Source organism: Amblyomma maculatum, chromosome 4 (assembly GCF_055883805.1).
Source record: "Amblyomma maculatum isolate TAMU_Amacu chromosome 4, ASM5588380v1, whole genome shotgun sequence".
Lineage (NCBI taxonomy): Eukaryota > Metazoa > Arthropoda > Arachnida > Ixodida > Ixodidae > Amblyomma > Amblyomma maculatum.
The window spans coordinates 98985271-99057359 of NC_139347.1; the positions used below are offsets into that span (position 1 = coordinate 98985271).

The 72089-nt window shown below is 44.9% G+C and overlaps 2 protein-coding genes across 3 annotated transcripts in view; both read right to left on the minus strand.

The window, feature by feature from the left end:
- The window catches only part of LOC146191776 (alpha-tocopherol transfer protein-like), a 21611-nt gene extending 19755 nt beyond the window's left edge, over nucleotides 1-1856 (minus strand). For both annotated transcript variants that reach the window (XM_084602282.1, XM_084602281.1), the window contains exon 1: nucleotides 1512-1856. The gene's annotated coding sequence lies outside the window, so the exon portion shown is untranslated. The remainder of the gene's footprint in view (nucleotides 1-1511) is intronic.
- A 14720-nt stretch (nucleotides 1857-16576) lies between these two features.
- On the minus strand, nucleotides 16577-51855 carry LOC146191777 (alpha-tocopherol transfer protein-like). Its single transcript, XM_084599988.1, has 6 exons — nucleotides 51729-51855; nucleotides 33152-33257; nucleotides 30356-30607; nucleotides 21416-21609; nucleotides 18645-18755; nucleotides 16577-16903 (listed from the first exon to the last, which is right to left on the minus strand). The coding sequence occupies exons 2-6, from the start codon at nucleotides 33234-33236 to the stop codon at nucleotides 16715-16717; spliced, it is 831 nt and encodes a 276-aa protein (XP_084456114.1). The 5' UTR covers nucleotides 33237-33257; nucleotides 51729-51855; the 3' UTR covers nucleotides 16577-16714.
- Nucleotides 51856-72089: the final 20234 nt, after the last annotated feature.

Here is a 72089-nt window from a genome sequence, read left to right on the forward strand (position 1 = left end):
CAATTTAATGCGAAGTTCTCTATTGTAACTGAAACTAGAACTTTATTCCGCTGTAAGATAATATTTCGAGGAGGTCAGTGAAGTATGTGTCATGCCTGTTGAGCTTTTGAGTCCTTACCCCCATCGTGCAGAGCATCTTACCTACGGGTGACTATCGAGCCACGAATGCTGGCTGGCTGGCTGGAGTGTTGGAGAGAAGGGGGACGAAAGGGGAGGTGCACGTGCCTGTTAACTCCCGGCGGAACTGACACAGCCACTGCCAGCGTAGAATGTTTGTGCAAACACATATAGCAAGATCTCGGCATAACGCGAAAGCCAAGCGATTCAAAGCAAGCATAGAACATAAAATGACGTTCGCTATAGCACATCATTGCATAAAGATAATGCGGAACTCTTTTGACGGGCATATTGATATACCACCGTTTATTTCCTTTTATTATCATTAAGGAGCGTAAACAATAAAGATAGCAGTATTTGTGTCCCGTCCATGGTTTCTCTGCACTTCATGACATTTGAGAGTTTTAAAAAGTTTATGTTATAAGCGGGGAATATCTTTTTACTTTCGCTAGACTAGTTATGGCAGATTTTTTTTTTATATTGCAAGTCTTTACATTTGGTAAAGTTTCTGATTACACATTAATTGATTCGAACATGTTTACATTTTAAGCGTGAATAGTGGGTATGAAATAATAAAATATAACAAAACAGGCGTAAAAGGAATGTATAATATAAGGGACGTAAAACTTCTTTTTCAAGCTGGAGTTTATTACTGTTTTTATCTGTTGTTTTAAATCATCCAAGAATCGAATAGTTTAGTACACAACAAAACAGATAATTGTACAAGGGCATATTAGCAAGTATGTGGGAATGATAGCAGATGCAACGCATAAAAGCTGTGTTTTAGGTGTAATGCAGCGTATGTCACTTTTTTGCTAATTACAAGCCCAATGATTGAGAATAAAAATGTCCTTCTATCATGTACTCAAAAATGGAAGAGGGAATCACGTGCATATATTTCCGGTGAGGGTGAAATATGCCAGCTTGGTCTCATAAATAGATAGTTTAAGCTGTTTACTTTAATCCATATATTTATTTTCCAAAACGAGCTGCTCAATAGACTAATCATTAAAAACATGAGTTGCACGAACAGAATAAAGTTCGCCATCCCCTTTGGCACAGATAGACGGCAATGAGATGAACAACCATATCTTGCGGTCATTCTCACTACTACTATCAGCCAACTACCGCCACTAGTACCAGCACAACTACAAATATTTTAAAAGTACTATAATTTGGTGATCTTGAAGACAGCTCTGCGATATGGAAGACGCTCATTGCAGGAATGCCGTGACCTATGGGACAGTAAATACACATACCCATCCAGAAGCACACTGCAGAACGAAGAGCTAGCGAAAAGTTATAAGCACGCAGCACAACAACAGAACGCGTCACATGGTGGTTCCCGCCGTAGCAGAAACGTATTAAACAGAAAATTAAGTGAGTTTACTAACCAGGACAGGTGATAGAAGTGGAATGACGCAGATGATGAACGTCGTACTACAACGGCTGCTACCACCTCTGTGGTCACTTTTAAACGAGCCACCAGGAGGACGTCACTTTCACAAACTTCAAGAAGGCTGAGATGTTTTGAAGCCACGCACTAGTTTTCGGACCGGGACTGGAAGATAAAAAGTGGTGTCCAGCAAGCTGTCTCGACAAATAATAGCAGCCTCGTGTGCTGCAGCAATGCAGAAACAGTGCAGAGCCGCTTGCCAGAAAGCCGGAAAACAATCTGCATGGGGGAAAGGAAAGCAGCCAAGGTGGGCGTTCTTTAACCGTCACCGATGCGATCGTGGTGCCAGTTGCAAATGTGCACCAGGAGCCACTCGCTCGCACGAAGTCAGTGACGTCAAGCAGGGAGCTAAGTTGCGAAACCGTGACAGCTATTATCGGGTCAGGCCTGGTTAAGCGAACGGGAAACAAAATAGACAAGACGAAAGTCCTCCAACCATCGTCGCTTCCGCCCGTGTTCTCATGCTTGGTCCGGTTTTTCTGCTTCGCCAGCTCTGCGACACCGTACACCGACGGCCTTGAACGACAGCGCAACGCGTTGGCCCGTGCCAGAGCCGGGCAGGCGAGTAATAGGTTCTCCTTTGTTTCGTTTATTTTGGGCGGCTCACGTTATTGAATAACATTCGCGTGTTAGGACCAATCAAGCATGTTGTACTGAGCGATGTGTTCAACTCATCCAGCTATTATTATTATTATATGCCTATCACCCGCTCACATATTAAATGGCCCTGGCTTTGATAAGTCATGCATTTGTATTAAAGATGACAGTCGCCGGAATACACTCTCTTCAAGATCGCACTTCCCTCCTGACTCTAAAGGAAAACTTCTGTCCTGCCTTCAAGAAAGTAAATAAGAAGCTTCAAATACTCAGGACAGCCTACCCTGTGCACACTTACTAGGATATATGTGAACTACTGCAAGAGAGCTTGAGAATTTTACATATACCATTTTAACCGAGTACCTTTCTATATCCTCAACCGGAAGTGTGTAATATCAAGTAAGCAAAATTAGGAGTCATTCATGGTTGTTGAATCGGGGTAGAGCTGTTTCTTCGTAAGCCCTACTTTGCAGCTATGCAAGCATACTTGCTTCACGTTGTGAGTGTGTGTGTGTGTGTGGGGGGGGGGGGGCGGTTGTCTGTACGTGGTTGTGTGTGTCAGAAATGCTTCACCTTACATGTCGCTGTTCGCAGCTCTCTGAACAATTTTGCAGTTTCTTCGTGTCTTTTCCTTGTCTCCTTCTCTGCCAGGCGTGATGTTACTGTGCACATACGTGCTATACGTCTTTACGAATTGACCGCCAGCTAAAATCTGCTTTCTAGAGCGGGTTATCTTGAATTCTTGCATGCATGAACAGTTTTTGCATTTGACATGTTCTGCAAGATAACGTTTTATTCTGTGTGCATTCTGTGTATCCAATGCGGCATGCAGTCTGTGTTCATAAACCACCTTACGCGTCATCCTGGCTTCAATTTTAAGTCCATTACAGCCTGAGTAATGGCATGCCATTTGCTGCTATTTAGATACAAGTACTTTCCTCGACCTTTGCATTCTTATTCAGCTCATCATTAGGTATTTAATAATTGCGTACGCCATTAATAAATTATTGTTTGCCTTACACTTTTCGAATAAAAAGCTACTATGATATTCGACTGTTCTATCTTCCCTAAATTATGCACCTATCGTGCCGTTACTTCTTTCACTTCCGAAAGGATATCAACTACTTGCCTAGCCACTACCGATTATTTTTGGCGTTGTTCTTCTACTTTGCAGCTCATGTACTTTCACATGATTTTGTATCTGCGCTTTGTGTGTCTTTATTCTTGTGAGGCTGTGTTTGTTTCTATATCCAGCCGCCCTGCCCTAGTCTTTTGTCGCAGCTTACAGCCAACTCCTTCAGAATTTATACTCTGTATCCCTCATATTTACTTGTGCTTGTGATGATATTCTGAGCGTTTTCTTAGATTTTTCACCTAAAGTACAGGCAAAGCATTCATATGTTGTCTCAACACATCTAAAATGTTTATGGCTCACTCAGAGGAGCGGGACACTACGCCAGACTCAAATAATGACTGAACCTGTCAGACAATGAACGTTTGTTATATTGACTGTATTGTGCATTGCGGTATGCATTGTGTCGGCGGCATATATGAATATTTTCTTCCAAATTATAAAAAGGTAGAGCAATCGAACCGGCCCGACTAACAAGCACGCTGTAACTGGAAAACGACGCAGAAGAAAAACAAACGCGGCTAGCCCTTCCTCAAAACAATGGATGCTAGAGATTTCCTTTCTGGCTCGATGTGTTGTCGTTATTAAAGAGCTCGCCAAGATTGTAATAACGATCCCACCGTGTACAACTGAGCTCACATCTCCTGCGCTATCTTGAGAGCGCTGTGAGCTTGAGTATAGAACGACGCTACCGCGAGCCGAAACCATCTATAATTAACCCGACTGTCATGCTTCGCCGCCTCTGCGACACCATCCGGATGACCTTGAACGACAACGTTTCCGGTCCACCTCCGGAAGCCTGGAAGCAAATAATAACTCGTCTTTTTGCAGTACTCGCTTCGTATTCCTGACTATAAAGAGAGCATCGTACGAAACCCATTTCAGTATACATCTATAAGGACGAAGGACTCCGCAAATTCATAGACGGGCCGCGTGGGGCACATTACACATAGTAGTGGGCTGTTGAAACTCAATTCCGGCACCATGGGTGGTTGTTCTGCTTCATCAGTGACCTCGCTGACGTGAGATGTTCACCTATATATGTGTATACGTATATACACGACCATTGTTTCCGCAGTACACTTTCTAATGATCACATAAATTTGGCAGAAGGTGATTTTACGCCGCTGCAGTGTTGCCTTTATTGCAACGTACCATGTGAAGCATATAACATATTTGAATTCGGTAAGAACCCAAACGTTAGTCAAGCACTCTTTTATTGTGACTTAGTAATTGAACACTGCCTTCATGAGGATACGGCTCTCATAGGAAACGGCGTACTCAGCAAAGGCAGATATGATTTGTGCGAGTAGAGCGCTGAGACCAGCACCACTAGCGTCGGTGGGGACATCGGGTAAGGGCCTTCGGGCTGAAGTAACGCAGACGGGTGGTTCAGTGAACATGCAGTGCAATGCATCGAAGACGTCGTCGCATATGCGGGTGACTGCTGCGAAACGTCGGAACTGCTGGACAACAGCTGAGGCAAACGAGTAGCAATCGAAGTAAAGTTTCGAATAAACCTGCGAAAGTAGGAGCACATAAGAACCTGCGTAGATCCTAGGTGGAACTAGGCTTGAAAAAGCAGCGACAGCATGACGTTTGGCTTTGTCTGGAGAAACGCCTTCCTAACACAACGTGTAGTAAACTGGCCAGTTGATGAGCGACAAAACAATTTGTTTGTGACGGGACTAAGGTGGTACAGAGGTAAGTGCCAAAGTCAGCTGAAAAGACGATGATCTTATCTAGGTAAAACAACAACATCTGCAATTTTAGTATCCGCAAAATGATGTCCATAATTCTCTCTAATGTTGCAGGGCCATTCCAAAGACCGAAATGCTTAACTGTAAGTTCGTATAAGCCGTCTGATGTTACAAAGGCGATTTTTTTTTTTTTGACGATAGGTCATTTCTATGGGGGCCTGCAATACGCATGAGTGAATAGAAGTCCTTTGTTGTAATCTTATTAAGATGGCGCTTGAGTCTTCAATCACGCCGCTCTTGCCGTTTCATTTATTTGCCCTTTAAGAGCCCTGCGCTTAGTTGCCGACATACGATAGGGGCGCTGCCGGAGGGGCACGTGACCTTCGGTACCAACGATGCGGTGGGTGACAGTAGAGGTTTGGCCCAAGGCCTTAGATGAAAGTCGAAAGAGGTGCAGAACTGGTGAAGTAGATTAAGAAGCGGCTTTCGCTTCGGCGTAGGAAGATCGGGTTCAATAGAGGTCTGAAAAGTAGGGAGCGGGCGTAAAAGATGGAGGGCTGAGCGCAGTCGCGCAGCCAGGCTCCGCACGGGCGGGAAGAGATGTGATGCCAAGACATTCACCATGGCGTGAAACCCTAGGGCGGGTAAAGGGGTTAGTGACCGATAGCACGGAAAGGCCAGCAGTAATAGCGAGCAGAGCAAAAGACAACGGACAGCATTTTCGGCGCTTTTGGGGCGACATCTGCGTACGTTACGACTTTAGCGACTTTAGGCGGCCTTCAGGCGGCGGTGGATGGACGGATTGAAGCGCCCCGATGACCTGCTATTGAAAAGCATGTCGCAGGGCTGGGGTCAAATAATGGCTGCTCTTGAGGACTAGGCAGCAGACAACGCTGAGCCGATACCTCTTTGTTAACGATCCAGATGTAGAAGCAGCGTGAATACAGTAAGGAAACAAGATGCAGATAGGATTCAGCGCTGAACTTTCAAAGCCTTAACCGCTGCAGAGAGAAAAGTAGAAAGTTTGGCACTCTATCCTACCTGCATCTTCTTTTGTTCCTGATTGCGTTCACGCTGCTGATACATATGAATCGCAAAAGAAGGGTTTAGTTTGCTGAAGCAACAAGGAGTTGTCGGTTGCAGGTGTAAGTCCAGCAAGAGATTCAACCTGATCTTAGTACTGACACACCAGCACTCTCTGCTTGCGCAGCTCCTCAAAGCTCAGGGAAAGCTTAACCCTTCTGTGGCGGTGTGGAAGTCGCGCGCCAACAGCACCTTAAAGGCGTCATCATCAATACATTTCAAAGTGTTTTATTTTTTCACCCTCTGACATGTCGACGTTCACATGCTTTAGTAAGATCTACCCGGATTGTAGGAAGACGTGCAAACACCCTAGATATAATCCTAATAATGTATGTAGATTCCTTCTCTTCTATCACATACATTTGCGTGATAAATGTCGATAAAGTTATCCAAACCACATTTCAGTTCCACCCAACACCACGTCACAATTACGTCTATACTATAAAGGAAACATGAAGCCATTCATCATGAACTGAGGCAATATCGCTCAACCTTCCGGGTGTCCTTTCATAGCGAGTGAATCCAAAGTAATTGGCTACTTGAAAAAAAAAAATACAATAAAACATGAACAAATTCGCTAACCGACACATTCATAGAAAATACGGGTTAATGTAAGCCAACAGAAGCGATGGTGTAAAGAACATTAAAGAGATCAGACAATAAGAAAAAAAAGCCTTTTTCTGCGCTGAGAAACTAAAAAGCGACGATTGCGACTGAAAAAAATACTATACATCTGAACGTGCATATCTAACTGCAGTCCGCAATGATAAACACTCCTTTTTTCATTTCGATCTTACGAAAATTTTGATTCACAATCCTAAAAAATTCTGGCAAGTAATAAACAATCAGTACCAAAAACATGGCACCCCTCTTACCAAAGAATCCGGTGAAGAAGCCTGTGACATTGAATGTGCTGAAATGTTTAACGCCTTTTTCTCTGTATTCACTAATGAGACCCACGCGCCGGTTATACTGCTGAATTTGTCACTAATACACAGTCCAATATACCCGCTGTCATGTTCTCAGAAACCGAAATTTCTTTGCTCCTAGAAAAACCGAAAATTTCATCACCTGACGTAGACGAAATTACTTCTAAAATATTGCGCAGTACTAACGACATTTCCGCAATGTACTTGTGTTTACTGTTCTCTCAGTCACTTTCTAGAGGGTGCATACTGGTCAAATGGAAGGTGGGAAAGCTCATTTCCATCAACAAATCAGGTTACAAAGATGCCCTCTGAACTACAGTCCAATCTCATTAACCAGCGTGTCATAAAAAAATCATGGAACATGTCATCTTCTATGAAATGATGTACCTCCTCGACCGTAAAAAATTTTTCTCATCCCTCACAACGTGAATTCCGCAAAGGCTTGCCATGCAAAACGCAACTGGCTATCTTCTTCCATGACAAGCATCTAATTTCGACCTAAATTCACAGACTGGCGCTATCTTTCTAGACTTTGCCAAAACACTTGAAAAGGTATCCCACAGGCGTTAGCTACTGAAACTATTTTTTCTAAAATTGCATCATCACGTATTATATCACGGATTGAAGCGTTACTCACTAATCGCTCTTATTTTTTCCTTCCTTAATGTTCATAGTTTACTCCTCTCCCCGTCACTTCAAGCGCCCCCCAGGCCTCTGTACAAGCTCCGCTTTTGTTTTTAGTCTATATTTATTTTGTTTACTTATTTATTTGAGATACCTTCCGGGCCAAATACATTACAAAGGGGAGTGGTTAGAGAAGAAAAATACAGATACATATAGTTCCTATTTTACAGTGTTAAATAAAAATGTTTACAAAGTGTGTTACTTTCCTAAATTATATGCTCTTATAGCTAAGGCATTGAGAAAACGCGAATGACCAATATTGGAAGTCACCTATCCAGAAAAGCAGTTCCAGCAGTCCAGTTAAGTACCGGGAATGAATGCCTGAACGGAAGTTTTCGTGTGGTAGAAAGCGATGCCAACTTTTGGGCGTGACCAATACGTGGAGAGATGTACAAATGAGGAATGAGGATGTCACCATGCAGGACTAGATTATCGAAAAATGTTCCGAAATAAACACAAGTGAGAACGTAACGGCGGGATGCGAGGCATGTATGTTTCAATGAGTTTTTCATTCAAGTTATGCTAGCCATGCGATTATAATTCTTAGGAGTTATTTCGAACCAATTTGAGGGAATAGATCAAGTTTTCGCTACTTAGATTCCAGATGGATGTGACATATTCAAGCTCTCTGCGAGCTAATGATTTGTACAACAATAATTTTAATGACGCAGAGATAGTGTAAAAGTTACGGCCCAAATATCCTAACATAATTTAGCGCTTGTGACTAGTTTATTAATATGTAATTACCAACTATAAGTGTAGAATTCATGTTAACAATAAGATAACGATATGAAGAAACGGATTCTAAGATCTGTTTGAATAGAGTAAAATATGAGTGCAATATAGGTGCGGGAGACACACATTACTTGCATTTGAGAATATTTAGTCGCATTAGTCAGAGGGCAGACCAATCGGGAATTGCGTTATTATCATTTTTTAGAAAGATTACATCGTTTGGGTTGTTAATTTCATGTGTAAAAAGGAAGATGGGTCGTTTGGAGTGCGTGTTGAACTGTTTGACCCAAGCTTGGCTCCTTTTAACCTGAAAAAGTGTCGCTTTGGCGCTCGTGAACTCACGATTTTAGGCCACGTAGTTTCCAAGGACGGCGTATACTTCCAGATCCTGCCAAGCTTCGCGCCGTTGCTGAGTTCTGGAAGCCGCCCACTATGAAGGAGCTCCGGCCGGAAGCACAATGACGCCGACGCCTCGTCCCGCTCTCCCCTACCACCTCCCAGCGCCTGCCGTTCCCGCATCTAGTGCTCTTCGCTGACGCATTCCTTGCGCAACATTGCATGTGAGTGACAACAGGATCCTTGGATAGCTTGCCTTATCAGTTTCCTTTCGGATTAATCGGTTTCACCAGAACCTCGGGCTATCCGCCGCCAGGCTGCTCACTTCGCCATTCGCGATGGCCTCCTGTATCGCCGTAACTACTCATCTGACGGTAGGAAGTGGCTACTTGTCATCCCTGCTCACTTGAGGTCGGAAATCTGCGCACTCTTTCACGATGACCCACAGTACGCTCATGCCGGCGCCTTTAAAACGTACTCACAGCTTCGTCTTCGCTATTATTGGCGTGGTATGTTTACTTACGTCCGCAAGTACGTCTGCTCGTTCGCCCACTGCCAACGACGCAAGTCTGGCCCTCACACCTCAGTCGGCCCCATGCAGCCTCTTCCTTGCCTCTCGCGCCTTTTCGACCGCATCGGGATCGACCTTTATGGACCGCTTCCATACACTGCTGCCGGCAACCGCTGGGTTATGGTAGCCGTCGACCACCTGACTCGTTACGCTGAAACCACGGCTCTCCCTGAGGCTACGGCATCCCATGTTGCATCCTTCATCTTGCACCATTTCATTCTGCGCCATGGTGCACCCCGCGAACACTTGAGTGACAGAGGACGTGTCTTCCTTTCGGCGGTAGTGGAATCCTCATTGCAAAAATGCAACATCACTCACCGGACTACTACGGCGTACCATCCACAAACAAATAGTTTGACGGAAAGGTTTAACCGCACCTTGAGCGATATGCTCTCCATGTACGTCGCACCAGACCATTCAGACTGGGACCGGCTCCCACCATTCGTAACGTATGCTTATAACACCGCCTCACAGACCACTACCGGCTTCTCACCGGTTTTTCTCCTATACGGACGTGAACCTTCCTCTCTGTTGGATACGATCCTGCCTTATAGGCCAGAGGAATCCGAATTTACCACTGTCTCGGAAGCTTCCAAACACGCCGAAGAATGCCGTCGCCTCGCTCGGTCTTTGATATCAGGAGTGTAGGGACGCCAAAAGTGGCGCTTGGACTCTGCTCACACTTCTGACATCTTTCAACCCGGCTCTCTCGTCTGGCTTCGCGTGCCATCTACGATTCCCGGTCTCTCCTCCAAACTTCAACCCAAATATCATGGACCCTATCGGATCCTTGACCGCACTTCCCCAGTCAACTATATCGTGGAACTCGTGAAGCCACCCTCTGATCTTCACCGACGTAACCGCGAAACTGTCCATGTGGGCCGCCTCAAACCATCTGTGTTGTCATCGTCATGAGCCGCCAGGATGGCTCGTCTTTTCGCCGGGGGGTAATTGTAAAGAGCAAGATGAGTTTCGGAGGAATGCGCACCGCGAGCGCATGGCGCGAGATCCTGCTCTTGGAGAAGCCTTGGACTGACGCGTCAGCGAGATCTCTTCTCTCGGATCCCCAGGCTAAGAAACCTTGTTACACATGAAATATTACACAGTCATCAGTGAATAAATGAATATTAGAAGACACGCATTGGGTTAAGTAATTAATGTAGATAATGAATAGCAGGGGACCTAGAACAGAGCCTTGTGGCACACCGGGTTGTACAGCATTCAGTGGGGAGTTGACAACATTAACTGAGACGAACTGCGATCTATTAGATTGGAATTGTTGCAGCCAAACTAAAGTCTTGGTATCTAGGTTAAATTTGCTGAGTTTAAAAAGGAGGAAGTTCTTCAAAGGCTTTAGAAAAATCAAGGAAAACGCAATCTGCTTAGAACGACGGTCAAATGAAGCTCATCGGTGAACCACTCAAGTTGTGCTTCGCAATTAAAGAAGGTCTTTGCGGAAGCCATGTTGCACATGTGTAAACAAAGAGTTAATTTCAAGAAAATTGACACCGCATGTGTAAAGCGCGTGTTCAAGTATTTTGCAAGGAACGCTAGTTAATGATATAGCGCGATAATTTCCGGGTGATTCTTTAGGCCCCTATTTGTGGACTGGAACTACCTTGCCGATCTTTCATTACGAGGAGAGGGCGCTGTCGTCAAGAGTTTGGCGGAAAATCTCACATAGAGTGAGAGAGGAATACAGTTTGTGCTATTTAGAAATTTTTGCTTGAATTGGTCAATTCCCGAACTATGACATTTTCAAAGAATCATTTATTCGTTCAATGCCAATAACTTTGGTAATTACTGGGTCCATAGTTAGGGATTCACGACATGGCATAGTTAGCTGAAATTACAAAGTTACTGCAAAATATTGATTTAATGCCTCAGGGTATGCCTCGGAGGATAAAGTTACACCGGTGGAGGCACGTAAGGTTATTACTTTTTTGTCGTTAAGGCATACAACACGCCAGAATTATTTGGGGTGTTTAGTAAGCATCGACGGTAATGTAGTTTGGAAGAAATTGGTACTCGAGGCTTTTAGTGCGGATACATAAGCGGGATTAGCCGCCCTATAAGCTGTCCATCGCTCATCCCAGGAACGCCTTGTGGCAGGACGGAATGTTCGCTTTTTTCTGTTGCTTATTCGTTTTATCTGCGCATTATACGAGGCTTCTTGGGAATGAGAAGAAACAGTGCGTAGAGGGATATGTACCGGCAGGTGAGTTCTTGCACGTTCCAATTTTCTTGCAATGTTCAACTCTCAAATGTTTCGAAAAAAAAAAAACGTAACAAATTCAGAAAGCTCATTGTTAATTTCTTGAAAGATAATTTTTTATAATTCCGAATACGCTTTTTTGGTTTTACGTTTTCTGCGGGATAATTGTTTATTTAATAAGGAAGGGACCAATAATCGCTCAAGTCAGGTATGTACGAAAAGTCAGAAATCAGATTGCGCCGATATGGTAATATTAGACCCAATATCGTGGTGGTGTCGCGTGTTATTCTTGTTGGTTAGTTGACAACTTGAGCTAAGGAGAATAGCGAACCAAGGTTAAGAATTTGGTAGTTTCGGAAAGGAATGAAACAGAAACTGGAGAACAAGAAGACCACAAAATGCTGGGAAAATTATTGTCCCCCAAAAGAAATAAAGGTGATTTCGGATTATGTTTAAAACCTGAATCATAATGTCGTGAAGCTCAGCAACAAAGCCCGAGGGGTGTTTGGCGGTAGGTAGGATACACCAAAAATAATTTTCTTGTCTCGGATTTCAGCTCGTGCCCCAAGTGTTTCAAGGGTAGTTTCAAGTGGAATTTGATATTAGGTGATAGTTCGGGAAATAGATAGGAGACGCCTCCATCTGGACAATGCGTGCGTTAATGTCGGTCACTCAACAGTGAGTCGGGAGGCGTCGTAAGTTAGCGCAGTGATGTCAGAGTTGCTAGTATCGGTAATAGAATGAAATCCGTCACGGTTGTTAAGTATGCTCCTAGCATTTGCGTAAAATATAGGCAACCTGCAATGAAGTTTTCTGGGTCGATCGTCGTGCCGTAACACATATCCTAGCGAGAAGAGCCAATACTTTTGAGGCAGTTTCGTAGACTGTTTTCACGCCACCTGCATGAGCTCACAGCGATCAGATTGCACGCTCTGTCCAAGCTTTGCATGACGTGCGTCAGATAACTGAGCTACATCGAGAGCGCCTAGGCAAGAACGTTATCTGTCACAGTGCAAGTTCCCTATAGGGAACCTGCACTGCGTAGATGACACTGCAATTGTCCCGCGGCCTGCCTCAAAAATGTTGCTGTTAGCCGCTTGGTTCGCGATAAACGACCAAGCATATTCATCACGGTTATAGATACGCATGTGACAGATAACGTCCTTGCCTAGGCGCTCTCGATGTAACCCAGTTATCTGACGAGCCATGCAAAGCTTCGACAGAGCGTGCAATCTGATCCATGTAGGGGGCGTGAAAACACCCTACGAAAGCGCCTCAAAAGTATTTGCTCTTCTCGCTAGGCTATGTGTTACGGCGCGGCGATCGCCACAGCAAACTTCATTGCAGGGTGCCTATAGATGCGCTTGCCGTAGTCGAACAAAGTTCACGTCCCCTCCCCGATACTTATGCGGATGTAATGACTAATAAGTCGATAGGCCAGCGTATCTTCATCCCTTGGCTGCCCTACAGCATATGGACGGTCCTCTTTAACTGTCTGAGTTGCTTCATCAAATACGTATTTTTTCTTGTTAGCGACTACTTTATTGTACTTTAGCTGAAAATTGGAAGATTCGGAAAGTCTCTTGGCAAATAAGCGAGCTTGGCTCTGGCACAACGAGTAGCAACGGAAAAAATCGCCCGACATGGATATTTCGCTATATATAAGTTTTGAACGGGGCGACAGTATTTCTTTTCTTGTTTCAGTAGAACAAAAATGTGATACCTTGGTGGGTTTGGCCGCAGGAAACGCGCCTAATCGATGCACGCGCTCAATTTTAGAAGGTGAAATTTCAGTGGCTAATGCTGGTGATAATGCAGCGAGCGTTTCGCGCTCTGGCTACCTGATTCAAACGAATCCTGGGTAGATACCCAGGATTCGTTTCAACCCACGCACTATCAAATTATTTCGCCTTAATCTGCCTTCGTGGTCGTTTGCGTGTGCCTGCAAGTTAGTTTATTGCGATGAGAGTTGTTCTGTTGCTACTACAGAACTATATGCCTATAACTGCAAGCTATTTATTTATTTATTTATCGCACGATTACTAAATCGCTTGCTCAAGCGCTTCTCCAAACTTATCTTATCCGCATGCAAGCATGCATGGTGTGATGACTGGCTGACGTCCTTTAATCCCGGTAAAAGCAAATTCATGTCTTTTCATCGCCGACGTAATCCATACCGCTTCACGTACTCACTTGCTAATATCCCCCTAGAATCTGTGCACTCATACAAGTACTTCGGCATCACTTTGTGATCTCTCCTGGCTCTTGGGTCGCACACGTAACAACCATCGTCACATCCGCTGCGATCATTGGGATTTTTGGAGCGTTATCTTCGACCTGCGCCTCAGAATGTTTAGCTTACCACGTGCTAATTACTTATCAGAGCAAAACTAGAATGCACGTCTGCTGTCTGGAATCCGCACCAAACAAATCTCAACAGCACACTGAATGAATCAGCTCAACATCGCCTCATGAAGTTCATTCATTACGTTTTTCATATGACATCAGCGTATCCTCACTTAAAGAGTTCTAACAGCTCTTGCTGTTTTACAAGGTTTTTTACAATCCACTTTGCCAAGCGCCTTACATCAACCACCCCCCTCCCACACTCCGCATATCTCACCGCACCGGCCATTCTTTCCAAGCAACTATCTCGTCAAAGGGCCCGCACCGTCACCTTTCCCACATAAATTTTTTCTTCGCGCTGCAACGTACTGGAACGGCCTCTCCCACAACGTAGCTGCCATCACCTGGCTATCAAATTTTCTAAGAAATTATATAACAATTATAGTTACGTCACGTGCTCACTAAAACCAAAATATTTGTGTTTTTTGCCACCCCTTATATAATTCCCACAGCGTGGGGTCCGTAATGTACTAAAGTGAAAGTTTAAGTGAAGGGTCCTTTATTGAAAGATGCGGCATTTCTCTTAAGGGCTATTTAGAAATACTTTCGTTTTATTTGAAGTCCACTGTGATTGTCCAAGACCACTTCATTTTCGTTCAGCGGGCATGTGTTTTGCATACGGTCTAGTATAGCTGCTGCTTTTAGCAGCGTTTTCCTGGGCTCCGTGAACGAAACAATACCTCGGTGTTCGGAAGACCTGTTCAGACAACCTTCCGATACGTATGTGGCTATTTAATTGTTCTCAATGAACGCGAAAACTTCGTACGTAAGGTGATTGACATGCTGAAGCTTTTAATGTGATAGCGTTAAGGCCTCGTGTCGCAGAAAAGCCGATGTCGGCTTTGGGGTTGTAAAGCGAAAATCAGAAGTGCAGAGAGAAAACAAATTTTGCGGAAACCTGCGGAGTGCAACACGGCTCCTTCATAGTGCGAGGTTAGCACGCAACCGCTCCGCCACATAACCGCATTGCTTCCGTCTGAATAAAGGTGGACCTATTGTATGCATTGCCTTTCACTGTCAGCTATTGTTTAGGTGCCTCATTAGAAAGAAACCAATTACGAAAGTAATGGTTAAGCGAGTAGCAAAAAATATTTCCGCTTTGCTTACCTGAGATGTGGCGCTCACTGGAAAATTCCTTCTATCATACGGCGCTGCCGCAACAGATGGCGCGGGCCGCCTCCTGATTCAAAGCCTTATACATCCATCCATCGTTTTCAAAGCTCTGGGGTTCAAACACTATCACGTTGAACTCTTAAAGGCGAAGCTTAAGCGTTCTCCAAGCTTTTGTTTAAGGGTAGGCTGGGATGGAAGTTCACGCTAGAGATTCCCAGAGAAGATGAACTGCAGTTCACCTCCCCCCGTATTGATGTCGTACGTTCGCCGTCTGTCACACGGGATTAAGGAAGTCGCTAGCAGATATGGCGCTCCTGCCATATTCTCTGCTAAAACAAAAACTGCAAGGGCTATGTCCTTTGATTCAAGAAGATCAAAGTGTGGTTCTGTCTAAAGAAAAGGTGGCCGTATTACGCATATTTAATAGACATTGATTGTAAGGTAGTAGTAGTTTACAACACTCATTTGCCGTACGGTAAAAGATACGTGAGCGAGAGTGGAGTTACTTAAATGTGCGGCTTATTGATCATGCCAATAGAATTGATAGAGGTGATACTTCAAGCAGTTTGGTAGCGCATAATCGAAACTGCAACAAACACAAGAGCACGAAGGCATGCTATCCGTTCGAGAACGAGTGTTCTGTTCGTCCCCGGCATCGGTTAACACGGGGGATAGTGGAAGGTTATTTTCATGTCAAAGTACGGGAATTAATGCCTTAGTCTTCCATCGGTTTGCCTTTCCGGAAGGTATATATATGTTTTAGATACAGGATTGACAAATGCACAGTAATGCTTTCTCGTACGTGGGGTGACACGTGATCGTTTTGGATTGGTGGAAATGTGTATATATTGAAGCTTCCAAATAAAAACTTTCAGTAGTGAGTTAGCGCTGTGCACCCTTCTTTTGTTCGTATGTGTGGGGCTTTTATCTCATGATGAGTGTTAGCCCCTCCCCTCGTCAGCTTTTTCTGTGATTCCTCATGCACGTATACTAATATTCTGTTAGCTTAACTCCAAATCCCTGATTTTGTGCTTCTAGTAGCTCACATTTTCTTATTAGCATGCAATCTAAAGCTACCATATTATCCAGATGCCGGTCCTAAGCGTCTACCAATCATGCATGACATAGGGCGCCACTTTAACTGTATGCCACACAAAAGTGTCTGCATGGCCTAGGATTAGCATGCCTGATTCTGCATAAAATAAATTTGGAATGTTATGCTATTCCACGCTACCACATCTAATGAGCAAGCCGATTGGCGGCAATTCAATTGAAACACCGTTATTCTGTGGATGGCTGAAGGACACGGCGGCTCCTCTAAACATTGTGATATCATACAGTCTCGTTGCGGCAGACAGTCGATCGAAGAATCAGTGCTCCGTTATGTCACCTGTCGTCTACGATCTCACCTGTCCGTTATCTCACCTGTCGTCTCTAAGGTCATGTATGTTTTACGCACAACACTGGATGTCCTGCAGAAAAGGGCATTCAAGACTATCGCTTTAGATACGCTTTTATTTCGTTTCACTTTACCGAAGTCTGAAGGCCAGAAGGCTTTATTGCTTCTGCACTTGGTGGTAACAAATACTATCAGCCAACTCTACACATCAAGCAGCGAGGGAAAATTTCCACTACTACAACTAGATGTGAGTGTTTTCTTTTTCATAACCATATTGGCTTACATCCTTAAAGTAATCATTTTGATCCATCAAATCGTTTTCTAGCATGTCGTAGTCATAGCTCTCGAAACTTCCTCCATCTGCATCGGGAATAATGTCAACAGGAGCGACGTCATGTAGTTTGCTCACTTCGTAGCCCAGGAGATGAATCTGAAAAAAAAAAAAGAATAATATCAAGTTCTGAAAATCTCATCGTAAGAAGTGAGTAGGAAGAATGAGTAACTTCGAGGTGAAGCACGAACCATTTCATTTATTTCCTGCTGAAGCAAACTGCGTCTGGTTCTTTGGAACTGTAGCGACTTTCTTAAATTGTGTTTCATTAACTCGTGTTTACTTTTTTTTTTCTCAGCATTCCCACGGTAATCTAAACAAGTAATGCTAGCTCGTGTTCTGGAAGCTACAAACAATTCCGTCATCTCCGTTAAACAGTACCTTATAAGCATGTAAAATACGTCCAAGAAATAAATAATGCAGCTATTGAAATGTCACCTGACAATAAGGTTAACCTTTCTAGTATTTTTATCGTATCAACTTAAAATTTGCCCTCTCACACTCTTCTCAGAGAAGAAATAGCAACTATGCAGTCATTTTGAAAGCTTCCGTTATGCTGAAGAAAAGTAGCCTAGCAATATGCCATGCACTTCAAACAATCGCGAATTGAACGATAAGAATCAAATATCACTTTGTCACATCTGCCCTTGTTTGCTTTCTCGGCGCAACATGTCGGAGAGCACCTGTACGTGGTTACTTCCAGGTTAAGTGCAAACAATACTCTTTAGTGTAGGCTCTTGTTTTTCGCTGGACCAAATCGCGCTTTCGCCAAGAGGCTCAACCGCCGTAAACATCGACGTGCTTTCAAGCTCTAGTTACAAGCGGCCTTGCTAAATTCTGATAATGCGTTCGTATTTCAACTTCCAGCCTTTTCGTCGTATATCCTCCTGAACGCATATGCTTGCTTTGTATATGAGGTTAACGCCTTAAGATACTGTTAGTGTAGCTAAGAAACTAGCACAATGAAAATATCCCACTAGGAGCCACTAACATAACATCTAATTCTAATAATTTTGCCTGGCTTTCTTCGTACCCCTGAGTCTTTGTTACATTTTTATGTTGATTGAGCTCGTGAATGGAAATCTTCCATATGTCGCTGTACCGCCAATGAATTCACCCTTTATTGTGCTGTTTACTCCGTCTCTGGATGCAATTTATAAAAGAAGCTAATGACACAACTGTTCATGACAATCAAAGGTCTCCAAGTTTGTGATCGTTTAAACAGGTAAATGTTTCAGAGAGTCGTCGCTAGCTTGCGACTAAGCCACTCATTCTGTTGTCACTCTGAAGAAAAATGGATACGAAGCTCAATATCTGAAAAAGACAGCACCAGCGGAAATCGCAATATTAAACCTTTATGAATAAATGCAACTCTACACGAAATCTTTAGAGAAGACTGTTATGAATGACCTGTGTCGGTCTACTGTGTGGGCCGGACTACGGGATTACTCGTTAGTATCCACGCATGTTCATTCATACAGCTACGGAGCAACTGCCAATTCGGGGCAGTTACTAGGAAGATTGGCAGATTATCTATGGTATAAAGAGAACGAAACGACGAAACAATCCAAGTTAGGCAGTATTGGCCCAAAGATTAACTGCCAAGGTCCTCAGAGATGCATCTTAGATATTCTATTTAAACCGGTCAGATAGCTACGTAATCTGCGTGCTGACTTCTGATCATATTACCGTCTCCGGATAGACACGGCGTTTTCTTGGTAAGGTTAAGTTTCCTTTGTTCTTATGCGGCGCATCAGCAACAAAGCACAGCAGTAGTGTATTATCTGATTGTATGGCAAGATGGGCTTGATTAATGAAAAGGAAAAACAAGGCTCCTTACCCTTTGTACGAGCTTTCCGCTAATGAATGGTTTGGTGATTGCAAATAGGATGTCAAAGACTGTTGAGTCATTGATTACATAAATTTCTTTTACACGCACAGGAAAGCATTTCTGAAAGCAAAGAAGAGAAATAGTAACAAACACCTAATGCGCCGACTAGATGTGAGCAAAGTACGAAGGCACTAGTCATACTACGGGATCAAAACATACACATAAAAATGTCCTGTAGCTCTGATAGGAAGAAATGAACAGACATTTCTGTTTTTCATACAGACGTAAATATGGTTGCCATTTTGTGACGTGAACTATTAGTACAGAGAGCCAGCAGTACACAGTACACAGTATTAGTACACAGAGCCAGTTCACCTGAAGTCGCCGATCGAAACAGCCAGGAGAACAAGAGGTAACGAAGAGATGGACGACGAGTAGGTAAGAAAAATGGGGGGACTGCTCATGGAAACAGAGATACAAAGCCAATAAGGCAAAAATCATGGATTCTACGGCGTATATTATCGCGTTCTCCCCCTGCTATCGCTCCTGCATTGAGTTCTCGAATGGTGTCGTCAGCAACACGAGTGCCGCCATATGATTATTGCTCTCAACACTCGCTCTGTCGCTCCTGTAACCTTGTGCGTTAATCTGTTCAATGCATTAGAAGGGGCGCGAACGTTCACTTAACCCTGACACCTGGCGGGTGCCTGTCGGAATAACAGCATTTTGTGACTCTCAAGCTGCTATAACTGCCAAAACACCAATTTGAGATCACAGATTTAGAGCCCTGTACTGATGCAACTTGCTACTCGTAAACGGAGGTAAGGCCAATGCCACATGAGCCGATATGATCTATTTATTCTATGTTCCTCTTGGGACATTCGAGGTATCGAATTGCACTCCATCCCGGTGAGAGCCCGGACACACGCTGTGGCGACAACGGGCCCTAAAAGCTTTCAAGCGCAGAAGCGGAGTGGGCCCGAACAAACGGTTTACACCAGGTCCCACCGCGAGACGCGTGGTGACGTCCACAGACGCTCCCGAGAGCAAAAAGCCGAGGCGCAGGTTGCTTTGTCTGGCCTCGGCGTTGTGTGTATTAACTTGTTGCGATTCGTTTGAGCCGCTACGTGCAAACTTGAATCGCATTTCTGAGCCTAACCCGCGCAAGCTGGAAGAACCCGTTTTGCACATCATGCCTAAAAGTGCCTGTAAGGCGTTGTAAAATTTCGCTGCCTCGATTGCTGTACCGCGCTGGAGAGCCTTCATTGCAGCGTAAGGCGTGAGGTAATCTGTAGCGACAATTATCCACCTGTTGCTCGAATCAGAAATTGGAAAAGGACCCAACAGATCCATGCCAACTTGTTCGAATGGGTATCTTGGCACTTGAACAGGATGCAGTGAACCGGCCGGTTTCACATCACGTATGGCAGTGTAGTTTAGCATCTTAAAAACTGGTGCAACGGTTCTGGTGACTGGGCTTCATGCTCCTGCACGGCCTCGCTTTAAGCGTCTCCGTGTGCACTACGTGACTCCGTGCCGAACTATAAAGTCGCTCTTGCGTCGATGCGGGTCGCGCGTAATTCCGAGGTTATTTATGTGGCTAACCGCCTTCCGAAAGACATTACCCCACGCGGCGTATATGTCAAACGTTCCACCACATTCCAGAAACGCCCTTCCCAGCCTTGTACGCATCTGCATGGTTTACCCTTCTCATCACCCAGCAGCGGCGGAACACCAGAAGGATGAACACAGACGCAAAGCTAGGTCATCTGGACAGACGTATGCAGATAAAAAAAAAGTAAAAAAAAGGTAACATCAAAACTCAGGAAATAAAATTACGGTTTTACAGAGGTCATGCAAGAATGGCAAGTAAAAGTCACTGGTGTCGAATTCCTTTCTCCATAACCAGTGCTTTTAACATCATGCCGTTGCTCTCTGTTGGATGTACCAGCTCAAAGGAGAGAAAGACCTGCTTCATTTAGCTTAGCACACCCGAAATTAGTAAAGAGTGCGATTATAAATCTGTGTTCTCAAAATTCTCTAAAAATGCCTTCCTTTGTACTGATGCAACTTGCTACTCGTAAACGGAGGTAAGGCCAATGCCACATGAGCCGATATGATCTATTTATTCTATGTTCCTCTCTACCACAGAGCGGTCGCAGCTGGGAAGCGACATTGCTGGGTGAGAGGGAAAACAGGTGAAATGCCCTCTGCAGATGGTCGGGTACATGGCATGCCTAATTTAAAATTCACCGCACACGAATGGCACAGCAACATCAGTGCATCGGAGCAACGAATGAATTGCCCGGACTGCTCACTACTTTTAAAGCCACGAAGCTAAACGCGACGCAGTTGTGCTCGCCGCCAAGCAAGCCGACCGGCGAAGTAGGGGCACCGAAGGACGGTGGATGACTACGGCCTCACAGCAATGAGGGCGGCACCTATGACGACGCGTAGAGAGTCGACCTTCATCTTACGGAACTTACGTCTCGCTGGAGCTCATGCAAGATGTGATGGGCTGCGCTGGAGTGGGAACCGTCAGCGCGAAGCAGCCGCCGTCACCGCTTTCCAGGCGTGGTTCATGTTGGTTGTTTCTTTAGGGTATTGCCTAGCCTAGAATATTTTTTAATTCGGTTACTTTTGCTATCACGGTTGTTGTTTTTTTTTTTAACTATTTCGAGCAGCAATGGTTTGGAAACTTCATCATCGGTTAAGCCATGATGCCATCAAAACTACTTGAGGGGCAAAAAAGAAGTCAGTTCAATGATCGTGCTTCTTACCTCTGTAATGTGCACAAGCTTTTTCATGACGAATGGTGTCATATGCATGAGGTGCTCTAAGCCGAGGCCACTGTAGTCCAGCACGAACACAACGCCTTTCTTTTGAATATCTTCTTCCAAAATTAGCCATTCAACGAGCATCAGGCAGGCTTTGATGTATTCACTCATTGTGCAGATTGCAGATTCCCAGCGTCCTGCGCCAATAAGCAAAACACATTTCTCAGTTAGCCCATAGCCACCCTGTGTTTCTCCTTGCCTCTGTCTTGTCGTTTATGTAGTTTTGTTTATTGCGATAAACAAAAACTTGGACGGGAAAACTCTATTTTGTTCTTTTTGTTGTGGGCAGAAACATCAAACTCGACGAAATTAGGGATAAAAGTAGGGAATGTTTTTTTATTCGCTAGAACCTTTGTTAGTACTATACTAATTCCAATCCTCTTAAATCGAATTTTAGGAAGTACTTAGGCAAGTCAACTATTAGAATGTACACTCATAATGTCAACCCGTGGGGTTGACGCAAATTTGCAGCAGAAATTTAATTTGCTCAGACATATGCTCAAGGCGTCTTATAGTGGCAAGAGCACTTGAAAGATTCACACGCTCTTAATCGAACAACGCAATAAATTAACGCAATAGGGCAATAATTGTGGGCTGAATGTAAAGTCGCAATTTCAGTCGGTAGAACTGACGCAGTTTCATTGCATACATTTTGTTCGCCCAGGCGTTTAAAGAAGACATGTCAATGAAAAAAGTGGCTAAAGAGGGTCATACTCCTAATTACATTATTAAAAAATTTGGATGTTAAATGTTGGGAATCCGGAACATGACAGTGTCATACCAGTAAAGTAATAAACATAGAAAAAAGACTTCAGTCAAAAACGCTGACTGTCGGATCGCCTCTTGTGCATGTTCACACGTCGACACCTGTAAAGTGAACTAAACTGTATGGCTATTAGAATGTAATTATGCAGTCAGGCACAGTTTAAGCCTGTAGCAGTACTCATTTACATTCAGGACTGCTTCACAGAAATCCTTCTCGATAGAAAGTAGTTCGTTTTAAAATACTTCTTTTTACCTGAATTACAAGTTGTTTTTTTTAAACATGGTGAGAATCTACCCTAAAAGATTTCTTATCTCTGGTTTGTTTTAAACAATCAAACATGCATGAAAAACCGGTCTCATTGATTTATGCGTCTATAAGCAGCCGAGCAACACAGGATACCTAGGATTATGGTCGAATCTTACAAAGTAATGTTTGTTTTGAAATGAAGTTTGAAGCAAGTTTCAACCAGAGGCACATATTTTCTGCTTGAGCGAGGGGGTTCCAACCCCATGCTAAACACCACCTTACCTCCGCTAACCGTAGGCTCGGGGCCTCCGATCAAAGCCAATATACGAGAAACTCCGATTCTAAAAATTGGAGGGACACTTAAGATTCACGTTTGATGCTATGAAACCATAGCGTTAATGGCGCCTGTCTGAGGCTTGCCTTCCGGGCACGTCTTCACGTACATGCGCCTTGCTAGTCGCTTAATCAATATTTCCTTAATTTTGCCTTTGCTGTCTCACACATCGTCATCAGTACACAGTCGTAAGTTTGAACATAATGCGAAAGATCACCCGACTCGTATAAAAGACCCCCTTTTAACCAAGTCGCTCAAACGGGCCTGGGTGGTCTTGCTGTAGCGTCCTGACTCGAACTTTAAGGTTCCCAATGGGGTCGATTGTCATCTCAAAGGAGATACTCAAGTAGTTCCTGTCAGCTCAGCCATGTCAAATGGTCACACGAAGTCGCAAAACCCGCTGTCCAATCAGTACCGCTCTGTTACCTGCCGAGAGCTACCTGGAAGAAGCATGTAGGTGATTTTAGAGAGATCTACTACTCTCGTTCTTCAAAGTAGCGTTAGTACGCAATGTGTAAACAATGGCGGTCGCGATGGCAGCGGTGCTAATTCATCTCATAGCAACAGCGCGCACCACGCGTCTTCGCTTGCAACGATATTGGTTTTTCAACACACATTGCCTCGGCTGGCATTTGAATCCGGTCCAGAACAGAGACCAGCTGATAGTGGTGAAAACATTCACTGCTAAAAAAATGTAGAAGAAGGCAAATACCACTTCCCTTACCTGACCGACGCAGCCCTTAACAGGCCGCCGTTAGAGAAAAAGGACATTCTTTGGAGGGCTATCCGCTTCATGGCGCCGGTGATGTCTTGCGCTAGTCTAGCAGCAGAGCTGGCCACGAGAGTCTCTTAGTAGGACTCCGCCGCGGTTGGGACTGAAGGGTGTCGGAAGTTAGAGCTTGAGAGGAGGATGTGAAGAAAGTCTCCCGGTTTCCTGCATAACCTACAGAGTATAGAAATTGATCGAGGTAGTGGACATGAAGAAGAATTAGGTAGGTCGCAGTACGCATCTGGAGTCGGCGCCAGTGGGAGGCCTCGGTTAGGGTTAGGGAGGGAGCCGGTGGTCCGTAACACGCTAGCTGTCTCAGTAGTTGGTAAGTAAATCTGTGAAGGTAAGCAGACCAGACTCGGCTGTCGGAGGGGGTCAGACTCCGGCCCGGAGAATGAGGCCTTAGCAAGGGAGTGGCCCTCATCCTTACCCTTTAGGCCTGGGTGTTCGAGGGTCCAGATGAGGGATACGGGACGGCTGGTGTGCCAAGAGCGTAGCAAGCCATTGACAACATTGGATAGGGCAAATTTCGAGTCGGAGAGAATTTTCGTCGCAGTGGTGAAGATTAGAGAAAGCGCAATGGCTGTCTCCTCAGCAATTTCGAAGGAATCTGTGATGATGGAGTTTGATGTGAGTAATCGGGCATAATTGTTAGCAACGGCGAGGACCATGCTGGAGCCCGACGAATACGTTGCCACGTCCACGTAGGATATCTCGGAACTGTCGCCGCAATGTTGAGGAGCTGGGTAGCAGAGGTGCAGGAGGCAGACTGAGGGCGACCTTCATGCAGCTCTTGCGGAGCACGTTGATGCGGTTCCGATCCTTTTGCTTTAAAGGATGAAGAGGGATGCGTGCGCCGTGTGGCTGGGTTGTGATGTAGGCTTGGGTGAGGCGGAGTGTGTCCCACTCTCGGGGACTCACGCACCGGCTCGCCGAGCGCCGGAGATGGCTTGTTGGGTTTGGGTCCGTAGAGCGTGGATGCCGTCGCCATGCGTGCTGTGACAGTGAGTATGAGGCCAAGATAAGAATCTTGGAAACTAGAAGAATGGGGGGCTGCCTAGCGTGACTGAGATGGGAGGGTTGGCGGGGTCATGCAGTCTGGGGCAGTAGAGAAATTCTGATTTGAAAGGGAAGCAGGCTAGGCCGCGCACGGAAACGTACGAGTCGATAATGTTGAGGGCCGATTGTAGGTTGCGTTCCGTATCGCCACCACTACATCGCTTGGCCCAGACAGTTGGTAGGGGAGTTAAAGGGCTATGTTGAAGAGGATCCTGAGGTATTCTCCGCGCTGCAAATGAGCACCCGAAAAGCTGGTGGTGGCCCAGGGCGAGTGTGGCTGTGCGTTCGGACAGGAAGTAGCAGATGTAATTGTACATCTGCAGGCCGGCGTCAAAGGCGTAGAGGCCTTCTAGGACGACTTCGTGGGTAACGTCGATGCCGAAGATAGCCTTGATGGTCGCCGTGGAGGAGTTAAGAAAGTGTCATATGCGTTTTAAAAAGACGTCCTTGCTGGACAAGCCCGAGCGGAAACCAGACATGCACGCACGAAAGCATGAGGTTGCTGTCCTGTAGACACCAGCTGAGCCGGGTCAGGATAACGTGCTCCATGAACTTACCCAAAAGGGCGTAAAGGAAATAGGTCGGAGGATAGAGGGTTGCAGTGGTTTGCGGATGATGGAATGAAGACTACCTTGGCGTCCTTCCAATGAGGTGAGAAGTCACCGCGGAGCCAGTATTCATTGAACTAGTTGCTTAGGGATGTAGTGGAGGGGAAATAGAGGTTGCGGAATGCTTGTTATGCACTCTCTCGGAGCCGGGAGCTGAGGACGCATTGAGGCGCTTAGGTTCTGCCCTCAATTCCGCCTTGGTGGTGGACTCGTTCTGAGGTTGTTGGGTCAGCATGTGTGCCGTGGTGGTATACCATGCGGGGGAGTAGAGATCACGAAGATCTTCGAAGAGTTCCTGCGGGGAGGCTGCAAATATGTGTACGAGCTTGACGAGGTGGTGTCTCTGGTTTGTCTTGGACTGAGTCCAATCAATGGGATGGCGGAACAGGTTCCAGTTCTGGTATGGGCTCGTGTTACCTTCCAGCCTGCTATAGAAGATTCCCAATTTTGGCGAGAGAGTCGCAGCATGCTTTTCAATCTCCTTGTTGAGCTGGGCCAGCCGCATCTATTCCAGCGCTTGCGCTGCTATCTCCGCTCGAGACCCACCTTGCCTTCCCAGAGGTGTAAAAAATGGGAATTCATCGCATCTTCAAGGCAGTCCTCTGGGAGGGTGCTGGTCACGGCGCGGACGTTCTGCTGGAGTTGGTCAGACCACGTAACTATGTCTGTGATGATGTCCTGAGTGCGGGCTGTTCTGAAGGTGCGGAGCGAGCCCTACTTTGTGATGGTAGCACAAAGACGAGGTATGCGAGTTTAGCCTGCTTGTAAGAAAATCTTAATAATGTGATTACAACTCAGGTTCTCCTAGGCGTTACACCAAGCAGCATGTGAAAGGCCACGGATTAATGTGAGTTCGAGAGTGGTGTCTGTGCAGGTACTGTTCCCGGTGCATAAGGGGTGGTAAGGTCGATGAGTAGGAAGAAACTGACCTTCTGAGCTACGAGCCATATCTCGGATTATGTAGTTCTAGGCCGCAGTTAGAATGGTGCATTTGTGTGCGGCGTGGTTGGCGAGCGTGGAATCTGTCGAAGTCTTGCCGGAGAACTTCCGAGTGGCTGTATGCATTGAGGATTTAGAAGCTACTATCCAGAGTACACTGCGGCGCGAGTTCCATGAGATGATCTCTGTCCGACACGCCTAAAGGATGGGAGATGGTAGTGATCGCATGGCATACCAGCAATGCGACTCGAGGAGGTGTAGAAGAAATGCGGGCGATGAGCACGTCCCTGAGAAGGGTGAGGGGACTGGTGGCATTTGCAGTACAAGCATACGAGCTCCGAATTGACTAGGGGGTGGGTTGGTTGTGGGTTGGGTAGTAAGGTCGGGGAGACTGATAGTTGTGGTCCCCTTCTTGATTGGTGGTTCGCGAACAGTGGAAGTGGTAGCATGATAGTAGAGGTAGGAGCGGCAGGGGCCGCTGGCACCGGGGTAGGTGTGGCGCCGTAGGCCTGCTGGAGCGCATTCAGCTGGGCCTGGTTATTTGGAGTTGGTGGTTGAAGGGAGGCAAACTGTACGCGCACATGCAACAGCCCTTCATAGAGGGGGCTGGCAGAGTCCCTGGGGACTATATCTGCCCAGCTCATCTCACTGGTGCGGCGGCCGGGTACCTGGATAAATGACCTCGGGGGACTGGAGGCGGTGGTTGCCTTGTTCCGGTGCAGAAGCGGGACCGGTCTTTGGGCTTGTTATGCTTAGATGGCTGTTTAGGTACGGTGGGCTGCAGCACCGGGAAGCACTCTGGGCTGAGCCGCGGGGTCTGGGCCTTGTGGGTCATGGAGAGGCTGCGGTGTTGAGGTGGAGCCTGATTGGTGGCAGCCTGACTGCCGTTTGACTCGGTGGCTCGCATGGCATGCCAGCACATATTTTCAAGGAGGTATGAGATGCGGAAGCGCCCCTTGCAAGCTCTGTCCACCATCTGGTGTGCTTTGTCGCAGATATTGCATTGCAGCATGCAGGAATGGTCCTCAGGGGGTACGACTTGGTCAGAGCCGGGACAGCGACGTTGCTTGGGAGTCAGGCACACAACCGCGCGGTGGCCGAGTGCGCCGCAGTTCTGGCAGTGCTCGATTTTCTTTTTGAAAAGATAACTGCAGAGTACAGAGAAGTAGTACGTGTGCTTAGGCACCCAGTCTTGTTCAAAGAGGGTGAGGATGGAGTCTGTCGAGCCCATGCGCCAAAATTAGAGGATAGGAGACTACCGCTCCTGACTGAGGTGGTCCCATATTCTTTCGTATGAGTGGTTCAGAAATACGGCGTGGAGCACGCCATGGGCACAGTCTTCCGGGGCCGCTTGGAAGAAGTAGATGTAAAAAATGATGCCTTTGATGAATATGGGACTGTTGACGAGAATAAGTTGTTAGTGGGTATTTATGTCGGGTTCTGACTCGGCTTCCTGAAGCTGTCATTCAGTGCTTGGGGTGGGGTATGACAGTGTTGGGGTGGCCGGGCCGGCGTCCCATCGCGGCTTGAGACAGATTTTCGATTCTTGCTTCGCTTGTCGTGCGCCGATTTCCAGCCGTCGGTAGCTTGCCTGGTCTATGCACGAAATCAATACGCTATCGCAGCAGCCAATCACGCCTCGCGTATAACCGCGATATACTGTCGCGCAGGGGAGCAAATATCGTCGTTTTCATCAACTTCTAAATACAGCGCCCTCTCGTGCTGTGCACTCAACATCATCGTCTTTATCAAGTTTTATCTGCACCGCTCCGTCATTTAATCCATGTAAATTGGCATTTGTGCGAGTGGGGCCGAAATCGCGATCGTAATGTCAGGCTAATCCACCAGGACGTGTGACAAAAAAGAGAGGACGGGGTGTAGAGGAAGCATCTATAGCTAAAGGCCGAGACCGCAGCCATGCCAGACAGACTGCCGAGATCATCGAGCAACTATAATCCAGACTAGCCCATTGCCGAGAAACTTATCAAGCGTAGAGTGAATCGAGCCAACATCGAAGCGTCAGCAGCAAATGTGGCGTCAGCAGATGGCTAACCCGCTTGCCTTAATTTAAGGATAGCTGAACCTCTACCATTTTTTCTCTCACAATTCCGAATTTTCTGGAGAACAGGGCCGTGCGACTACCTGACGTTCTTCAACGTCCCATCATTATACGTACACGAGCGCCTTCTGTTCAGCCTCTATCGAAGCACGGCCGCCGCGGCCGTGTTTTGGGGGACATTTAATTATGGGGACACTTAGTGTCTACCTTTAAGGGTATGACGCGATGTGCTTTTGGGCCCCCATCTGACTGTTCTCTTGCTGGTGATTGTCCGTGTAAATCCATTTCGCTGTGCCCTTATTAACTACTTCCTAATAGGTCTCATTATCTCCCTGGTATTCATTATTCTGCAGTAATTAAGCTATTCAGTTGTGTTCAAAGCCAATCAGCCTTTAAACACCTTTGTTACCCAAGCAACATAGGAGTAGCTTGCCTGAATCGGGAAGCTAAGATCCTGGAAATTTTGATTACAGTCTCCCTTTCTCCCAAATAAGCCCGAGCTGGCAGCGCCTGCCATTGAATGGGTCTCGCGCGTCGCACAAGCCGCTGACCAGTCTGTAGCCGGCTATGTCGCTTTCCAAGTACCACCTGCAGGCCAGTGATATCTCGCTCACAAGGCCTGAAACGCTGCTTACGCTAACGAGTCCATAGAATCTGTATCATCTTTCAAGTACTTAGGAGTCACATTATCTAATGACCTAACATGGAATGCACATGTTGCTAACGTGATATCATCTGCTAACAAAACTCTGGGATTCCTAAACGTCACCTTCGCCTCACCTCGCATCATGTGAAATTGCTCGCCTACAAGTCACTCATTAGACCTAAACTTGAATATGCATCCGCCATATGGGACCCGCATCATATTAACCTCATCAACGATCTAGAAGCCGTTCAAAACCGCGCTACAAGGTTCATTCATTCTTCTTACTCGTATGACGTCAGTGTTTCAGCCCTAAAAGCTAAATCAGCACTATCGCCTCTTTCCGTTCGTCGTCGCATAGCCACGCTATCACTGAACCACAAGTTCTTTCACTCATCACTTAACCGTGCCCCCTACATCACGCCAGCATCTTACATTTCCCACCGCACCAGCCACACGGTTCAAGTTTTTCGCCCACGTGCCCGAACTGTTACTTTTTCAGCCTCCTTCTTCCCACGTGCAGCTAAAGACTGGAACGGCCTTCCCCAGCATATCGTCGACATCACCTGCCCTTTATCGTTTGCTAGCATCTAAACAACATTTTTTGTATATGATCACATGTTGCATTGTCTTGTACCTTTTCTGCCCACCCCACCCCTTATGTAATACCCCGCGAGGAGTCTTTAAGGTAATAAAATTAAATGAAATGAAGTATTCCGCAGGACGGGACCATCAACGCAATCACGCTAATAGGATAAACTGTAGGTGCTATAACATAAACAGATTTCACTGGTTTAGCTTGGTTTAGTTTTATTTTGTTCGGTTCGGTTCAGTTCATACATAGGGTTTAACACCCCGACACGACTCGGCCTATCAGGGGCGCCGTGGTGGAGGGCTCTGAAAATTTCGACCATCTGACGCTCTTTAACACAATTAGATCACACAGCACACGGGCGCCATTCTTCAGCCTCGTTTCAAAAGCGGCCACCACGGTCAGCTTCGAACCCGCATCCTACGGTTCAGCAGTTCAGCGCCCTAAAGACTGAACCAATGCGGCAGGTAGGGCTTCCTTCCATTCATAAGGATCGAGAAAGGCACATTTTTTCTGCAGCGTACGTATGGCCAAGTTTCTCGTAATTTTAATTGGCAATTACCTCGTTTCTGTAAACTAATGAGTCTTTGTAACTTAACGCAAATAACTTATTGGTGATATACTGACGAAGTAATCTCCGGCAGATAAGAATGAGCCTAGACTAGAATACCGCCATACGCATCTGGACAAAAGCTTATAAATCTAGAAAATATCATTGCAATAAACGCCCGCTCCGATTCCCTCGGAGGCCGTGGGTAAATAAAAAAATAAATTCTGGAGGAGGATCGTTACCTTGTGGAGTCGACAGTGGCAAACAATACCACAAATGAAAATTTCCATATGAAATGGCAGAAAAGAAAACACTCACCCGGTCTGAAAAACAGTACGCCTCGACCGCAGGCATCTCGTTGTCGTGACACAATTGCGAGCTTGTTCTGGCGGATGATGTCATTGTACAATATTTCGGATGGCCAAAAGCCGTCAAAAATGTCCGGTGCCTCCTTTCTGACTGCGAAGTATTTCCGTATGTTTTCAACTGTGGCGGGAACATTGTACTTTCTTGAGCGCAAGAACTTCAGAAGAAACGCTTCGTCCTCGGGGCAGCTCAGTGATTCCTCATCTGACAATACAAAAACGAACAAAACAATGAGAGAATTAATAGAAGTCGGGCATCATCTTATTGAATAGACGAGCTATAACAGCACAAGATCGCTCAAGGCTTTTAACAGCTGTGACCCACTATAAATTATTGCACTAGAAAGGGAAAAGGGTACCTGTTCTTCACAGGTGTATATTTAAGAGCAAAAGTGTGAAGCCGATGAGCTAAGTCTAACGAAGGGCTAGTTAGTAACGCGCTGTGAAGCACGCCCACTAAAATGAACAAGTTGTTTCCGTGCCGACATTAACCCTTTTTATAGCTATCAGTACAGGAACAAATTACACCTTGGAGTAAACGATCGTGGCCAGCGCAGAGGGAACTCGATCATGGAAGCACCACATTTAGCTTGTCCTAAAGCCATGACCTACTCATTCTCTATTGCATACCCAACGGCCAGATGTCCCTAGTAAGCGACAGCTCCATGCCACGGCCACTTCTCAGAGTTAGCAGGGTAGAAAATGACAATGAATCAGGCAGCATGCACCGTATCAAACGAGTTCAGTGAACACCACTGATAAGCTTACTTTCATCAGGAGACTTTGCAGACAGTTAGAGGCCGGAGTAAACAAATCTTATGCCTTTCGACTCATTGTGTTCTTTTGCAAGCATGCGGATGGCAGCGAGAAATAAAGATTAGGGTCAAGTGAAATGGCAATATCAGGTTTTACGAATGAGATGTATTGCATCTGCGCATAAAGAATATTATATGAACTTGAGCACAATTGGCGGCCATGGCAGAGACCTAGCTGCCTTCATGCGAGATCCTACTCGAGAAACAAACCTCTTTTACGCACCTCTAATGGTTTATACTATCTTAGAACATGGGAAAGGCAGTTAACATGAATGCACAATCATAATTAGTATTCGTTGCTTCCCCGTTCAAGACAAGATGGCATTACATAACTGCGCATATAAACACGGGAGACGGGCACACTAGGCACCCCGCAGGTTAACGGAGTCAACAGAGGTCACCTTGGCTGTGAAATAAGACAAGAATAATGGTTCATGTAAACTGTGAAGAAGATCGGGGACCCCAGACAAAACAGCAACAATAACGCAGTGGATAATTGAAAATCGCAATTAAAATACAAATAACAAAATTGACAGCGAGTACAAATTTCTGCGTTTAGTTACCGTAGCAATTTTGAATCTTTTTTTTTTTTTTTTAAAGTTACCAAATTATCCCATATAATGCTTACGATCTATACAGGCTGGTACGTGCTTGTAAGATGAACACCTTAACAATGTTTTTATTAGTGAAAACGGCGCTTCTGCAAAGTGTTTTGTAAAAAACTTTGTGGAGAAAACGAAACTCATTGTATACTACGCTTGCAAGCCAATTATAGAAGAGATCATGTTCGCTGGACTTCTGAAAGCCTATTTGCCCAGTTGCGACCGACTAAGCCGTATTGGACGGTGTATTATGAGTGAGCCTGAGGCGAATTGTAAGAGTATGAAAGCAATAGTTGCAAATTAAAGTGGCACATTCTCGTTTCAACTTGTCAAGGACTTTGTAGTCAGAAGTTTAACAACCCTATTTCTGCTATTAAGCAAAATCGGCATTTAATGAAGACAATCACTTCTAAATTATTTAAGGGCAGAACTTGAAGAATCTACTGCGGGGTGTTTTTTTTTTTTTTTTTTTTTTTAGGCTTCACAGTTTGTGTCTCTCTCTTCCCCTGCTTTCATTGCGTGCTTGAAAGCTCGAGTGAATGTCCCAAGGCACTACGCGGCTAAGCTCAGATTCAGGACCAGGGTTGCAAACGGGCCTGAAACCTTCCAATACAGAAATTAATTTTGTTTAATAAGAAGCATCGGATCTTGCCTTTATAGAGAGTACGGACCCCTCCCCCTATCGTCTACATATCTATAATCTCGGAAGCCATCTTCGCTTCGAAACTTGCAATCGTCGCGTTTCATTGAAAGCTTGGAGATGGCTGCTTTATTTCAGTGACTAACAAATCAACAAGGATATTTAAAAATCTAGCTAGGCAGTCTATGGATATCGCATGCTGCATTAGATCAAAGCATTTATCGAGCAGACAGGTTTCAATGTGATTGCTTGATGAGAGATTCCAGCTTGACCTTAATTTTGCAGCTTTAAAAAACGCCGACATGAAGGACCTCATATTCTTTCTAGCAGGCAAAAATTTCTTTGGTCTAAACAAGTGTTTCATGAGCCCTGTACACATTGGTAATAATATTTAGTGCTGTCTTTTTATTGGCTCATAACGAACATTTAGAAAAGCATTGCGTGGAACATAACACATGCAACTAAGGAATCTCAACGTGCGTTTTGCTTCGGGTATCTTTTCTCGTTTTGCATTATTAAATCTCCAAGCTGAAAGTAACCTCTAGGTGAGCCCGCCCTCCAAATGTTTAGAAAATCGATCTGTACCTCCTTTTTTTACAAATATCTAAAAATTAGGAAAACGAAGGAAATTGGGTAGCAATGAGGAGTAACTGATCTGTCAGCCGCTAGCAAATTTAAACCAAAATACAAACCGGACAGGAGACTTTTGAGTTCCTTTAAAGAATTGTCGATGAGTTCAGGTGTTTCTTCCACTTCATCCAATGCTCTGTTCTTCATATCGTGTGAGGTCTTGTTTTCCTTATGGAAAGCAAAAAAAAAAAAAGTTGTAAAAAATTTGTAAACGTTTAGTCATTCCTCTCATCGTTGTAAAATCAGCCCATATTCTGAATTTTCGCTTTCAGCCATGCGGTCAAAATGCATCGCAATGCAAGGAAAATATCCCTTGCTAAGAATCGCAGAGATACGACCACTAGAAACGTTTTCTCTGAGTGAGATCGACAAATGGGTCAGGAATGACAGCTATATGCACTGATTGAGAAATCAGTAATCGCTTCGAAGTACGTGGAGTCGACTAGAGTCTAGGCACCTCGACGATGATTCAATTTCATTTTTCCTGTGTGTGGACTGCAGCACTAAAGCCTCTTCCGACTGTCGTGACGCTGGGGCTACGTCGACCCGGCCTTCACTTGGTAGCGTGCAGAGACTCGGGGTTGAAGAAGGACTGAATCTTCGAAGTTGGTAAAATATATACAAGCAGGTTTAATGGCACTTTGAGAAACTTATTTACAAGATTATTTACACGAAAAAGAAGGGTACATCAGCAAAATGGCAAGCGTTAAGAGTTCATAGCGAGAAGCGACTGGATGAGCCGTTTACCCAGGGCCCAGAGCGACATTTCGTGCTCTGCAGCGTCCTTAAAAACCCCCTATGTCCAGCCCCTCTCTGAAGATGCTGACCAACCAAATCCAGGGCACGCCCCTCAGGTATCGGCATCCAATCGAACACATCACTGCACTGATGGTCTGAAGCACTGACTGGTCCGGCATTCATTCGTTGGGCGTGATCACTTGTTGGCGGGAAAAGCTTGGGAACGGCGAGGAGAGGAGGTACATTTCTATTCTTCAGCAAAGAAACCACAGGCTGGTTCTGTCAAGGGGTTTTACTTCTCAGAAACCCGAGTGCACGTGGCGCCGCATAGGGCTCCCAACATGGTCCCTTTTCGACAATTGCAAATCTTTCCTGCATTCCCGGGAAATCACTTAATGGCCGTATGAGTCATGCTCCTTTCTTGTCCTGCACGTCAGCGGACATGTCACTCTGTCGTCTCCTTTGGATAGGAGGCATTCATCACTGGAGGATAGCACTTCTCGACTGGAAGGGTGAACAAAAGAAAGAAAGCACTTCCTGCTATTTCCCGCAGGGGGACGTTTCTTTGTGTTTTTCCAGACGTTCTCTTGGCAGGGTCAATTTGGCATTTGCAGAGTGTCCACAAAGCAAAACAGGCTTACAAAACAGGATTCCTGGAAACAGGCTCACTTAGAGCCATTGGACCATCACCACATATTCACAAAACTTATCCATGCCCACAGGCGAACAATAGAGCGCGCAATTGCGGATGCTTGGTCGTAACAGCCTCCTCCCCCGCCAGAAGAGACTCGGAGGGCAGCAGTCCCAGCTGCTGCATGAAGAGACGACTTAATGGCCTGCACGTGAACGCTTGAAGCTCGCTGTTGCTTGTCGCGTTGTCTTGATTGTTGTAGGCCAAATTGCTCGAGCTGTCTGAAACTCAACCACATGTCGAAGCAAGCACTCGGCTCCCGTCTGAAGAGACCAGGTTAAAAGAAAACTGCCATTGTTGTTCGAGAAAAGCCCACTCTCAAGACGTTCAGGACCCACGTATTCCTAGAAAACCAAACGTGCTGCTTTACATAGTCACACATATACAAGCGCACGAAAAAAAAAAAACCTGATTATCAATTTGGATACATGGTGAGGAACATCTCGGACCGCTTAGAAAGAGCGGCTAAGCGCGTCCGCATTCCCATTTAACTTCCCCTTTTTGTATCTTATTTCAAAATTGTACTGCTGTAAAATCAAGCTCCACCTAAGAAGGCGACTGTTCTTTGATGTCGCAGTTTGCAGCCAAGCCAGGGGACAATGGTCCGTCTCTACGGTGAATTTGGCCCCTCCAAGATAGCACTGCAATTTTTGAATGGCCCATACAATGCAAGCGCATTCTTTCTCTGACGCGCAATAAGCCCTCTCTCTAGAACTCAGTTTTCTGCTCAAGTAGAGCACGGGGTGCTCATTACCGTCGTCATCTCTCTGGCAGAGAACAGCACCTAACCCTCGATCACTGGCATCACACTGGACCGTGAATTCTCGGCCATAGTCTGGAGCTCGCAATACCGGACGGCTAATCAGCACAGCCTTCAGGTTTACGAAGGAGGCTTCCTTTTGTTCGTCCCAGACTACATTTGTCGGTTCTGTCTTGCGGAGAGCGTCGGTCAGAGGGCTAGCCAAAGCTGAATAGTTAGGAATGTAGTGATTGTAGTACCCAGTCAGACCCAGGAATGCTCGAATTTCCGTCTTCGTGCTCGGCCGCGGGTAGTCTGCTACCGCAGAAATCTTAATCTCGCTGGGTTTCCTGAAACCTTGACCTACATTGTGACCCAAGTAGTCCACGGTCGCCCTTGCCAGGCAACATTTCTCGGCCTTTACGGTTAGTCCAGCTTGACGCAAAAGGCTCAGTACAGCTCTTAGATGTACCATATGGTCCGCCCATGAGTCGGAAAAAACCGCAATGTCGTCTAAATAAGGCACCGCGAATGTTTCACACCCCTTTAAAACCCTATCCATGAGTCGGGAAAAACAAAATGGAGCATTTTTGAGCCCGAAACTCATCATTGTTGGCTGGTAGCTGCCCGTCGGAGTGACGAAAGCCGCGTATCTGCTGGCGCGTTCAGTGAGCGGTACTTGCCAGCATCCTCGAGTGAGGTCCAGCGTAGTCACATATGCCGCTCTACTGACCTGTTCTACTCTCTCCTCAATATTCGGAATAGGATACACTTGATCCCTGGTGAGAGAATTTAGCTTTCGGTAGTCTACCACAGGCCTAGGGTCTTTACCTGGAGCATCTACTAAGATCATAGGCGAAGCGTAATCGCTTTCCGAGGGTTTTATTACTCCCAATTCCAGCATGCGAGTTACTTCCCTATCCAGAATTTCTCTTTGCCTTGGAGAGAATCGGTAGCACCTTGATCGCACTGGCACGTCTGAAGTCAGCTCAATATCGTGCTCAGTCAAATCAGTCCTGCCTGGCCTGTCCACGAAGCAGGCCTCAAACTCTGTTATTATCTCGCCCAGATCGGACAGCTGGGATTTCTTTAGTTCTCCTCTCTGCTCCGTCTTTTTGAGACGCTCCTGAGCGTTGCTTCCTTTTCCGCTGAGGCAAATCAAGTTATCCCCAATCTCCTCAGGAAGGTTTAACGTTAGATTTACCATGGTTTCCCTCTGCTCATAAGGCTTCATAAGATTGCAATGATAAATGCGCACTGCTTTACGCCTATCGGGGATTTTCACTGCGTAGTTAGTGTCAGAAAGCTTTGCAACGACTTCAGCAGGTCCTTCCCACTGTACTTCGAGCTTATTCTTGGGATCATTGGCTTGCTCCATAGCTAAGTCTTCTCGGGTTCCACTTAAAAGTCTCGTGAGGTTACTAGACACTGGCGGCAAGAGGTTACTCTCAAGAACGTCCTCATTCCGCGTCTCATCAAGCTCCCTTTCAAGTTGACTTATCTGAGATGCCTCGCTCTCAAAGTTTTCTGACCCGCTATCTTCCGCATCGACCACTGTTTTAACTGCAGTTTCCTCCACTGTGGCGTTTTCTGGAATGAGCAGTGTAGCTAGTTCTCGCGACTTTGAACGTGTTAAGGCTTGCACAACTCTGTCTCCGAAAAGGATGCCCCTCTTTCGCAGTAGCATGTCCGATTTGTTGGAAAACAAATACGGATAGCACTTAGGCAGCTTTTCTGAAACGGCAGCCTCGGTTGTTAACTCGCCGAAAGGGCCCTCGATGACCACGTTCGCGATTGGCAAGCACACACTCTGTTCCTCCACTACCTGGCGGATCCATGCACGCTGTCCTGTATAGTCGGAAGGCGACACATACGCCGGATGGACAACATCCATCGTTGCGGCCGAATCGCGCAGTACCTTGCAAGGCTTCCCGTTGACTACTAGGTCATGCAGGTAGGGTTCTAAAAGCTGCATATTTTCATCGTAGTCCCTGACATACGAGAAAGCAATCTTTTCTTTCCGGCAGTTGACGGCAATGTGACCCTGCTCATTACACCTAAAGCATGTGAGCGGCTTCCTAGCCTCAAGCTTGTTCTTTGTGCTCTTCGCGTTGGTCACTTCTCCACTTTTCTCACTGCCGTCCTTTCTAGGACGTTTGCCTGAAAAAGCCTTCCTTTCTTCGTTTGCAAATCTAGCAAAGTGCCTTTTCTGACGGTTATTCACACTCAGCTTGGGATTGCGGGACCTATCCACTGCTGGGTTGCTGAATTGTCGGCGCGAAGCGTACTCCTCAATGAGTTCGGCAGCTTCAGTTGCCGACCTAATGTCGCCTCGGTCCTGTAACCAATTTCTTTCTTTTTCTGGGAGGCAGCTATAAAACTGCTCCAAAAGAATTCGCTCGACTACAGCGTCCCTATCACTGTAGGAATCAGTGCTCTTTAGCCACTCGCCCAAATTAACTCTTAAATTGTACAGGAATTCAGGGTAACTCTCGTCCCTGGACTTAGTAGCGTTCCGAAAACGTTGTCTGAACGCCTCGGCGCTAAGCCTATACTTTCTCAGAAGGCAAGCTTTGACCTTCTCGTAGTTGTCCGCGTCCTCCTTGCTTAGCCGCGCGACAACCTCCGCTGCCTCGCAGGGCAGAACCGTCAATAATCTCTGAGACCAAGTGTCTCGCTGGAAGGACAGTTTTTCGCAAGTTCGCTCAAAGTTAGCCAGATACAGACCGATATCCCCTGATATCACATATGGCTGCATGTACTTTGACATCTTGAAATCTGCCTCCTTGTTGAGACGAGGTACCGCTAGCTGGGGACAATCGCCCGACCTCTTGCTCAACTCTAGTTCTAATTTACGGAGCTCAATTTCTAGCTCCAGCTTTTTTGCTTCTCTTTCAATTTCACGCTCTTTCTGCTGTCTGAGCTGTTCCTTTTTTTGACCGATGAGGTTCCATGCTTCACTGAGCTCCTCATCATCGGTTCCCAGATCAGTGATTGCCTTTATAATCAAGGGTTTTCGTGCCAAACCACTTGTATCAATTCCCAATTCCTCACACAATAGCAACAGGTCCGGTTTCTGCAGCTTTTGTAGGTCCATGATCGCTCCGAGTGTCGGCTACTTCCAAAACAACTGTGCAAACTAACAACCTAAAGGCGTTTCCACACTCTCTTTACCAGTTCTAAAATCTAACCCTGTTCTAGAACCTGGTCCACATCAGAAGAAAAGCCAAGCACTCACCCACACATGCGATCGATGTTCCGAGCTGCCCTCTTGTTGGCCGATTGTTGCGCCTGCTTGTTGCTTGAGATGCCACCTCCGATCACCAGATGTTGTGGCTTGTAGCTTCAGATCCACCTCCAATCACCAGATGTTGTGGCTTGTAGATTCAGATCCCAACGCTGGTCACCAGTTGTCGTGACGCTGGGGCTACGTCGACCCGGCCTTCACTTGGTAGCGTGCAGAGACTCGGGGTTGAAGAAGGACTGAATCTTCGAAGTTGGTAAAATATATACAAGCAGGTTTAATGGCACTTTGAGAAACTTATTTACAAGATTATTTACACGAAAAAGAAGGGTACATCAGCAAAATGGCAAGCGTTAAGAGTTCATAGCGAGAAGCGACTGGATGAGCCGTTTACCCAGGGCCCAGAGCGACATTTCGTGCTCTGCAGCGTCCTTAAAAACCCCCTATGTCCAGCCCCTCTCTGAAGATGCTGACCAACCAAATCCAGGGCACGCCCCTCAGGTATCGGCATCCAATCGAACACATCACTGCACTGATGGTCTGAAGCACTGACTGGTCCGGCATTCATTCGTTGGGCGTGATCACTTGTTGGCGGGAAAAGCTTGGGAACGGCGAGGAGAGGAGGTACATTTCTATTCTTCAGCAAAGAAACCACAGGCTGGTTCTGTCAAGGGGTTTTACTTCTCAGAAACCCGAGTGCACGTGGCGCCGCATAGGGCTCCCAACATGGTCCCTTTTCGACAATTGCAAATCTTTCCTGCATTCCCGGGAAATCACTTAATGGCCGTATGAGTCATGCTCCTTTCTTGTCCTGCACGTCAGCGGACATGTCACTCTGTCGTCTCCTTTGGATAGGAGGCATTCATCACTGGAGGATAGCACTTCTCGACTGGAAGGGTGAACAAAAGAAAGAAAGCACTTCCTGCTATTTCCCGCAGGGGGACGTTTCTTTGTGTTTTTCCAGACGTTCTCTTGGCAGGGTCAATTTGGCATTTGCAGAGTGTCCACAAAGCAAAACAGGCTTACAAAACAGGATTCCTGGAAACAGGCTCACTTAGAGCCATTGGACCATCACCACATATTCACAAAACTTATCCATGCCCACAGGCGAACAATAGAGCGCGCAATTGCGGATGCTTGGTCGTAACACGACTTCTCCAATAAACCTCTCCCGCTCCATTTACGTCACAGTACCTCTGCTAACCTCCTTACTTTACCAACTAAACTGATATTCTCCGTCCTTGGTGTGTTTTTCTTGCCTGTGTCAACTTCTGGCTCAAGTCGGTCACTGTTTTTTTCTTCCATTTCGCATTAGATGTCTCTTTTTCATCTCATCCGGAGCGTCATTAACTCAATGTTGCTTTTTACACATCTCCTCATTACACCTGGCTTTAAACGCTAAACGCATATCTTATTAGCTCTAACTGTTTGCATTGTTCTTTTTTACATGCAAGCAGTTTTGACAGTCTCCAATTTATACACCATAGGTCAATACTGGCAAGACAGATATGCTGCATATTCCCCTACTGTTATGATACTGATAATCTGTTAGCAATGGCTCCAACCAATTCCTGAACTTATCCCATCTCAGCCTCACTCTCAGGGTCTTGAAAAATGTCACTACCTTTCCAAAAAACGTTCAATGCTTTGCTTTCGACCATAAATTTGCATTTCTTTCCCAAGCTACCATAGTCTTAAAATTTGGACCCGCCTTTCTTCTAAGCTTAGGTCTGCCATCACAATCTGCAGATTGTTCTCGAGTCGTTTCGCAAGGTACATTCATTAGGAGATTAGACATTACTAAATTATTCGTCGGTGAGTGATAACGCCAATATTTCCAGCATACTAGTTCGAATAGCTCAAATGTAAACAAGCAGTGAAAACTGCTTAAGAGATCATGTCTACCGGCTTGAACTTTCTGCTGCTTGGGACTCGATTAGTTTCGCGTTACAGGACCATAGTGGTTACATTCCACATAAAGCCCACCTTACAACTGGGTAACCTAACGGCCGCTTGAAACAGAAAAACAGCGCGAATGCTACGAGGACAATAAGGAACGTAAAAAGGAAATAAATGTAAATAGCGCCAGTCCTGTTGGTTTACGTTCCTTCTTCTCATTGTCCCATTCGCACCATTTTTCTTTTTAAACGATGGCTACGCACCAACTATCCCAAAACAAAGTACTTGTAATGCCTGCATAAAAAAAATTAGCTGGGGTTTAGGTTTAGTTAAGCACGGTAGGTTGCGTAAGCAAAGCCGACGTAGTTTCTCCCTCTGTTCTTTTCTCTTCTTCTTTTTCTCCTTCTTTCTCTTTTTCTTCTTCTTCTTCTTTTTATATTCTTTTTCATCATCATCTTCTTCTTCTTGATTTTCTTTTTCTATCTCTATCTTTTTCATAGTCTTTTCCTTCTTTTTTTCCTTTTGTTTCTCTTCGTCTTCTTTTTTTTTTTCTTCTTCTCTAAAGGTCAATGATCAAACGTAGCTACCGGCCGGGTTTACGCGACGGGCTGAAACCTCGCGTAGTATTGCTTACGCAATAAAAATGGAGGACACTTAAGCTGCGCCTGAAGAGTATGAAGCAGCAGGATCAATGGTCCCCGTCCGCTGCTGCTCACGTTGCGAATCTATTAATTTCCAGCTAAATTAACTCAAACATAACCACCAGCATCTACTCCAAACCTGGCATGCTGTGTAAAGAGCACCCGGCATGAATTTAAAGCCGCGCTTTGCACAAGAACTACGAACTGGCCGGCGTGATTACATACGTAATCCGGCATTAGTGCAGCCGACACCGATGCCGATACTCCGTAGAACTGGCTCTATCGCGTTAAAACCTTCTCTATGTATTTCGGAGGATTGTTCTACATCTCGAATTAGATTGCGGACATCGCCTACACTCAAATAGGCTATCTGGGTGCCTATGCGGTCGGTTCTCCAGGCGCCTGGTGTCATAATAATTCCGATTCTATCAGTCAAATACCTAAATCAATACCGTGTAAATTATGGCCCGTGAGCGATCGGTCTACGTGTTATTACATATCACTATAGCGCGTAAAAATGCATCGAGCCATTCTGGTGAAGAAGTATGCGCACAGAGGCATAAATTAAAAGCTGAGGCCACCATATGCAGACGGAAAAAGATGATTTGGTTTCGTTTATGGGGTTTAATGACCCAAAGCGACTCAGACTATGAGATACGCCGCAGTGGAGGGCTCCGAAATGGTTATTTAACGAAGTTAAATAACCCGAAGTTATTTAACGTGAGCTGGCATCGCACAGATCACGGGAGCCTTGCGTTTCGCCCCCATCTAAAAGCGGCCGCCACGTCCGGGATTCAATCCCCATCCTTGGGAATAGAATACTTGGCTCCCTAACCACTGCACCCCAGCGTAGGGATGCAAACAAATAAATATTAACAGCAGAGATGCAGCAGGTCATTTCCACATGCACGCTACAAACGACAGCTTCGTGAAAGGCTGGCTTCACCGACTCATTTGTTTTACACCTGCGTGCCTATCGCAAGCCCTATGCATAGACCGAGGCTGCATGCGTTTACATGAGATTCACACACAAAGCGGCGTTGAAAACGTTGGCACATAAAGTCTGACCTGTATAAGTGTCCACTATAGTTGGTCACTGTAAGGACATGCAAGACCCAAGTACTTGTAAAACGATTATCCACTGCACCAACACTGGAAGCCATTCTGCTATTAACTCCGTACACGCTCAGATGAAACTCCCGTATGCGCCACGACCAATCCTCCTAAATCAGCAGAGTGCATTGCTCTCGGAGGGCATTGTATGCTGCTTAGATGGAATAACGTTCCACAGATTTGGTTCTATCGATTTCATGCCTTGTATTATTTCCGCCCACAGGATACGGTTTTACAGTACCTGTGCCTTTTATTGCTAAAGCAATACTGCTCGCAGTTTGAGCCTTCAGCGCGGAACGGCGGTGACCATCATTGAACTTTGACCTTTAGACGAGCCCCGCCCCAAGCTGGCAGTAGCTGCCAACTTGAGTCTCTCGCTTCACATGGGACGGTTATGTCAGAATCAGCCTGCCAGGACCCTGGCATTCACGTTACCCCTCTAGGCCACTAAGGCACGTTCGTACGGCTTGGTTAAAGAGGGGCTTTACATGTTGACTGGCAGGAGCTTCCAGCGTCAGTTGTTAATTGTTTGGCTCTGCACGAAGTTGAAATCAATGAGGTGTTGTCGGTTGTCATGGAGTTGAAAACAAACAAGGCAGCAGGCTTGGACGGCATTCCTGCAAAGCTTATTAAGGAAAATGTTGATATCTTAGGGCCCATACTATGCTGGCTGTTCAATCATTCCCTGCTGAATTACACATACCCGTCACCCTTAAAGGTAGCCCGAGTTACCCCTGTATTTAAAGATGGTGACCCTTCTGACCCCTCTAGTTACAGGCCTATTTCCGTATTTAGCTTTATTAATAACGTATTTGAAAAAAATTCTGTCCGAACGTATTCTCCCTTTCCTTGAGAACTATAATATTGTCTGCCCCCAGCAACATGGATTTCGCCCAAAGCACTCTACTAGCTCAGCAGTCATTACACTCACCCAGGCATTAGATAAAAATGAGCTGGCCGCTTTTATATTTCTGGACATAAAAAAGGCCTTCGACACAGTGAACCACGGCATTATGCTTAATAAATTAAGAATATATGGATTTCGCGATAGGGTGCTCGACTTTGTTTCTAGTTACCTTACTGATGGCAAACAAGTTGCCTCCATGAATAACCTAACATCAAATGTGCGGTGCTTATACACAGGAGTACCGCAAGGGTCAACACTCGGTCCGTCACTTTTCTCACTTTACGTCAACGATTTTACTCAGAGATTATCATCAGCCAGTGCTCTCATGTATGCTGATGACACTGCCATTATCGTTACTGCTTGTCATACTGCCGAACTAGAAAGCATCGCAAACACAGAATTTAAAAAAATTTCAGACTGGTATCTCGCGAACAAATTAACATTGAACACTAAGAAAACTAAATACATACTGTTCCATTCACGGAAAAAATCACTGGACTCGAGTGATATTATATTAACTATCAGTCAGACCCAGCTTGAACCAACCACTGTCTTTACGTACCTTGGAGTGACCCTAGACAACCATTTACATTGGCAACATCAGATTGACTCGATTTGCATGAAGATTGCATCGGGTTGCTACGCTCTGCATCAAATTCGCCAATATTTTGATGTAAATATTCTGAGAGTCCTTTACTTCACATTAGTACATACTCACCTGTCATATTGCATTGAGTCGTGGGGTTGGACATATAATACTTACCTAGAACCCATTAGACGTTCACAAAAGCGAGCACTTAGAATAATCTCATTTTCCGACTACTCTAGACCCAGCAAAGCACTATTTATTAAACTACGCATGCTGCCTTTTGACCTGCTTCGTCGGAAAAACACTGCTGAATGTATTCACAAAATAGTAAGTACCAACCTCCCCTTTGATATATCTATATTTAACATCCCGTCACGTGCAACCCGAAGCCACACTTACGAAAATTTTAATTTACCCATGAAAAGAACCGTTTATGGTGCGCGTATGCTGCAGTTTACGGGTGTCAAAATCTGAAATTCTCTACCCTATGACGTAAAGCTTGCCAAGAACTTTTCCACTGCAATAAAAGAATACTACCTTAAAATGAATGAAACACTTTGAGTCCAAACTTGCACTTGCCTACTGCAACTGCAAGCATTACTCGTATGTGCACGGCTCATATATAATTCTAGCAAGTTCAAAGAACCCTTCATGCTTACTGCCAGCCATAGCGGAAAAGGTTTGCTGCCCATTATTTAAAACCACCACCTCATTAGGATCGTTTTTATGCCTGGAATATCTATACAGTGCCTACAGAACTGTTGCGTCTACATGCCACGCACGATACGCCTTTTTAAACCCTTCACGTACATGGTCGTATACATGATAAAGAAAGAGGGAGCAAAGGAATGCTAGCTGGAGCTTAACTCAGTTTCCAGATGGAATGCGAAGTTTGGCATACCAAAATGGCATCGGCTAAGATGCAGGCCGTAGGGGAATGTTCCGGAAATTTCGACCAGTTGGGGCTCTCAACGCGAGCTTACACTACACTCTGCACAGGCGCCTTCGGCTTCACCTTCATCGAGCCGTGGTCATACCTACGTCATCGGAATCATTAATCGAGAGTCCTAGCTACTGACCCACAACTGTGCACGGGACACAACACCGTTTCCCTATTCGTAAATCTTGAATAAATACTAACCGAGTAGAGAGATCTCGCTTCTTCTGCAGCCAGAAGGCGAGTAAATTTTATTTAGAAGCTATCGGTATGTGTGAAAGCGCTGCGCATGAGCTTGGGTCAGCTTTGCAGCCTGTAATGAAATCGTGTTTATTTGTTACGTCTCAGGTGCGCTCCACCGTTTTCCACGCCGACCTCTCTCTGAAATACAAAATAACAATTTGCTTTGCTCGTGATCGTCCTTATATTCCCGTAAAGGAACTGTAAGCCAAGTACGAACCACTGATGACTGAAAACGCTAACGCTTTGCTTAAACAACCTTCAGCGCGAAGCGATCCAGTTAAAATAAAAAAAAAATAAAAATTTATACATCTTCAAGCACAAAATCAAAAAGTAAAAAAAATAATAATAATGTGCATTTTATCACATGTGAACGGCAGCCAGAAAAAAAAATAAAAAATCTCCAGCAGGTTACTGCTAATAAACGATGTTTTCCAGTTCGTAACCTGCATCGTAGGCTACCATCCTCGGATATCGCGTGAACGAGGGAACAGTCCACTTAAAATTGCTACAGTATTCTCAAATAGAGGGGAAACGATGCACAGCACGTACCTACATGCGTAGATGGTATAGCTCGTTAAAGACATAATTGAAGAGAGCTTGCTCGCGAATAGGTATTATACGCGACGCGCCTTCGCGATCCGAAGTCCCAGGGCCACGCGCGCCCTAAAGGTGGCTCCTGGTGTGAAGCCACCTGCCTGCGTGCGAGGGCAAAAAAAAAAAAAACTGGTTTATAGATTCAACCTCCCCCATGAGTCACATAGATTTGTCGGTTTCCACTCACATCTGCATAGATATAAATTGAAACTGAGAATCCTGACTCGCAACAGGGTCACTGATACCTCACACAGTTTCGTTTTACATGAATGGACATTCCAGTTATATGCTAAGTGCTGATAATCTGTGGTATTTAGTAAGAAATCACGTAGCCTGGCTGATCTGTGCTGGAACCACTGAAACCTGGGAATCGCCTGTAGGCTGAAGTTAATGACCAGGTATGTTACTGACGCATTAAGTGCCGATCTTGCTAAGAAATCAGGCACCTAGTTTGAATGAATACCTGCAGAATCCGGTACCTGGGCAAAGCAGACCTCTCTCAAAGTGCATGGAATAAAATTAGAAGGAAATGACTCAAATTATATTTTTATGAAGTTTATAAGTGAGGATAAAACTGACAAACAATGATTGAGGATGATAACATGTGACAAATAGCATGAAATGTACAGAGCCAATCGAAGAGCCATAAATTCCGCGAAGAATATAGCAATGTAATCCACGATACGGGCAGAATATCTCCATGACAAATCCTGCGAAAAGATGCCAACTACCGCTTTTTCGCAGCTACCGGAGGCATCTGTTGCAGAACAGTACGATGGGGGTATACCTCTTCAAAAAAGAAAATGTTTTCAATGTTTTAGGGCGTGCACTTCGCATGAAAGGAGTTGTGGTCGCAATTCAATTCCACTGTTGCCCGGGTGTCATCAGCCAACCGTGAAGAATTGAGGTCAACATCAACCTGTGACTACAGGTTCTGCGTTAGCGTAATTTGTGGAATTTGATACTGTGGTCAATGATGAGAAAAGAATAAGCTCTGTTCATACACAAAAATGGGAGTACTGACATCAATGACCACGGCAAAACGACCTGATAAAAGTTGGCACCGTGAGTAGTTGGAAGCGGGAATTTAGATCAGAGATTCAGGCTTCCAGATAAAACAGGTGTTTTGAAACTGATTTTCCGAGACCAAGGCAGAGGCGCTGAGCGGGTCTTGTCAGTAAGATAAGGAGTTTTTTTTTTATTAACGTTATTTATTGCCTCAGGTCATAATGGAATAAAAGGAGTTGAATCTTGTAATTCGGTCTACCAGAAAAACACGCAACCGAATTAAAGTATAGGTCTCACATAGGCTTCCTACTGTAACAATAACGTGTCACGACGCACCCCGGATTTGTGTCAGCCTGCATTCAGCACGTTCTCCTTTAAACATATTCTTTTTTATATGAACGATCCAATACGATGCTATTGATAAGTAACACCAAGGTACTTAACCTATTCCACCTGTGGAATCTAGTCGGAGCGATAGATTAGCGAAATATGCAATTGTGTGTCTGATGGAAATACGGCTTGCCGCATAAATGAATATCATCCAACTGTACTCCAAGAGCATCCAAATAAGCCTACAGAATCTGGTAGAGGGAGCGAATAACCCTGGCCGAGGCTAGAAAAGTTATTCCCTCTGCATACGCGAAAGTTGTGATATCAGCAGGAAAAATGGGAATGTCACTGAGCAAAATAATAAGAACAGCGGCGAAAGCCCCGATTTCTCCTGAACGCCTCTAGATTAATAACATACATTAGAACAGATGTTTCCTTGTATGCAGTAAAAATATCTGTCCTTCAGATATTCACATATCCAAGCATAAATGTAATATTGAGGTTGTAGTTGAGCAATCTGCTAAGCAAGATGGTATGTTCTACGCCGCCATACGCCTTTGCGACGTCACATGTCACCAAGGCTGAAACTTTCTCTAGAACCACATGTGTGCTCTATATAGAACAACCGCGACGAACGACAGTCTGTACTGACCTGAGATCGTTGACATCATGCACATGTTTTGTGAGGCACTTTCTATATTTTTGTTCACTAAATTGAAGCTGAAGGCATTGTAAGCTAGCTATTTTTATCATTTCTTCTTATATCCCAGAAACTTATAAAATTAAGCTTCCACCGCATAGGATTACCGATATTTAAGAATAAAAGTGAAAATAAACGTGGGTAAATTAATACGCTCCATACTGAGCGTTTTAACAAAATTTCAAACACATTTTTGCAGTGTGTTCTGATTTATTTTTAGAAAAATATACCAAACTTAGCACTTGCTGTAGAAGGGTAAACCCATAATTTTTATAGTAATGGCAGTATACAGCATCTTCAAGGTCTATCGACTGTCGTGTACTGCAAAACATTTTAATATGTTATAGTAAGTATTGACTATCAAAAAAATTGTTTTCCTTGTTGTCACTATATGTTTTCTGTTGAATCAGGCGCAATCATGTATGTCTAACAGTAAATGGTGGATCAATGAATTTCGCGGTCGAATAGTTATGACGCTCTTGGTTCCAGCGTCATACATTATTTCACGTTGATTAAAATTACCTTATTGATTACATCTTTATTATTTGTTATTCATAGGCCCACAAAGCGAGGATAACAAGAGGTGAATTGTGAATATTATTTCTTCAATGAATGATTTGAAGCGCGTACATTCGCAATAAATCAGAGCTCCGGCAGGCCTACTATTCCAGTGTTCGGTTGTTTGAACAAAAAGTCTTCAGGTGAGCGAATGTATGTGGTCGACGCAGATGGGCGGCTTCTGGGTGGTTTACTCTAACTGAGTGACGATGCGTAGGAGTGATAAAAAATGATTGAGGGGTGAATGATAGAATATAGAAGAAGGCAGAGTCTGGTAATTTCCCGTACAGATTCTATACTGCGAAGGTTACCCTTATTTTTAAATGGAATAAAGCTTGTATAATATAAATACTCCGAAAATGTAAAACGTATCGCTGTTTTTTGGACCTTGATTAAAAACTCCCATAGGCTTCCCCTGATGTGTGTGACTGCTGGCCTTCTCCTTATATTTATTTTATTTATTCATTTCGGATACCTCAAGGGTCCTTAGGTGAGGGCTTTACATTAGGGGTGGGCAAACAGCCTGGTGTTAATAAAACAATGTCTCTATGGCTTTCTTGAAATGGTCCGGGCTTGTATGAAGGATGGCTCTTGTGGGAAGATTGTTCGTAATAAGCTGCCATTTTCCCTACATTAGTTTGCTGTTTAGCCTCACGATGTCCTCGGATCTGGCAGCCTAGATGCCATAAGTGACCTGTGGAAACTATCACATAGCTCCAACTCCGCCCGTTAGCTGATGTTCTATGTGACACTCGTGATAAGTAATGAAATTATATAAAAAATTATTTTTCTTGTTGTCACTATATGTTTTCTGTTGAATCTAGCGCAATGATGCATGTTGTAAATGGTGCATTAATGAGTTTCGAGGTCGAATAGATATGACGACCTGCCGCCATGGACAAGCATGGTGCTGGCGAACACTAAAGGGTATGTTACACGCAGCATAAAAATACCTAATATTGTAGAAGACTGAATAGCTGTCAACGTTGCTCAGTCGCCAGAGCACCGGGCGTTAAATTCGAACGTCTTGTGTTTAGATTCTAATGGCGACATGCGACTTTTATACTTTCACAACCGACTACCGTCATGACTATGTTAATTACGTCACAATGACTAACACCGAATCTCCTATACTTTCCCAGGCATGATCTGCTGTTAGCTGCCATTTTATGTGGCACTTTCTTAATTATTAGTAAAACAAATTCACAAACGCAAAAGTGCGCGCATGCATGGGAATCAATTTCTTCTTGAGCAAGGAACTTTCTCCTCTAAATTAATTTTTGTGGGCCTTTATAGTGACGGATCACGTCCTTTTTTTCTTTTTTTTTTTATGCATCTGCAAATGACTTACAAAGACAATGGGCAAAGTGTCGCCCGCACATCAAGTTTACCTCAGCAATTACCCAGTATTATCTACTCACAGTCAGCGTGCGACCTATTATTTTTCTTGTCGCCGTGTGCAGGACTAAAAGCAGCGGTTACATTAGTGGGCAAGTTTAGAAGAAATCGGAAATTGACCAAATTCACCTGGCTTGGACTCAGGTTAACTGTGAAGGGGTGTTTTAATCGTCCAACTCACTTATCTCTGTTTCTATTAATAATGTAACTAGAGAATTATTAGCGTCTATAAAGCGGAAACACTGCATAATACGTCCATCTATTGCATATTCCAACCACATAGCCCATATTTGAGCTGTAAGGCTAGCAAGCATGTTTAGAATCCTCTTTTTTATATATATCGTTCTAACGTCTTGCTTTAAACCAAGGGGGCGTTTAAGGATACCACTGCACAACAACGATGGCAACGAAAAGAGTTTGGTCAGAAAAGAAAAAAAAATTAAGAATCGGGGGACTGCCTTTGCCTCTAAACTGACTCGAAAACAGAAATGAAGTGTACTATTTTTCAGTGTTTCAAACAAGGATCTGCTGAATTCAGAGAAAAATCCGTCGCAACCAGAGACAAGTATACGGCATCTCTAAAATTAACTTTCAGCACTATGAAAGCAAGGAGGCTTATCAGCCATTCAGGAGAATGAGTTAAGGTGTTTCGAAGCGCCACGTTATCTACACGTCGAATTATCACAGCTTATGCATATATTGTTAGAAAAGATTACAAATGCACGGTGCCACATAGCAAACCCAGGAAAGAGCATTCAGAAGTTTCAGAACCGCATTTTGAACGATGTTACGCTCTTTATCACATCCCCACTTTTAGCTCAGCATGTAGAAACGAAGTCGCAGTGGCAATGTCGGACTAGTAGCGCCACCTAGACAGAAACCATTTTTGTCAAAGAGCAACTTTCTTTTTTAGGCCTAGGAGAGACAAAATTATCGGGCGAAATCAAAAACGATTGTTATTAATCGCTCCTGGATGCTGCGGTAGATGAAACGAAATCGAATGAAAGGCTGATGCACCGTGTATGATTAACGAATGCAAAGAAGAACACAGTAAGTACGACGAGTTCAGACCGAAGCAAGACAACCTGTTTTGAAGCGCGCCGCCATGCTGTCAACGCAATTTTATGACATTGAAGTACCGCGATATCTAAACTGAAGAATATCGTATGCAACGCGAGGGTATGTACGTTAATTTGAAGTAGCGTTTGTCTATTGGGCATTTTAAAACATGATATCTCATTGCTCGTATGGTCATTTCATACTGGCACTTTGAGCCTCATGAGAATGTCGCATCTGCACTCATCACAGCTTTGGTATAGTGATGAAGAGAAATACTGGGGTGGAGTATAAAAGATGACACTACAACATACGCACCACAACTTTGGAGCGCATTCTCGGAACAGATAAAAGCTTATCTGGTCCCACAAGCGCATAAAAATATTCCTGCGCCTCTAAATACAGATTAAACAAAATTGTTAAAATAATGTTTTATAATAGAATAGCCTTGCAGGTGCCTTTCAACGCAAACATTCCCGTAGTTGTCAGCGTTGTTTGACGCAGTTTTGCACAGAACATGTTTGTAGTCGAGAGAGTAGTGACGTAAGATAAAATTGAAACTAACCTAAATATGTGAGAAATGTTAGATAAAGATCGCAAAATCATTGAAACAGACCTTGCGCTGAAAAGGAAGTTCAGGTAACTGTATGGGAACCGAGTATATGACCATTAATTAGGTGATCACTCGGAGACGTTACCTCTACAGGTCATCAACAGGCTTTCGTTTGATTAGTTTAAAGGGATTCTTTGCGTTTCTTAAGGTAAATAAAAACTATAAATCGGAGTGGCTCCCTGTGAATGGATATTTTATGAGGCCTAGGGCCGCTTCAAAGGAAATATGCAGTGCAGTTTTCAGTGTATAAACACGGGGACTGTGTGCACAATAATAGCGGCGCTGCCTGCATCATCCATATCTATATTACGTTTCGGGGAGACAGAGTTAAGGAACATAAGTGAAGTCTAAGTTTTTCTTATTTTTTTTTTAGGCTTACTACGTGTGAGAAACCATCCAGGAGCTGAGCACGATGACACACTGTTAAACTATATATCTTTCAAAATTGAAACATCTTACATGCATTTATGATTTCAACACCTTGGCCCAAGCTGAAACACTGAACAGTTATGGACGACCCACAAAACACTCGGAGCCCCACTAACAGCTAGGCTAGGCTGTTATGAGAAAATCAAACAGAACAGAAACTGCAGCGGCAAGTACGTTTCGGAGACAATGGGTGATATAGATGGGGTGCTCACTCTGTTTGGTCAATTGAGAAGGCCGGTAGAGAAATAGTTGTGCTGCCTCTGTGCCCCCTCGAGCTCGCAGTACTTGTATTGCGTTAAGAAAGAGCGCACTGAGCCTACCTGGAACGGCTCTGTGTTGCTGGGTATGAATAAACACCCTGCCTGCACACTTCACCTGTTTTGCAACACTCTCCGGACGGCCTTGAACGAGAGCCTGTCTTTTTCACCGGCGGGGAGGAAATTGATGGATTTAGCCTTCTTTTCCTTATTAGTGTTGTTTTCCCTCCGGGCAGAAAGACGTTTCGTTTTTTATTTTTATTTTTTTCAATACTGGAGTGATAGAACAGATTACGTGTTGTGCGATGGCCTTGTTCTTGCTTATTTTGACCTGTACAGGTATGGAGTTTCCCAAAGACTGACTAAGATTTTGTGATGCGCATGAGTAAACATATTGAACGTGCAGTCCACGCATTTCACACCAGCAGCGCTAGGTCGTTTAGTTTCTTTCTTTATCTGACTGCGCTAATGCAGAGATATTGACTGCATATAAGCCTTAGCGCTCTTTTGCTCTAACAGTGCACGTCCTAGCGACCCCGAACATTCCGTAAAAAGATAAAGAGAACACTGTCTGTCGATTACGTCAACGAAACAACTGCTGAATTCACATCCATCCCAGCCTCATTCAAACACGCATGAAAGACGACGCTCTATTATATACCTGCGAATATTTACTATGGTAGGAAAGGACAACAAGCTTATCTTGTTCGACATAAACACAAAACAAACGCGGCATTGCTATATTAGACAGCTTCAATATGGCAGAACTTAGCACAAGTCCATTTTCAAGACTGAAGGGGACGGTGCTGTAAGGTTTTCAGGATGGAAACAAGAAGACGCTCCGCGCAATCATCGCAGCACTTCGTTACTAAAATATCCGTCATGTTTCGATATGAGGGCAAGAGGGAACATCACTGAGCTCAAAATGATCTTATTTTCTAATACTTGCCATGTTCATCCGTCACACTTTGTTTGAAAAGTCGTGACGCAGTCGGGCTAATTACTCACTGTTATATTGCATTTTGTGAAGTAGAGGACTTTTACACGAATTAGTCACCTCGACATTTTCATCAAGGCTGGAATCGGCAGACACCTGCTCTAAAATATATGTATATACTCACAAAACTCCCGCAGGCATATAGGTAGACTGTTGCAAAACAAGAAAAGCAGAGACATGAGTAGTTTCATGGTATGTGGGTGCCATAGCTTAGTTTCTCACTTCGTTTGCTCCATATTGCAAGTCAGACGGCCACCCGAGATGTAGTAGCGTTGCCTCCGTGCTCTCTTGAGCTCACAGTTCTTGTTTTACGTTAACAGCAAGCGCAAGTTTCTTCCCTGGGACACTATCCGGACGGCCTTGAACGGCAACATTTCATTTTCGTCGCCATCGTGGGGCGGGCAAGGAATTAGTACGTTCTTTCCTTGATGTTTTGATTTTTAAATGCTGATAGGATAAAACCGCATTTACGTTTCTTAGAAGCAACAGGATTGCATTAGTTCTGCGTTTTTTTTTTTTAATCATGCACGGAGTTCCCCGCAGGATGATTAAGTCACGCGTGGTGCGCATGCTTAAATACACAACGTGGGATCCATGCGTTACGAAGCCGTGTTTTTTCCGCTTTCTGTGGACACCAAACTCCGACTGCACGTACTCGTTCGGTAAGATTATGGCGCTGAGCTTACGAGGAGGAGTTGACCGGTTACCGGTATAGTTCAGAATTATTCATTACACATTTTCGCTTCAAAATATGTAAAGAGTAGCCTGCGCAGCTTGGACAGGTTCCTTGTAAGAGAATATGGGTATCATTTCCACTGTAATCTGCAATAAAAGGATGATTGAGTAAAATTACCTAATCATGATTTTAATTTTTTACTTTAAGGGACAGCACTATATACTCCTAAATTGAAGAAGGCTTTGAAGATTAGGGGCGAATCAGATTTATATGATTTTAGAATCGGAATAGCTATTCAATGTATCGAACGGGAAATATACGGCTTTATTAATAAGCCAGTCTGACGTCCCCAAAAGGGCATTTCTTCAAGTATTATTGCCACAGTAATCTCATAAACATCTTCTCTGTTACAAATGAAGAAAATGCACTTGTATTTCATTCAAGTGACGTGCTTTCATACCTAGATGGCATGGGGAGCTGCCTTGAAGAACTTTCAAAAGCATCCTTTTCGGTTTCGAGGTTTTCAACCACGGCCCCAATTGATAAATTTTAGAAATTGGGCTTATTGTCGCTGTTGAATGTCATCAAGTTTGACTTGTAATAATGCTCACTAAAGCGAAAGATTAAAATTTAGTTGGGTACTTTTTTCCCTCTATTAATCGTGTTCTATTGTACATTACTGCGCAAATAATCGTCACCTTACTCTCCAGTAGACCTGCGCAAACCACACTGGAGTATTTCCGTTGCCATTGAGAAGAATGCCGTGGAAAGAAGGCCGATGGTGATAGGAAAATATCGTGGTGGAGCGATGTATGGTGATACAGTTTACGAGAAAGTGCTAACCGTGATAGCTTGCGGCGGAGAGACAAGTCTTCTAATTCGGCGCGATTTTTTAGGGCAGTGACACTGGTAGTATGTGAGTAGTCAGAATAAATAAAACGCGCAGCACGGTTCTGCAAGTACTCAATGTTAGCTATGAGATAGGCTTGTTCAGGATCCCAGATGGCTGATGCATATTCAATCTTCGGACGAATGAGTGTGAGGAACGCTAGTTTCTTCAGGTGTGATTTAGAAGGCCGAGTGAGGGGTTGGTGGATGCTAAAGTTATATTAATGTGGTTGTGCATTGTTAAGTCAGATTGCAGATGAACTCCAAGGTACTTGTAGGTAGTAGCAAGTTCGACAGAGTTGTTATTTAGAAAATAAGTTGTGGGAATGCGAGCGCTGCGAGTTAAAGACAAAAGCTTAGTTTTGGAAGCATTAAGTGGCATAAGCCAAGCTGTGCACCATGCACTTACTGCATTCAAAGTCAGTTTGCAAACATTGTTGGTCAGTGAAAGAAAAAATATTTCGGTATATTACGCAGTCATCCGCAAAGAGCCTAATTCAAGAATGCACAGAGTTGGGTCGATCATTATTATATATTAAAGAAAGGAGTGGGCCAAGTACGCTCCCCTGTGGTACCCCAGAAGTGACTTTAGAGTGAGTGGAGTTGTAGTTATTAATGGAGGTGAACTGAAGTCTAGAGCTGAGGAAATCCGCAATCCAAGTAACAACAGTAGGTTGAATATTCAACTGAGTTTGAGTATAAGCCTATGATGAGGACCACGGTCGAAAGCTTTTGAAAAATCGAGAAAAACGGCATCAATTTGACCACCAGCATCAATGGATGAATGCAAATCATGAACGAATCCGGCGAGTTGTGTGTCACAAGAGAAGCCGTTGCGAAAACCGTGCTGGTATTTGAAAATTATGTTATTGTCTTCCAGGTACTTAAAAATTTGGCTGTGAATGACGTGTTCAAGAAGTCTGCAGAAAGTATTCGTTAGTGAGATAGGGCGATAGTTAAGCGGAGAAGAACGATCACCGGTTTTGAAGATCGGTATTACTTTGGCAACACACCAGTCATGAGGTATGAGACCAGATGATAATGATTGAGAGAACAGGGCAGTTATTATTGAACAAATGGAATGCGATGTGCTTTTGAGTATTTTATGATTGAAGCCATGTTGGTCAGAATTGGTAGAAATCTTAAGATTATTAAGTAGGCATAATATACCAGTTTGACTGACTAATATTTCGGACATTGATATGTTAGGAATATTATTTAAGCTAGGCGCTGACGAGGTGTGTTCATTAGTGAAAACGGAAGAGAACGCGTCGTTAAATAGCTGAACACAGTGGGCTTCAGGAACTGGAAACCATCATTATCAGTAAGAACTATATCGGGATTGCTATTTGGGTTTATCACTTTCCAGAAACGGCGAGGGTTATTTGCTAACATAGATGATAAGTCCTTAATGAAAAAGTGGCACCTGGTTGACTTGAGAGGCGTTTGGTAAAGCTTGTCGCATTCCTTGTATTTTTTTCCACGCACTCGAAAGACGGTTCTTATCTGCTTGCCTGTAAAGGCGCTTCTTTTTATTGCTTAGTCGACGAAGCTGTTGGTTGAACCAAGGTGCACATTTATTCTCTTTGATTGTAACTACTGGGATGAAGTTATTGATAAGGTCATTGAGTGTATCTTTGAAAAGTATCCAATTTTCTTCAACAGAGCGAGATAAATCATCCAGGAACTCCAGGGAAAGAAAGATGCAGTTTGTTATTAATAGACACATAGCCGCCCTTATTTTAGCATCGGATTTGTTTTGTTCTTATGTTCTTTTTGTTGAAAGAGCAAGAGAGATTGCCAGTTATAATGGCATGGTCAGAAAGCCAATCAAGGTGATTTAAGTCGGAGCAGATGTCGGGACCGGTTGACAACACAAGGTCCAAAATGTTAGCAGAAATGGTTGAGGATCGCGTAGACAAATGAACGAGCTGCGGTAACGAATTATCAAGACAGGAGTGGAGAAAAGCATGAGCTTCGGTGTTACTGGGAGGGACGGCTAATGAGTTCCAGTTAATGCTTGGAAAGATCAACTTACCGTTGGGAAAACACGCACATATCTCACTCAGAATTCGAGAAAATGCAATGAGCGGGCAATTTTTCTCATTCTTTAGTCCGAATCGACCGAACATGCTCCCCTGCGCATTCATTCACGCAGCATGCTGTATGGCGAACATACACGCTTCCACACTTGAGTGGGATTTCATAAACCACGCCCAAGACACATTATGTTTCGACATGTTTCATATATTGCATCCTTTTCGTTAATCTCTTTCACCGCTATTTCTCTTACATAACCCGGCAATCTTTCGTGCCGCTTAACAAAGCATGGGGACGCCCCACTGTCCTCTTGTCGGGCATGAGCGACTTTGTGGATGTATATACGGTATAACCGTGGCCCTCTTTCTGAGCATGCGCTCATTCTTATTGCCGGTTTTCATTGTTAACCTTCTAAGTAAGTTGTCAGCTACAGATGAAATGATCAAGCTGGGGAAGCCGGCTGAAAACTACCTGTTAACTTGATTATTAAGGCTAAAGCCTTCAATGACTCATCGTTGTCAGCAAGAGCTGTTGGTAGAGGCTGTCAGCAGAGGGTGTCACACTTTCGAGAGAGCACCATATATGGCCATTCCATGAGGGAGATAATTAAAATAAATAAATAAATAAATCTTGTCTCCACCCAGTATCGAACCACCATCCCTTGGATCCCAAGCCGAGCTCTTTACCAACTGTGCCACGCCCCGGATGGTAAAACGTTCATATAACTCCCATTCTCTATCGTGAGGATTGCGGGATTCCGCGAGGGACAGATACTGCACCTTTCATTTCCTGTAAATGAATTATAGAAGGCCCGGTGAACATTGACGCCTTCAATGAAATGCTGGTTGTGTTCTACAAGGGGCGCGCGATGTACCGTCAGGACTGGTGATGACGTCATCCAGGCGATTCATGCACAGACGAAGCTGACTCCGCCGGGCGTCCTATCCAGGCGTCCGTGCAGCGCCTTTCATTTGCCGCTTCCTCGAACGCCGCACCACACAGCAAACAGAAGCAGACCTAGAAGCAGACCTAGATATCTAGGCTGTGCGATGTCAGTGCACGTTAAAGAACCCCAGGTGGTCGAAATTTCTGGAGTCCTCCACTACGGCGTCTCTCATAGCCTCAGTCGCTTTGGGACGTTAAACTCCACAAATCAACCAATCAACCTGGATATCTAGGAAGCGTTAGTACAGCAAGCAAGAACGGCGTTTGAAATTCATTTACTAGATAGAAAAGGCGCAGCATCGGTCACGATTCTCCGCAGACAGATGTACCACGCCGTAAAAGAAGGGAGGAAGGTGGGAGTGAAAGAAGAGAGGGAGATAGAGGTGCCGTAGTGGAGCGTTACGATTCACCGTACTATAATGGATTTCGCCTCATCACACTTCAGTGGCCCAAAGTGCTCTCTAACATTTTTTGAAGCTGGTGTGCATTGCGCGCAGGCATGACTGTCAGATCAGATTCTAGGCACCAGCTGGCTATAGGGCTCCCTTAACTCTCTTCGAGTGCATAGAATCATAACGAAGAAGCACTTTCTGCGCTCGTGGAGTATAGTGCCAGCAGATGGGATACAAACAAAACTGCAGAATATGGTCTAAAAATTTCACGCATCGTTATTTGCCAGTTCATACGAAAAAAGAAATCTTTGTCATGTTACCTAAAAAAATTAGTTGTGGCTTCGCTCTGGTTAAGTGTGAGTGATTGCGAAAGCAATAACTCCCTGGCTGCGCTTGGCTCTGCTCGTAGTTTGGCATGGCTTCGCCTTTTTTTTTTTTCACTCAAACTCGCCGACTCTCATCTCTTGTTCTTCCAGTCGTTGAGCCATAATGTCGCCGCCTCGGTTCACCACAACGTTCTGCTTCTTCTCTTCATACGTATTTCTTCTTTTAGCAAGTCGTTTTTCTCTCCGGTCCCAAGGTTCTTCTACACGGCGCTTTCTTCTGTGGTAATTATATCGCTCTGCTCTACTCATCTACTTTCGCTCACTGAACTTGTAGAACGCCGCCGGGCTCGCCATTCTGCGGCATAGGCGCATTGCTTAGCCAACCCCTCTTGCCTTTCTTCATCTGTCTCCTCGGCACGACGCCCGCAGCACGTCGCACCAGCGACACGCCTTGTACAACTCCTCAACATGACTAAGCTCCGGCGGAGCGCCCTCACGCGGCGGGCTGAGGAGGCCGTCAAGTGGTGGCACGGCCGGTCTCGAGGGAAAGCGCGCGCTCTTTCTTACGGCCTTCTCAATCGCCGCGTGAACAATGGGAACTTTTCTCCTAGAGTCACGCTCTCCGCCACCGCAATGGGCGCGACCTGCTCACTGTTCGCTCCGCATCTGCTTCAGCGGCGGCGGGTGGCTTTTGCATGGTTTCGCGCTGTCGGTCGCTTGTTTCGTGGTGTGTGCAGCCCCGAAATAAAAGAACACGGAAGGTAGATACTCCAGCGGCATGTCAGCGTACTTTACACGTGAACGGAGTCTTTATATAAAAACACTGTCGCTCTGCAAATGTTCTACAAGCTTATGACATGCATTGCGGCATGGTAGCTACTTTTGTCCATTTTAATCCGAATTTTTCCCAAGCCTGCACACGAATAACAAAAAAAGAAAAAAAAACTGATCACGTCGAAGCTTCTTCAAGGCTAACATGACAGCAACTCGTCTGCAACAGCAAAACCGGCTTTCAGCGCTAGATGCGAAACCATTCATGTAGCACCGAAGATGAAAATAATTTCATAAAAATGTAATGTAAATTGCAAAATGCTTGCATGATATAAAGTATTAGTATAACAGTCAAAGTAAACGTTGTAGGGTTGAGTTTTAAATGTTACTACAATTCATATATTAGGCAATGTGTACATTATAAGCATTATTTTAATTTTGCAAATAAACATGGTTTTAATAAAATTTTTACATGATATTAATCTTATTATGAAAACAATAAAAAATGGTTTGATATTCATGACACCACTTGTGCTCGAAGTGGTAAAAAGAGGCCAATAAATGATGAAGGTGATACTCGATGCAGTGACCTACAAATGAGTTCACCTGCTATATCGAAAGTATGCAAGAAACTTCTAAAGCGTTAAAGAAGGACACACTCACTATAGCGACCCATTGAGGCTCTCTTCGGGAAAGTAAGGTTAATGTGCGGAAGGGAATAACATTATGCTAGATGCGAAGGCCGTAACAGCTAGCGCCACATGACTAGATTGTCAAGACGAACGTTTCATCTGAGAGCAAAGGCACTGAAGGAAGTGATGGCATCTCCTACCATCCCATTTCCCACTGTCACATATTCCGGTTCACCTTACGTCGCTGGATATATCGTTTAGTTAATCAACTTCGGGTGTGACGCTTGCGCTATTCTTCTTGAAACTAGCGAAAGAAGCAGCCCCATGCAGTACGCTCTTCTACGAGGACAATGTTCTAGTGGACTGCATTATCCGAAACCAGACCTTGTTGCCCTATTGGACAAACTTTTTTTTTTTTCGAAAGAGCTGCCGTGCACCTACTACACATGTTCTCGAAGTACTTAAGATCCTGATTCAGTCAGCATTTCAGAATTCAACACTGAGTTGCCCGAAAGGAATTGACAAACGCTATGTTATTAGGTCCGCTTCTTTGATATTTGAAAAATTTCTCAGAATTCTTCTTCTCAATTAATTCTACCAGGAAAGTGACAGAAAAGACCGAGAGGCCAACTCCTTATGTGCAAAAGCCGTGCAGGAAGATTTTGAGACTGATTTTTCTAGACGCATGTCGCATTTTGCTGAATTGATGAATATAGAGTGCAATGTGTAATTGAAGGACACATTTTTTTATTTTTTGCCGCTCTTTTCGATTCTGCTTAACTGTTTATGCCCATTTCCTTGATTAAAAGTAGTCGCGAGACTACATATACATCGTCGGTCTTTCAACCGACTGATGTGTTTTGAACGAAGCTAGAACAGCCCACTCCACTAGACAAGTGAAATTTTTACTATATGTATGAGTAAATTTTTGTTCTTTACTCTGAATCTAGCTGAGACGCGCCATGAATTTTTGCCGGTGCCTCTTCTGATGTAAACGAAAACGGTAGAGGTTGAAATAATTTCCACCCAACAGTTCACCATGCACTCACGTCAGGTCGCGCTACACCTGCTTAAAACATTCAAAGTCACATCGCATAGCCTGGTAAATTTATTTTTGTACAAAACTTAGGGGTAAAAAATGTTGAAGTGTACCCGAAGCTTCATGCGACCGTGCGCGGCCGCACTGACGAAGGAGCGCGCGCTTGAGCGGAGTGTTGACTGTATTTTATTCCTCGTACACGATAAATGTTCTATGTTGATTACGGACTTTGCATAAGCCATAAGGGGCGAAATGTCAGGACCTGCCGGTTGCAACTGACGCGGGCGAAGCTAAAAGCGAGCACGTGTTTCCTTTGCGCGTGAATGGCTGTAGCGGAGGAGCAGCAGTGGGGCGGTGGCGACCCCACCGAGGCGCGGTGGGCGGTGGAAACAGACCCCATTGGAGAAGCCGTAAGAGAAGAGAAGCGCTCTCTCCCTCGAGACAGGCCGTGGTGGTAGCCGCCGCGCCGAGCGAAGGAACGACTACGGCCGAAGAGATGAGCTGGGGCCCCTGCTCTCCTCTGGTCGTGACGTCACGCTGTTGCGTGGTCCTGCGCCGCAGCTGCGCCGGAGCGAAGGAACGACCTCCACCGACGGCAGAAAAGTGCTAGCAGTATTGCTTTCGCAATAAAATAGCTGAAATACATTTCACAGAATTTGCAGTCCATTCTATCTGTAGCGGCTTTGGTGCCGGGTTTTGAAACAGTAAGGGTAACAGAAGCTTTTTGTGTGGATCTGCGTAAGTCAGTTATTTTTCTCACTAGCATCATTCAGTTTAGTTGATGAGACAGTTACTCGGAATTTGACCCTTCATATATTTTATTCCGACTCAATCGTTGCGCCATGTGGCGCTTCATTTTTGATGAAATTAATCCTAAATTTAGTCAGCGGCATGTCACATTGTCAACTATACTCCTAATAATTCTACTTGCAAAGCGGGACCTTCCTTTCCGCACACTTTTCGCAACCAATGAACGTACAATACACATCTGTATATTAGATTTCTAGATTTAGATTTCATTTCATCAGTCACAACAAAATCAACACAAGCAGCATTGCAACAAGCATCACATATTGTCGTTTTAGGTATTACAAGAGAGGAGCCATTCCTGGAAGTGATTATTTTAGCTTTTTAACTCGCACAGATTAGCTTTACTTCGACCAAAGTGGAGAATTCAGCACTGCACCTCTTAGTTTTCCGGTAGGATACAAATTTACTGCAATATAAGATGTAAATTCCAAGCGCTCTCTACTGTCCACTGTGAAACGGTATAGTTACAAAAATTATATATTTAATGAATAATCCTGCGGTCTTTTTTCTTTCTTTCTTTTTTCTTTTTCTGGCGGAGGAAGGGGAAGGGATTGTGCTGTCTTCTAATTGCTACAAAACCACGGGAAATCTGTGAAGAAGATGATGAGGTAGTACAAGTCTGACAACCTGCCGTAATCAGTTACCAGCTTACTGTCACAGCAAACAAGGTGTATTGTTGCTACTAGCAACACCGGAAAACGTTTTAGGTGTCGTAAAATGTTCCAAACAAAGACGATCGACAGATTCGAGGCTCCGGCAGCACTTTCGCTTGTTGCCGTGCTTATATTTGTAGGCTGCAGCGACGAATTGCAGCCTCTTCTCTAAAGCGAGCAGATTATAGCGGCCAGCTACGTCACCTTGGTCGGACTGAAGAACCATAACGATAACCACGCCTAAATCGTCACCCTGTGCGCGCGGACATCAGCCTTGCAGCGTGATATTTCACCAAAGAGTCCGACGTGGTGGAGTGCAACTGCGCATGCGCAACAGGTCCTTCTGAAAGGAGCCGCTCTTTATCCACTGCTACAGTTATGAGATCCCTTGCGGTTTATTTGAAGCTGACTGCGCTATATGAAGGTTCCAACCACCTGAGCGGCATCAGGTCCACTAGCGTTAATGGCGACGAAGTGCGTACGCGTGGTCTACATGCAGAGCTTTCTGCCGCTCCGCGTTGACCCCGTCTTGACTCGGGAACCACATTTCGACAGTTTCTTAGGCTATTTGAATTGCACAGCATTCACCAGAGTGGCCTGCGTATAGCTTAGAGAAAAGTGAATGCTGCGTGCGATACATCGATATAAGATAACAAGTCTACTTTTATTAAATCGTATGCCAAATAGTTTTAGCTTATACTAATTCACATCGATCGCTTTCGACTTCCACAGTCCAATTCGCTATGTGTGCAAACACAGCGAGACAGATTCAACAGTGCGAAGCACACTATTAGCCACTCTATGCGCAATGAAATGTTGGTTTCATGGCTAAATTGTTACAGTAAACATCAATAAACAAAAATATTGCCGTGGATAATACCGCGACCTTTACTGAAAGTTCACCTGTCGAGGAATGTGCACATAAAAATCGGAGCCATGATCACAATACAATCATGCAACATTAGATGAGTGTTCATAAAAAAAATTGATTCTTACCTGAAAATAAATCTTCCGAGTAAAGTTATTCGAACATACTTGCATAGTCGCAGTATTTGTTTTTCGTGGATGGCCCTAATTGCACCGCCGTAACTTCAGCGAAGGGAGTCAGTACTGCCGTACAGATCAAACCACTATGTAGTAGGGGCCTGTCTTGTTAGTGGTATTGACATGTGGGTGCATGCATATTGACGCAAGAAAAAAGAGGTCAAATAATATTTAAATCAAGGTCACATGCTGTGTACATTGCCGCATGAGTTACTGGAGTCGTGAATTGAATGTCTCTAGAAATAGCTAGAATCGCAAAAGAAAAAAATGGTTTCTTTTTTTCAAATTTGGTATTGCCTATTTTCTACATAGGAAAACGGTAGGCTCTATGTCTTATTTATGCTCACTGCACTGGGAAAGAGTGACAAAAATTTGCAGTGCTGTATCCCAATATGACAGCTTGAGCGGCGAGTTGATGCTGCATAGTACCCAGAAATGTGACGCAACAAATACAATCACATCAGTAGAAAACACAACACAGGCGCACACTACCAACTGTAATATAATCCACACACCTGTCATATTAATCACATAATAAATTCTGCTAATTGTGCTCTAGGTTATTTACGCCGTAACCTTTCACTCGCTCCTCCCCCTATTAAACAGCTTGCTTTTCAAACCTTTGTGCGTCCCAAGCTTGAGTATGCTAACGCTATTTTTGATCCGCACCACGTTAATCTTACTAACGCCCTCGAATTGGTTCAGAACCGCGCAACACGATTCATTCTATCAAATTATTCCTACCACTCAAGCATCTCAGCACTAAAAACTCGAATCAACTTGCCCCCCCCCCCCCCCCCCCCCTAGCCTCGCGCCGTAAGATAGCACGTCTTAACCTTTTTCATAAATTTTTCCATTATTTGCCTCTTGATAACCCCTACATAAGAAGAGCCCACCGCATCGCCCGGTTCAGCCACAGTAACGCTGTGTATCCCCTACAAGCCCATACTGTGACATTTTAGCAGTCATTCTTTTAGCGTACTGCACGAGACTGGAATGACCTGTCCACCGAAGTTGCCATTATCATCAACCCACTAGAATTCAAGCGGAGCGTCGCCAACCTTTCATCTTAACATTTTTTACCATTGTTTGCCAGATACCGTCCACTCCCTCATGTAATGTCTCAACCGAGACCTTTGAGGAAATAAATAAATAAATATGGAACTGAACACACATTTCCTCTTCTTCTTCTTCTTCTCCCTCATTATAATGGCACATACCCACAGTGGGGGACTCACTACTCAGCTACAACATCCTCTTCTACACCCAAGTACATCTTCTTCACACACCACTTCTTTGCCAAGCGGATAGTAGCACAATCATCCCAGCAGAACGCAAACATCGTCCAAGCATGACAGTCAAAAATGCTACACCCAAGTACATCTCCACACACCTCTTCTTCGCTTTGTAAAGCAAGTGTAAGCGCGATGCAAGGACTGAGAGAAGCATATTTAGGCACTTTGCGCTCTCATCGGGACGTTTAATCTTGTGATAATGCGTTAGGTACGCTTTCGTAATGGCCAGACCTGAGCCCTGCAAATGGCTATATAGCTTTCGAGATTTGGATGTACCTGTGATGGCAGTGAGCCAGGTTGATTCCCCCAATTTCTCGAGAGATGCACGTATCTCATTTCATGACTACACTAATCCCTTTAAACTAGATAGGCGGATATAACCTCCACCAGACAAAAAACTTGACAAAAGGCGGGAAATAGCCTGGCGTCGGCTCCAGACGAGTGCCTTCTTCAGCCCATCTAAATTATCACACATGTACCCAGCACAATACAATCCAAATTTTAAACACTGCGGCGAAATAGCCGGATACGATCATATATTATGGAGCTGCAAAACAGCGCCACCACTGGCGGACCTACACCCAGTCCCTTCTTTAGAGCGGTGGGGGGCTATACTGATCAGCTCAGACCCGATGACAAAAGTTCGGGCTACTGAGTGGGCTCATAAGGTCGCTGAGAGCAACAGACTTGAGGTCATCTAAGTGTAGTGCCCACAAATCGCTCATTGCTGACAATAAATGTTTTCCAATCCAATGTCCTACTGCACAGGTGAGGTGCATTGGTAGACCAGTCTTACTGCACATGTGTGGTGGTTTTTTTCTATTGTGTGTGTCTATGTGGTGGACTTTGTGACTGTCATGCTTGGACGATGGTTGTGTTGTACTGGGACGATTGTGCTACTAACTGCTTGGTAAAGAAGAGGTGTGTGGAGATGTAGCTGATTGTAGAAGAGGATGTTGTAGCTGAGTAGTGAAGAGGAACTGTGTGTTCAGTTCTATATTACAGAGGGTTGTGTACGCCTGTGCTGTGTTTTCTACTCATGTGATTGTGTTTGTTGCGCCACATTTCTGGGTAGTACTATGCAGTGCTGTATTTTGTCCAAAACTAAGGTCTCGTGAATGGTCGCGCGGAGAAATAAATTAAATGCGGCACTGACAGTACGAACATCAAAGCTATATAGCCATTTGCAGGGCTCATATCTAGCCATTACGAAAGCGTAACGCATTATCACAAGATCTGATGAGAGCCCAAAGTGCCTACATATGCTTCTCTCAGTTGTTGCATCGCGCTTACACTTCACCAGCTGCGTATATATGTAGCAATTTCGCCTAAATTTTCAGGATAGCTCAGGTTTGGTAGGCAGCACCAAGAATGTTCGTCGTCACCAAAGCTAGTATGCAAGTTGCGGTATGTACAAATACAGCCTCCGATAAAAATGTTAGCGCTGTTTTTTCGTATGCATCTGAGACCGCCCTGAGTTTCTGCTCGACGTAATTGTTCTCTTTTTCCTCTCTGTGTAAAGTCGACTCCGCTGGGCCTCGGACACACGGCTAATCAACTTAACCCTGTACAGAGAGAGAACGAAATGACAATAATGGTAAATACTATTCTATGAAAAGCACGTAAGGATGCCGCCAACGATAGACATACGGGAGTCAGTTAAAAACTAAAAGCTTGCAAATTGCACATTAATAATAAAGGCACCTGTTTTCGAATACAGCAGTCGGTGGTAGATTCTCCTTGTTTGTCAGCACTATTCTTTCACATAAAGTTTTTCTGTGGTCGTCGAAAGGCCCCAATTAGTTACACAAATTAATCATAATGACACTAATAGACCCCCATCCCTCCCCCAATAAAAAAAAAGATATCTATTTAGAAAAAATATATGGGAATCTCATATTATTAGTTTTGTATCTACTTTAAAATACTTGTTGTTCTTGAGAAGATGACTTCGTGAAGCACCATCAGAAACAAAACTATTAGCATATAACACATTATACTACCAGCTCTCGGATCTGGCAACACAATTTGGCTCCTTTATATACATCAGCTCATTAATAAAATGGAAGGAGTACAGCGAAAGGCAGTTATATATATTTTCACTAAATATAGGATCACTGATTCGCCATCTCATCTACTTAAAAAGGCCTCTAGCTTTACACAAAACCGCGCCAAGCTATGACGAATAAAATTATTGTTCCAGTTAGCACGCAATACACCAAACACCTCATTGGAGGGTAAAATTTTAAAGTTAAAGCTCAGCTACTTTGGTCATCTGATGAGAAGAGAGGAGTCGCTGGAGAAAGATTTGATGTTGGGAAAGGTTGAGGGTCGCCGGAGAAGGGGTAGGCAGCGAACGCGTTGGTTAGATGGCATCCTCGAGGCACTGCAGATGAAGTTATGTGATGTTAGGAAGATAGTGAGAGACCGGAAAGCGTGGCGTGACATGGTCCATAGGGTCACGAAGAGTCGGACACGACTGAACGACTAAACTGAACTGAACTGACACCAAACACAGATAGCTCGTTGTATATATCCTTAGATGAATGCAACCTTCCCGTCATAAGCACAGCAAATTTCTCAAAGAATATGCATTCCGCACCGAGTATTTGAGACATTCATTGTTTTTTTCATGTACAATTAAGGAACGGAATGATTTGGATCCACGCATGACTAATAGCACATCATTGCCGAAAGTTGTAACCCTTATAGGAGAACTACTACGCAATGAGTAAACAATCTCTAACCAAATATAACAGGCCACTCACATCACTGTATAAGCAAGCTAATGTATCACTACATTATTTACCAATTATAACTGCATTATTGTCAATCATATGTGCTGTATTTGACATTGTTTATTACCTGCTAACTACTTTTTTTTTCATACTCGTGTATTTGTAACCTCATTGTATTGCCATTATTATAGTCTAGATGCCTTTAGGTATATGCCCATCCTATAAAAATCCCAATGGGAATTGACAGTATCTGAAATAAATAAGTAAATATGCCAGGCTGCAATCTTCACGGCAACTGACAAAATGCGAAACGGTTCATAGGGTCCCTTGAAGCACACTGAAAAGCCTCTGAGAATTCGGGGATATGTTGCGCAAACAAGTCGCATACTGGGTATTGGTTGCTGAGGCCACCGAGACAGAGGCCGTGACAAGAGGCAATGAAGAGGAGTTGTAGGTCCGTATAGTCCCCAAATGACGGGATGGCCTTCGACAGCGCGGCATCACTCGTCTTGAAAGCGTCTACAAGAGCGCCATACCCAATGGCCCGTGCCGTGTAGAATTGATTTCTTTCAGCTATGTCTGGCGGCTCTATGCACTCGGTCAGCACTTTTGTTGCGTTGTGCTCCCTGTAAGATGAAAGGAAGAGTGAACCCAGTGCGCTAGCCATTTCCCATCCTAGACCTCCGTAGTTAATAGGTGCTGGTAGCTCTGTGTCAAAAAATGGGTAGGTCAGTGCGTAGGGCATCAACATGAAGTCAGGTTTCTGCCAGTCCACATTATAGAACCACAGTTGGCATATCGACTCCAATATTTTGGCTTCCAAAGCTGAACTTCTGACAAACACTGAATTTCGCCAATTTGTCACAAACGAATCTGTCATGTCCGGCACTTGAGGCACACCTAACTTCTCGAAGGCACGAAAAGCTGTCTCGAGAGAGTCCCATTTGCTGACAACGGTTACGCTTTCGTTGTAGGAAGGCCATCTGGAAACGCGGCGGGAGAAAGCAAGCCGGACCGCGATCGCCATCTTTCTGGCTGCTGCGTTCCCTCGCTGGACGTGAGTGTTGAAGATATTAAATACCGCTTTCGCCGAGAAGAACGCAGCTCTGCTTACGCAGAACGCAGTGTGATAGACGAGCGCTTTGTCAAGATTTAGGTTGTAATAGTTCAGTATCAGTCGCCTGTTCGCATACAGGGCAGCAACCTGAACCGTGCACCACGACACAAATAAGTGGAAAGTGTCCTCGCCGTACCGCTCCCAGATTCTGAGCAATGCTGCTAGAAAGATTGGATACATGGTTGCCATCTGCAGGCCGCTGGGCAGGCTGAGGTTGAGCATTTTGAGGGTTTCCGTCAAGCGAGCTGCTGCAAGTCCTACGCCTAGGGCCTCCGCGGTAAGGTTAACCTCATATCGCTGCTCGTAGTACCACAAGTGGTTTTCAGAGAGCTCGTTAAGTGCCGGTTCGGACACAGCTGACATGTGCTCGTAGGTAACTGTGATGGTCGCATCTCCACCATCTCTGAAGCTCTCCCTCAGAAGGTTGAAGTAGATCTGTTTCGAGTATCCGTCCTCTTTAGGCGCTTGTCTGAACAGCACGATGTGTAAGGACCTTCCAGGAGACACGAGCAGCTTATTTGTGCCGCCAGAATGCTCGACGCCAAACCTGAGCAGAGAGTCCCAACCTAGCTTGAGCGAACAGTAGAGCATCGTATAAAGGGCATCCGCTCCTGCGGAAGGCTTCGGCCACACGATGCCCGCGTCGCTGAGTGCGGCCTTGACTGCTTGAAGCTCATCCCGCATGCCTCGAAACACGAAGTCGCAGCTGTGGTAGACGGCAGCTGCTCGCTGGTATTCATTTTGCCCCACCACGCGCCAATTGATAGATTTCAAGTGTCGGTGGAGCTCACTCAAAATGCGGCCGAAATGCTCCTCCCAGACATCCAGGGCATGTTCCCGTTGCCAGCCTCCGCAAACGAATTGCGTGAAGTCGTCGCAAGGATTTACCGACTTGTTGATGGACAAGAGGAGCCGGTCGGCGTAGAAGCGGCACGTGCGACTGAAACACACCTTGGACACGTCTGGTAGAACAGGCCATATTATTTTCATGACACCAAGAACCACTACGACCACGAGGGTTATGCACGCGGTCGCGGCCACAATCTTTTCCAACCGAGAAACGGACCGCGAAGGGACCTGAAAGAAGACAATAATGACGCTGTCACAACCTAAAACATAGCACGAGAAATATATAATTGTCTCCGAGTGATTCTCGTCGGTCTAAAATAATTAGTTTTGTGTAGGAACAGAATGATATGTGGCTTAAACTTAAACCTCACGATAACAAAGCGAAAAAAAAGCTAATTTAGATAACGCAGTTCTAAGAGCAGAATCCTGCAGTACGCCTGTGTCGCGCGCATGTGTTGCCGCATATTTGTTTCGACGCGAAGGGGATATCTGTTTAAATTGCTAGGATATTGTGATTAGCAGTCACACAGTCTAAACGTTTCATATGCAGAAGTCCCATCTTCAAGCTAAGGCCACCGGTCTTCATTTTCCAATAAAAAGTTGTTAACAGTAAACCTAAATGTCAAGAAATATCGCCCGATTTTTTTCCTAAGCGATTTGAGAAATCGGAGCCAGCAATAAGAACTTAGCATAGTAAGAGCCTTGAGTTCGCTTTGAAACGTGATGTGAAAGATCCGGTTTGCCTTCCGCTGTTTTACACTACTCGGCCATTCTTAGAACTCTCGTTCCAGTGTTTCAGTCAGCCTCTTGAGCTGCTTTCACATAAGTTTTCGCCATTGCCGAGAGAGCCGGGTACTATCCCGACCTCCACCGAGGTGCAGTAGTTGCGGTGCTCAACCACATTTTTCGCGAGACCGGGGAACTATTGCGGCCACTGCGCGGGGTTTAAGAGCCGTAACGCGTGGTGCTAATGGCTTTGGGATTTAAGCTAAGGTTAAAAAACCACAGGTGGCCAGAATGTAATCAAAGCTTTGTACAACAGCCTTCCTAATAGCCTTCCAAATAGCTTCCGAATAACACACACACACACACACACACACACACACACACACACACACACACACACACACACACACACACACACACACACACACACACACACACACACACACACACACACACACACACACACACACACACACACACACACACACACACACACACACACACACACACACACACACACACACACACACACACACACACACACACACACACACACACACACACACACACACACACACACACACACACACACACACACACACACACATACACACACACACACACACACACATGCACGCACGCGCGCGCGCTAGCATAGACCAAACGCCATACATATAAACCCAAGGTTTTGTTGTTGTTGTTGTTGTGGCTGTAGGAAGAAGGAAAAGAAAAGGCACGGGCCTGCTACTGGCTCTGTAGCTGAGCCACCTCCACTGTCTCGTGCAGATAGAAGAGAATATAGAGAAGAAAGAAAAGGAAGAGAAAAAGAAAGACGCGCGCCGCAATAACAGCCGTCTTCCACCACCAGCGGTGGCGTGTGCAATGACGGCCTACAACAGATAAAAATTCGGTGTCAGGCTAGCCCCCGCCGCAAGCGGCGGTGACCCACCTGTACCAACCTCATCAGGGGAGAGCCTTCCAAGGTTTTCCGAGTGTCATGGTCATGTGGTTGTAACGTTAAAACAATGATTTTGTTGAATGCAGAAGGAAGAAACGAAAATACTGAAGTCTCAAATTTTCGAGGCGGGCGACATGTGTGTCAGCATCCCTTCCCTGCCACTGGCAATGAAAGAACTATATTCTCTACGAAATCGCATGCCACGCAGGAGGGTGAAAGGAGCAGGTGCACCTTTTACGAATGATGATGCGTTTGCGTGCTCAATGAAAGCTACGTATGCCATGCATTCATGCAGTAGACGCTTAGTGAAGTCTTGCGGTTGTCCCTTGTGTGCCGTGTAAAATGTACTGTCTCTGTTTTTAAAACACTAAGAAAATTATTGCAGCAGGCTGTGACATCATCATTATGTCGACCTATAAGGGTGTTTCGTTCACGTGCACTGACTATAATTACGGCGCCGCATTTTCTCCTACACGAGACCCTTAACGCCGCCACGTGGTATAATGTGTGCTGATAAGGGTTCAGTTCAGTATTGTAACCGGTGGGTCTAATGGGCCGCAGAAACTCTGGACACTCACCGAGAAAGTATCACTCAAGCGTTTGTCGGAGAGACCGAGTGCGATCAGAATGGGGAACCCAGTACTCGATTCACGAAGGGGGATTCCTCCGGGGCTCGGTGGCGAGGATCGAACGGCTGGCCTGCGAAAACCCTCAGCCTCTGCTGTGACTTCCTTGGGCTGTCGTTCTGGGCTCTTAGCAGACACCCCAGTGGCCGGGGGACGCAGAGCGTCTGTGCCTGCTGGACGAAGAAGAACGCAACGTAAGGTAACGGAGTTGCATGGATAGAAAAGTTCAGGCCGTGCTTTATTCTAACGCTGCGCAGAAAATGTGCTAGCATTAGGCCATTGGCTTGCTTTTAATTGATTCGCTAATACTCCTCCATTTCGTAATTTCTAATAAACGTCACCAATCTATTTGTGTACTCAGTAAACATTTTTTGCTCAATAATCCAATAGTGCAACCTGCCCAGCTTTCTGACATTCTTTGGTCAACTCTAAATGAGCGAACTGCTCAGCAGCATTGCTTTTCTCTAAGAAGCCAAATCATTTATCGTTTTTTTTTGTTTACTTTTTGTAAATCATTAAGAGCAGCTTTCATTTTTGCTGAATTATTCTCATTTTAATTTTTGCGGAGTAATTCTTTGTAATTTATTACAAATTATTACCGAGTTTTCAAAGTAATATTTTTCGCAGCTCCTGTAGAAACACCTTGCAACATCTCCCCCTCTTTCGTATGAGGGCAGAGGAGGCTTTAATTTCATCTACTTTGCCAACCGTTGCAAGTGGCTTTTGTGTACACAGGGATTTACCGAAGGAGGGATTTTCGTTATGATGGGACTTCAAATTCTAACGCATCAACA

What these genes read in the sequence shown, in the direction of transcription:
- LOC146191777 (XM_084599988.1), bottom strand. Translation starts at nt 33,236, where the DNA reads ATGAAGAACAGAGCATTGGATGAAGTGGAAGAAACACCTGAACTCATC. An exon ending in CGTACTGTTTTTCAGACCGG is followed by an intron (nt 21,610 to 30,355) that starts GTGAGTGTTTTC and finishes TTATTGGCGCAG; the next exon opens with GACGCTGGGAATCTGCAATC. An exon ending in AGCTTGTGCACATTACAGAG is followed by an intron (nt 18,756 to 21,415) that starts GTAAGAAGCACG and finishes CTTTGCTTTCAG; the next exon opens with AAATGCTTTCCTGTGCGTGT.